We start from the raw sequence: 72,089 nt of genomic DNA on the forward strand, positions 1-72,089 counted from the left end.
CACAGTCCGGACGCTATGTAGTGGTCAGTGATCCAGTATCGTGTTCAATTAATGGATGGAAATACTATCCTGAGGGGATCACAATGGATCACTTAATTCTCAGAGTTTTTTAGGTGATAACTGGCACTGATCAACACAAAATGGAAGGGAGCCAGGATAGATGGGAGAGCTAATGGGAAAAGAGACGGTTAGATAGGGATAACCAGGCCAGCATTAGAAGAATATCTTCATGCCAATACTCTTAATGGCTGTATAGAGAGTTAGGGACTGCAGAATAGTCCCATATAGGTCAGGCAGTCCATAGGGTACAAGTGGCATGGATTAGTCTGGGCCTCTCAGGTGGCAGATTGGCTCTTAGTTGGAGATTTAATCTTCCTTGATTCCCCAGGCAGCAAGCAACTCATAAATGTAATTCATAGCAACATTGATTGCATATATTGGGTCACTCATTGATTGCTGGCTATAGGTAACCTTGCCCTTATGTAAGCAAATATATCACTGCAGTACTGTAATAGGTAACTGTGAGACCTATAATTCTGGATGTGGGCTAGCAGTACAGTCCTTTATGTCGTTATTATTATCAAATTAAATCTGCACATTACCACCCTGTTGTGAAGGGGTCAGTTCCAAGGTCCATTTCGGTGTAGCTGGCGGCATAATTAGGGTAGCTTTTTGAGTAGTGGGAATTTGCATTCAACTTTGGCAACCACGTTGCATCTTCACTACCCGTGCTTCCTGCTCCCGGCTCCGCCGCCTTACGACTTCGCCGATGCACCCGGTACTCGTGGGTAAGTACCGCTGTTAATGCTTACAATACTCTCCAAAGTGTCCAGCTCCCATAGCGCCTTAGGACGTGACAGCGCCATTGATGACGTCAACGCGTTTCGCTGGGCTAATAGCGTAGCTTCATCTCGGACGTTGCCCCCTCCATGCAGCCTGATTAGTGCATGGGAGTTAGAGAGGAGAGCCGCTGGATCACACAGAGCGCGTAACTCCCGCTGTGACACCTGGCGACCGCTGTGATCGGATGTCCAGCCTCCTTTGTTAGACATCACACCTCTCTGCATTGGACCAGTGAGACGTCTATCGAAAGAGCCGGTGCAGGAGGCGGGACATCGGATGACAGCGGTAAGCGGGAGATCCCCACTCTATGTGATCTGGTGGCGCCCATCCTCTCCCCTTACCCTCCGAGGCAGCGCTGGGGCCCGAAAAGATGATAGCTGGGGGGCCCGCGAGAGCAGAATTTTTGTCCCGGGACCGGCCCTGAAAGGTCCAAGCAGATGGCGCTGGCGGGCCCCCTTCAGCGGCCGGGCCCTTGGACCACAGCCGAATGGACCGGCTGGTCAATCCACCCCTGGTCCTGCCCATTTTGGTGCGAATGCGATGCGATTTCAGCTATACAAACTGTATGGCTGAATTCACAGTACACAGACATCGCATGTGATGTGCATAGAGTTGCCACCTCATCCCTTTAAACCCGAACACATATGAATTACACAGGTTATGAGGCTAATTAAATGCAGATAAGGCACCAAGTGAGTTTAATTACCACCTTAATTAGCCTCAGAACCTGTGTAATTCACATGTGTTCGGGTTTAAAGGGATGAGGTGGCAACCCTAGATGTGCACAGGAATGTGGCATGAGTCTCATGCGATAACTGCAATCGCATTAGTGTGAACCCAGCCTAAAAGTTCATTTTGGATAGAGTAGAGAAGGGATTTTTATTTTTTTTGCCATTTGTGACTCTATTTGTTGTGACTCAGGGAGATTCCCCTGCACTTCCTATTTCCTGTCCTGTACAGGAAGTGAGAGTCACAACAGGAAGTGAAGGGATATTTTTCCAATGTGAGGGAAATCCCCTCTTAGACGGTTGCCATGGGAACAAGTGTCCCCCAATGGAAGATTTCCCCTCTATTGCTGTTCCGGTGACAACTTATATTTTTTGCCTTTTCCCCTCATTCTGACATTGGTGATCCGAGCATATACAGTGTATCTCCCCAGGAGGGACACAGACAGCTATCAAAACCTGACAGGGTTTCTCTCCACTCCACCCAAAAAAAACACAAGTTTTAAGTGAAAAAAGTAGGGAAAGTGTTGATTTTTTAAGGCCTCGGCCGGCCCTCATGTTGTCTGGATACCGGCTGGCTCAGTTTTTTTTTTACCCAATCTGGGTATACTGTGTTTGTTCTCCACTGAAACTACGTTAGATAACAAAATACGTCATATAATTCACTGTTCTGTCTCACACATAAAAATGTTTTAATCCTTTAATTGGCTTTGCCAGCAGTTGCCCTTTTCCAACATGGCGCCCATCTTCCGCATTTCCCGCAGTCAAAGCGTCAGCCAATCAGGGGGCGACAACTATCCTCCATCCGCGCGAGACGTGGCCGGACTTTTAACCAATGGCGGCGCGGGACGTGTTACTGGCACGGACCTTCGACCAATCGCCGTGCGCAGCGTGGAAGCCGCGCGGCGCTTCCGGCCAATAGGCTGCGAACGGGGGCGGGCGAGGTTGCTAGGTGACGCGGCGGTGCCGGTGTGGTGAGGTAGAAGCGGCTGTGCGGGGCTGAGAGAAGAAGAAGAAGAGATAGAAGGATGAGGACAGCGGGAGCCTTCACCGTCACCGGACTCCTCCTCACCCTACTGAGCGAGCCGGGACACCCGCTCCGACCCGGGGAGTGCGAGGGTGAGAAGAAAGAGAGAGACATGTGAAGTAGGGGGGGATATGGGGGAGGGGAGGATGTAAAATTGGGTGTAGAAAAGGAATGCGCGGGGGGGGGGGGGGGGGTATGGGAAGGAGAGGAGGGGGGTATATGGGGGGGTATGGGAAGGAGGGGGTATATGGGGGGGGGGTATGGGAAGGAGGGGGTATATGGGGGGGGGGGGAGTATGGGAAGGAGGGGGGTATATAGGGGGTATGGGGGGGGGGTATGGGAAGGAGGGGGGTATATGGGGGGGGAGTATGGGAAGGAGGGGGGTATATAGGGGGGTATGGGAAGGAGGGGGTATATGGGGGGGAGTATGGGAAGGAGGGGGGTATATAGGGTATATGGGGGGGGGTATGGGAAGGAGGGGGGTATATAGGGGGTATGGGAAGGAGGAGGGTATATGGGGGGGGTATGGGAAGGAGGGGGGTATATAGGGGGGTATGGGAAGGAGGAGGGTATATGGGGGGGGTATGGGAAGGAGGGGGGTATATAGGGGGGTATGGGAAGGAGGAGGGTATATGGGGGGGGTATGGGAAGGAGGGGGGTATATAGGGGGGTATGGGAAGGAGGGGGTATATGGGGGGGAGTATGGGAAGGAGGGGGGTATATAGGGGGTATGGGAAGGAGGGGGTATATGGGGGGGGTATGGGAAGGAGGGGGGTATATAGGGGGGTATGGGAAGGAGTAGGGTATATGGGGGGGGGGGGGGTATGGGAAGGAGGGGGGTATATAGGGGGGTATGGGAAGGAGTGGGGTATATGGGGGGGGGAGTATGGGAAGGAGGAGGGTATATGGGAGGGGGGGTATGGGAAGGAGGGGGGTATATGGGGGGAGTATGGGAAGGAGGGGGGTATATAGGGGGGTATGGGAAGGAGTGGGGTATATGGGGGGGGAGTATGGGAAGGAGTGGGGTATATAGGGGGGTATGGGAAGGAGTGGGGTATATGGGGGAAGTGGTATGGGAAGGAGGGGGGAGTATGGGAAGGAGGGGGGTTTATGGGGGAGTATGGGAAGGAGGGGGGTATATGGGGGGGAGTATGGGAAGGAGGGGGGTATATGGGGGGGGGAGTATGGGAAGGAGGGGGGTATATGGGGGGAGTGGTATGGGAAGCAGGGGGGTATACAGGGGGTATGGGAAGGAGGGGAGTATGGGAAGGAGGGGGTATATGGGGGGGGGGGAGTATGGGTAGGAGGGGGTATATAGGGGGTATGGGAAGGAGGGGGTATATGGGGGGTATGGGAAGGAGGGGGGTATATGGGGGAAGTGGTATGGGAAGGAGGGGGGTATATGGGGGGAGTATGGGAAGGAGGGGGGTATATGGGGGGAGTATGGGAAGGAGGGGGGTATATGGGGGGAGTATGGGAAGGAGGGGGTATATAGGGGGTATGGGAAGGAGGGGGTATATAGGGGGTATGGGAAGGAGGGGGTATGGGAAGGAGGGGGGGAGTATGGGAAGGAGGGGGTTAATGGGGGGGGGAAGTGGTATGTGAAGGAGGGGGGTATATGGGGGGGTATGGGAAGGAGGGGGTATATGGGGGGGTATGGGAAGGAGGGGGTATATGGGGGGGTATGGGAAGGAGGGGGTATGGGAAGGAGGAGGGTATATGGGAGGGGGGGTATATGGGGGGAGTATGGGAAGGAGGGGGGTATATAGGGGGGTATGGGAAGGAGTGGGGTATATGGGGGGGGAGTATGGGAAGGAGTGGGGTATATAGGGGGGTATGGGAAGGAGTGGGGTATATGGGGGAAGTGGTATGGGAAGGAGGGGGGTATATGGGGGAGTATGGGAAGGAGGGGGGTATATGGGGGGGAGTATGGGAAGGAGGGGGGTATATGGGGGGGGGAGTATGGGAAGGAGGGGGGTATATGGGGGGAGTGGTATGGGAAGCAGGGGGGTATATAGGGGGTATGGGAAGGAGGGGGGTATGGGAAGGAGGGGGTATATGGGGGGGGGAGTATGGGTAGGAGGGGGTATATAGGGGGTATGGGAAGGAGGGGGTATATGGGGGGTATGGGAAGGAGGGGGGTATATGGGGGGTATGGGAAGGAGGGGGGTATATGGGGGGTATGGGAAGGAGGGGGGTATATGGGGGAAGTGGTATGGGAAGGAGGGGGGTATATGGGGGGAGTATGGGAAGGAGGGGGGTATATAGGGGGTATGGGAAGGAGGGGGTATATAGGGGGTATGGGAAGGAGGGGGGTATATGGGGGAGGGGGTATGGGAAGGAGGGGGGAGTATGGGAAGGAGGGGGTTAATGGGGGGGGGGGGAGTGGTATGTGAAGGAGGGGGGTATATGGGGGGGTATGGGAAGGAGGGGGTATGGGAAGGAGGGGGTATATGGGGGGGTGTGGGAAGGAGGGGGGTATATGGGGGGAGTGGTATGGGAAGGAGGGGGTATATGGGGGGGTGGTATGGGAAGGAGGGGGGTTTATTGGGGGGGGGGGGTGGAGTGGTATGGGAAGGTGGGGGTGTATATGGAATGGAGGAAAGGTATGCACAGCAGAGGGATGGTGGGGGAGGGTATGTGAAGGAGGGGGGTATAAATATGGGGTGGGGGGAGAGTATACGGTCAGGGTATATTAGGAGAGGGGCATATGTGGGGGGGTTATGTGGGGGTTATGTGAAGGAGGGAATATTGGGGTAGGAGGGGGGTATATTGGGGAGGGGGTATGTGAAGGAGGGGGGGATATTGGGGTGGGAGGGTGGTATGTTGGGGGTATATTGTGGTGGGAGGGTGGTATGTGAAGGAGGGGGGGTATATTAGGGTGGAAGGGGAGATATGTCGGGGTAGGGGGTGGGTATGTCGGGGGAAGGGGATATGACGTAGGGGATGGTGGCTCGGTGTCATATTTGGGGGTGACCTCTCAGTGCTGGTGATGTCAGGTTGGTGTCCCGGCTCCGGTGTGTTCCCGGGGGGGGGGGGGGGAGGGGTGATGCTGCTTCCCATTGGCTTCAGCATTTAGGACCCAATCACACCACAGTGCACATTCCTGTGCTGCGCTGATTGCTCTGCGATTCCCCTCCACACACACAGGACGGTGCGATGTACATTCTATGGTGGGGGAGGGGGTGGGGGTTTCAATGATCGGCTCTGCAGCTCCTCATATAATGCGAGTCCCTGGATAGGAAAACAGTACGGAACGGTCGCTCACCGGAACCGCAGGATTGCTCGATGAGAATCTTTTTATTGTCAAAGCCGGACAAGTTGCAGGGAAGTTGTCACTACATTGACCTCTCCCTTCACTGCTGATATGGTAATGTGACAGCCAGACATCGGGCATTTTAGGAAGATCTGAATTAGCACCCCCCCACACCTTTCTGTAGTGCCTGGAGCCTGACCCCCCCCCCCACACATACACTTCACCCCTACACTGCCTGGAGCCCAATTCTCTCTCCCCCTTCACCCCTACACTGCCTGGAGCCTGATTTCCCCCCCCCACAACCACCACCACCACCTTCACCCCCAGAGCCTGGAGCCTGACTCGCCCCCACCATAGTATTGGTACCACCAATGTGATGTGGGAGGGGGGGGGGTGTATACTTATGCAAATCTACTTCCATATTCCTGAGTGTTGTGGGTGGAGCTGATCACACAGATTAGGTAACCAGTTCTTCCGCTTTTATATCAGCCACCTCAGTCCTGACTAACAAAGGATCTAAAGGTGCAACTTCCAGGACTGTCCTCCGTATGGAGAGTCCTCGTCATAACGTCTGATAATCCCAAGGCTTGTTCCGGATCAGAGACTGGGGGGGGGGGGGGGGGGATTTATTAAACGTGGAGAGTACAGATTCTGGTGCAGCTCTGCATGGTAGTCGATCGGCTTTCAGGTTTTATTGCCAAAGCTTTTATTGAACAAACTGAAGTTAGAAGCTGATTGGCTGCCACGCACAGCCGCACCAGATTCTGAGTGCCCCCGTTTCACTAAATCTCCCCGTCCATGCAGTGAAATGAGGGGGGGGGGGGGCGCATCACTTGCCTGTCTGCTTCCATTTCTAGGGAGCAGATTCCCCTCCCATTTTTATTTATGTTACTTTATTAAGTTTGTGTTGGGAGCGGAGGTCTGCTTTAAGAACATGTGCTGGGATTGTGTTGTCCTCTATAGGTGACACCACAATGTATATTATGGTCACCGTGACCCCATCTCACCCCGGCTCTTTCTTCCTTTGCAGTCTGTGTCTCGTTCCTGAATCGCTTCTACCAATCCCTGAAGGAGAGGGATGTGGACTTCTCACCGTCCTCCGTGGAGAAGGAGCTCCTGAAGACCTGCAATGAGGCGAAAGGCAAAGAGAACAGATTTGTATGTATTCCGACTCGACCGATGGGTGTTGTGGTTACTGATCTGATGGTCAGTCTCGTCTGGGGGGGTGGGGGGATAGATGGCCGCCTGAGAGTTGCTGAGCTGCTGACACAATGGGGGGGGGGGATTTACTAAAACTGGAGTTGCAAAATTTGCTGCAGCTCTGCGTGGGAGCCAATCGGCTTCCAACTTGTTCAATAGCTTTGTCCAATCAGAGCGGGAGCCAGTCAGCGGGTCCAGCGGACTCAGTGTCCGCCGGGACCTGCCGATCGTTCGGGACAGAAGCAGAACAGCGGCCTTCCTACAAGAACAAGGCATAATTTTTTTTTCCCCAGGTACTTATATAACTATATAATTTTTTTTTCTTAATTTTACCTTTTATTTTCATACTGTTTTTTTTTTTTTTTTTAAAAAAAGAACAACTGTGTCACTTTTATCCCTATTACAAGGAATGTAAACATCCCTTGTAATAGGAAAAAACATGACAGGAAAGACAAGTGTGTCTTACCTACAGTCAAGCATGGTGGTGGGACTGTCATGGTCTGGGGCTGCATGAGTGCTGCCGGCACTGGGGAGCTACAGATCATTGAGGGAACCATGAATGTCAACATGTACTGTGACATACTGAAGCAGAGCATGATCCCCTCCCTTCAGAGACTGGACCGCAGGGCAGTATTCCAACATGATAACCACCCCAAACACACCTCCAAGACCACCACTGCCTTGCTAAAGAAGCTGAGGGTAAAGGTGATGGACTGGCCAAGCATGTCTCCAGACCTAAACCCTATTGATCATCTGTGGGACATCCTCAAATGGAAGGTGGAGGAGCGCAAGGTCTCTAACATCCACCAACTCTGTGATGTCGTCATGGAGGAGGGGAAGAGGACTCCAGTGACAACCTGTGAAGCTCTGGTGATCTCCATGCCCAAGAGGGTTAAGGCAATGCTGGAAAATAATGATGGCCACACAAAATATTGACACTTTGGGCCCAATTTGGACATTTTCACTTAGGGGTGTACTCACTTTTGTTGCCAGCGGTTTAGACATTAATGGCTGTGTGTTGAGTTATTTTGAGGGGACAGCAAATTTACACTGTTATACAAGCTGTACACTCACTACTTTACATTGTAGACAAGTGACATTTCTTCAGTGTTGTCACATGAAAAGATAGAAGAAAATATTTACAAAAATGTGAGGGGTGTACTTTTGTGAGATACTATGTGTGTGTACATAGTTTTTTTTAATTGTCGATCTTTTTTTGTTTATAGCACAAAAAATAAAAACCTCAGAGGTGATTAACCGGTTCAATACCGGGCATTTTCACCCCCTTCCTTCCCAGATCAATTTTTAGTTTTCAGCGCTGTCGCACTTTAAACGACAATTGCGCGGTCGTGCGACGCTGTACCCAAACAAAATTTGATGTCCTTTTTTTCCCCCACAAATAGAGCTTTCTTTTGGTGGTATTTGATCACCTCTGCGGTTTTTATTTTTTGCGCTATAAACAAAAGAAGAGTGACAATTTTGTAAAAAACACAATATTTTATACTTTTTGCTATAATAAATATCCCAGTTTAAAAAAAAAAAAAAGTTTTCCTCAGTTTAGGCTGATACGTATTCTTTTACATATGTTTGGTAAAATAAATCGCAATAAGCGTATATTGATTGGTTTGCGCAAAAGTTATAGCGTCTACAAAATACGGGATAGATTTATGGCATTTTTAACATTTTTTTTATTTATATATTTTTTTACTAGTACTGGTAGATATCTGCGAAATTTTTTTTTTTTTTTTTCTTCTCGTAACTGCGACATTATGGCGGACACTTTTGACACATTTTTTGGGACCGTTCACATTTATACAGCGATCAACGCTATAAAATTGCATTGATTACTGTATAAATGTGACAGGCAGTGAAGGGGTTAACCACTAGGGGGACACAAGGGGTTAAATATGTTTCCTAGGGGAGTGATTCTAACTGTAGGGGGAGGGGACTCACAAGGAGAGGAGACCAATCGGTGTTCCTCTGTACTGGGAACACAGATCGGTCTCCTCTCACCTGACAGGACGTGGATCTGTGTGTTTACACACACAGATCCATGGTCCTGCTCGGTTAACGGGCAATCGCGGGTGCCCGGCGGATATCGCGGCCGCCGGGCACATGCACCGGGGCGGGCTCGCGCCCCCTAGACGGCCTAGAAGCCCAGGATGTCGTATGACGGCCGCCCAGGATGGGAGATCCCATATGCGGCTGTCATTTGACTAAGTGCGGGTATTGAAGTGGTTAAATACAACCAAAAGAAAGCTCTATTTGTAGGAAAAAAAGACACATTTTTTTTTATATTTATACAGTTTCGCGCACAATTGTCAGTTAAAGCAACGCAGTGGCGTATCGCAAAAATGACCTGGTCATGAAGGGGGGTAACTCATCAGGCGGTTAAGTAGTTAACAAACTGAAAGAACAAATAGGACATGGTTCTTTAATCTGTTTTATTTTTGTTTTATTTATTTTTTTTCCCCCTCTTTGTTCAGTGTTATTATATCGGGGGCACCCTTGACGCTGCTACAAGGATCACCAATGAGGTTTCCAGGCCGCTGAGCAACCACATCCCCCCAGAGAAGATCTGTGAGAGGCTGAAGAAGCAAGACGGACAGATCTGTGAGCTGAAATACGGTGAGTGGAAGCTTTATTTATAGTGAGAGCAGGCTTGTCACTTCACTACGGGACATGACCTACGCATGCGTTTGTTTCTGCGTGCAAGCATGAGGGGACAGGGGAAGCTTTAACCACTTGCCGACCGTATAACTTACATATACGGCGGCAAAGTGGCCCTGCTGCTCTAGCGGCCCGCACCCGAGCCTTCAGTATAGAGGAAGAACGGCGGTTCCGTCGGTAGGCAAGGATCCATGCCTTCCCCTAGTACAAGCGCCTCACACACAGCGCATAAAATCACTGGCTAGGCACACAGGTAAAGGAGTAGTAAAGGCAGAAGATGCTTTCTTTGCATTAAGATTAAATAAAAACCTCCCCGGCAACCCCTAATTACTTACCTGAGCCCCATCTCTCTTAGCAATGTCCACGAGTGTCTAAGCCAGAGGTCTCAAATTGGTGGCCCTCCAGCTGTTGCAAAACTACAAGTCCCATGAGGCCTTGCAAGGCTGAAAGTTACAAGCATGACTCCCACAGGCAGAGGCATGATGGGACTTGTAGTTTCGCAACAGGTGGAGGGCTGCCAGTTTAAGACCCCCCTGGTCTAAGATGTCAGAGACACTCCTCCTGATTGGCTGAGACACAGCAGTGGCGCCGTTGGCTCAATCAAAGTCAGTCAGCCAATTGAGGGAAGTATAACATGTTTGTTACTTTTATTTATTTATTTATTTATTTTAAACAAGACTTTACAATTACTTTAACTCTTTGATCGCCCCTTCCCAGCCAGTGTCATTAGTACAGTGACAGTGCATATTTTTTGCACGGATTACTGTATAAGTGTCACTGGTTCCCAAAGAGTCAGGGTCTGACAGTCCACTGCAATTGCACAGTCTCGCTAGAAGTCGCTGATCGCCGCCATTACTAGTAAAATAAATAAAAATATCCTATAGTTTGTAGATGCGATTTACTTTTGCCCAAACCAATCAATATACCCTTATTGGAATTTTTTTTTTACCAAAAATATGTGGCAGAATATATATTGGCCTAAATTGATAAAGAAATTTTGATTTTACAATTTTTTTTTTTTTTTTTTTTTTTTTTATTATTTATTTTATTATTATTGATCGGTTTTATAACACAAAGTAAAAAGTGTGTGTGTGTATATATATATATATATATATGTGTGTGTGTGTGTGTGTATATATATGTGTGTGTATATATATATATATATATATATATATATATATATATATATATATATATATATATATATATATATATATATATATATATATATATATATATATATATATTTTTACTATTATTTTCCTATGTACGTTGGGACTTCCTTCACTCTTCAGCTGTCAACAGGGGAACCCCACTGACAGCTGAATGAGTCATCGGTTGTTAAGGACACGGCGGCCCCGCTCCTTAACCACTTGCCGTCCGCCATATAGTAGAATGATGACGGCAAAGTGGTTGTGATATCCGGACTGGACATCATGACGTGATCAGGATAACACAGCCGGTGCGCGCTCAGGGGGGGCACTCAGCGCGGCGATCAGAGGTGCAGTGTGTCAATGTGAAGCTTCTGACTGAGGCTCCTTACCACGTGATCAGCTGTGACCAATCACAGCTGATCATCGCGTGAACCAGGAAGTGCTGGAAAACGGCTTTCCTCGGTTCACGCCGACAGGGAAAGCCGATCGGCGGCTCTCTCCGTCATCGGTCTGTGCTGATAATCAGCACATTGATTATTGGCACAGCCCCCATCAAAAGATGCCAACACCTGCCAACCTGTCCCCATAATAAATGCCTGTCAGTGCACTCGGTGCCCCATCAAAGTGCCACTCAGTAATGCCTGTCAGTAGCTCCTCATCAGTGCTGTGTGTGTATAATATCTATCTCTATCATCTCTCTCTCTCTCTCTCTCTCTCTCTCTCTATCTATCTATCTATCTATCTATCTATCTATCTATCTATCTATCTATCTATCTATCTATCTATCTATATATATATATATATATATATATATATATATATATATCTATTTATTTATTTATTTTTTTTTTTCTGTTAAGTGTCGGTCTTTTTTCATTTATAGCACAAAAATTAAAACCGCAGAGGTGATCAAATACCACGAAAAGAAAGTTCTAAATGTGGGAAGAAAATTATAAAAATTTAGTACAGTGTTGCATGACTGCGCAATTGTCATTCAAAGTGCAACAGCGCTGAAAGCTAAAAATTGTCCTAGGAAAGGGGGAAAGTGCCCTGTATGGAAGTAGTTAACCACCGATAATGCCGGGCTTTTTTTTTTTTTTTTTAACATTTCAGCGGTCAGTGGGTGAATCCTACTGAAAGAACCGAGTCGTAAAGTGTCGGATTCAGGTATTGAGTACTGATTGAATTACTCATACAAATGCTTAGTATCGGCACTAATACCAGGATCGGTGTAACCCTACTGAGCAGAATTGTGTATTGTCTGCCTGTAATTTGTTTTAAAGAGACACTACAGCCTAATGAGCACGTCACTGTTAAAGTCCTGTAAATTGTCTTTTATAGTGATGTACTCGTTAGAATGTAGCGTCTCTTTTTTTTAGATGTAGCGTCTCTTTAAGTCATATGAAAGTCACTGTATAACCTAAAGGGTATCTCTCCCATGTTCTCCTCCACAGACAAGCAGATAGACCTGAGCACGGTTGACCTAAAGAAGCTGCGGGTGAAGGAGCTGAAGAAGATCCTAGACGACTGGGGCGAGATCTGCAAGGGCTGCGCCGAGAAATCCGACTTCATCCGCAAGATCAACGAACTGATGCCCAAATACGCTCCCAACGCTGCCCAGGCACGGACTGACCTCTGACCCCTCTCCTTCCTCGAGGAGCCTCAATAAGGACTCTCAACACTGCCCTTGCGCAAAGCCAGCCAGTGGACCGACCTTAGATTTAATTTACTTTTAACGGCATAGGTTTTCTTTTTTGTTCCCCGGTTTGGTAGAGTCTCTGGAGGATCACCAGATGACGGGAGGCCGAGCAGTTTAGATGCCGCGGTGCAACTCTATTCTGTTTTCACATGTTTTTTTTTTTTTTGTAAGTTATTGATCCTCGCTGTGCCGTTTTTCACCAGGTTTACAGCAGCAGTTAAAGATTTTTCTTTTTTATTATTTTTTTTTGTTTGATTTTTTTTTCTTTTTTTTTAAATCTCTTGAGTGGGGATTTATTTCTATGAAAATAAAAAAAGCACCCACTCTGGTTTTTCTTGCTGTGCTGACCATATACTCAGCTCCGGACTTGTCACACGTGGCTGTCCTGCATGTGTCACGTCTTATGTACCTCATGCAGTTATTTTCAGGAGTGACAACGACAACCGAAAAACACCCGATCGGGGGGCACACGGGCACCTTCACGCGTAGATAGCTTTACACAAAGTGGGTACATCAACGGTTAATCAGTATTGTTTTTACCACCCACGCAGAAGATAAAGGTGCGTCAGACGTTCCTCTCTGTGACGTGTATATTGGGGGAGGGGAAAGCGAGTTTACAATGGGGGTGATCTGGGGAGGATTTGCAGGTGGTGAAAATCACATCTGTCGATGATCCCATTCATATTTCTATTAAAAGTTTCTATCTCAGAATGATCTGAGCTGTTATATAATCTGTACTGGTTTTTATTTGAAAAGCAACCATCATAAAGGTAAAAAAAAAAAAAAAAGAGAGTTAAAATATAAGGCCAAATGTCTTCAGACCCCTGACCATAACATCTGTATGAGCTCGTTAGACATCCATTTCCACAAGCATGACCATTAATGTGGAGTTGCCCCTCCCCGTGGCTATTTTTTACACCCACCGGCCACTTTACTAGGTATAGTGCATCTGGAAAGTATTCACAGAGCTTCACTTTTGTTATATTACAGCCTTATTCCAAAAAGGATTAAATTCATTATTTTCCTCAAAATGCTACAAACAATCCCCCATAATGACAACGTGAAAGAAGTTTGTTTGAAATCTTTTGCAAATTTGTTAAGAATAAAAAAAAAACTCCCATGCACATGAGTATCACAGGCTCCTCCCCATGCACATGAGTATCACAGGCTCCTCCCCATGCACATAAGTAATCACAGCCTTTGCTCAATACTTTGGTGAGGCTCCTTTGGCACCAATTACAGCCTCAAGTCTTTTTGTGTATGATGCTACCAGCTTGGCACACCTATTTTTGGGCAGTGTCTCCCATTCTTCTTTGCAGGACCTCTCCAAGTTCCATCAGGTTGGATGGGGAGCGTCGGTGCACAGCCATTTCAGGTCTCTCCAGAGATGTTCAATCGGGTTCAAGTCTGGGTTCTGACTCGGCCACTCCAGGACATTCACAGAGTTGTCCCGTAGCCACTCCTTTGTTATCTTGGCTGTGTGGTTAGGGTCGTTGTCCTGTTGGAAGATGAACCTTCATTCCAGTCTGAGGTCCAGAGTGCTCTGGAGAAGGTTTTCATCAAGGATGTCTCTGTACATTGCTGCATTCATCTTTTCCTCCATCCTGACTAGTCTCCCAGTTCCTGCCGCTGAAAAAATCCCCACAGCATGATGTTGCCACCACCATGCTTCACTGTAGGGATGGCTTCCGTCTGGTCACTCTACCATACAGCCCTGATTGGTGGAGTGCTGCAGAGAGGGTTATTCTTCTGGAAAATTCTCTCTCCATAAAGAAACGCTGGAGCTCTCTGAGTGACTATCAGGTTCTTGGTCACCTCCCTGACGAAGGCCCTTCTTCCCCAGTGGCTCCGTTTGTCTGGGTGGCCCGCTCTAGTTAGAGTCCTGGTGGTGCCAAACTTCTTCCATTTACAGATGATGGAGGCCACTGTGCTCATTGGGACCTTCAATGCTGCTGTAATTTTTCTGTACTCTTCCCCCGATCTATGCCTCCATACAATCCTGTCTCGGAGGTCTACAGACAATTCCTTGGACTTCATGGCTTGGTTTGTGCTCTGACATCCACTGTTACCTGTGGGACCTTTATATAGACAGGTGTGTGCCTTTCCAAATCATGTCCAATCAACTGAATTTACCACAGGTGGACTCCAATCAAGTTGTAGAAACATCTCAAGGATGATCAGTGGAAACAGGAGGCACCTGAGCTCAATTCTGAGTGTCATGGGAGGAGCCTGTGATAATTATGTACATGGGATTTTTTTCCTTTTTTATTTTTAATAAATTTGCAAAGATTTCAAACTAACTTCTTTCAAATTTTCATTATGGGGTATTGTTTGTAGAATTTTGAGGAAAATAATGAATTTAATCAATTTTGGAATAAGGCTGTAACATAACAAAATGTGGAAAAAGCGCTGTGAATACTTTCCAGATGCACTGTACACCTTGCTAGTATCGGGTTGGACCCCCTTTTGCCTTCATTCTTGGTGGCATAGATACAACAAGATGTTGGAAATGTTCCTCAGAGATTTTGCTCCATAGTGACATGATAACATAACACTGTTGCTGCGGATTTGTCGACTGCACATCCATGGTGCCAATCGCCCGTTCCACCACATGCCAAAGTTCCTCTATTGGAGGAGATGTGGTGAGTGTGGAGGCCATTGGAGTACAGGGACCTCATTGTCCAGTGGTGAGATGATTGGAGCTTTGTGACATGGTGCATTATCCTGCTGGAAGGAGCCATCAGAAGATGGGGACACTGTAGTCATAAAGGGATGGACATGGTCAGCAACAATACTCAGGTAGGCCGTGATGTTTAATCGATGATCAATTGGTACTAAGGGGCCCAAAGTGTGCCAAGAAAATACCCTCACCTCCACCCCACCAGCCTGAACGGGTTATACAAGGCAGGATGGATCCAGGCACCAAATTCTGACCCCACCATCTGAATGTCGCAGCTGAAATCCAGACTCATCAGACCAGGCAGTGTTTTTCCAATCTTCTATCTGCTTCAAGGTTGGATGTGTTGTGTTTTCAGAGATGGTATTCTGCATACCTTGGGTGTAACGAGGGGTTATTTGAGTTACTGTTGTCTTTCTATCATCTGGAACCAGTCTGCCCATTCTCCTCTGACATCAACAAGGCATTTTCCTCCACACAACTGCCGCTCACTGGATATTTTCTCTTTTTTTCCCACCATTCTCTGTAAACCCCGAGAGATGGTTGTGTGTGAAAATCCCAGAAATACTCAGACCGGCCTGTCTGCTACCAACAACCACGCCACGTTCAAAGTTGCTTAAATCCCCTTTCTTCCCCCATTCTGATGTTCGGCTTGAACTTCGGCAAGTCTCCTTCACCACGTCTAGATGCCTAAATGCATTGAGTTGCTGCCATGTGATTGGCTGATTAGCAATTTGTGTTACCGAGTAATTGAACAGGCGTACCTAATAAAGTGGCCGGTGAGTGTATAGCGTTGACCTCCCACTTCCTTTGCTTTGTGGCTATAACCGCCTTCACCCTTCTGGGAAGACTTTCTCAAAGATTGTGGAGAGTGGAAATTTGTGCCCATTTATGAGGTCAGGTACTGATGTTGGTTGACCGACAACCACAATTGGTCACGTATGGCACAGTTACTATTCCACAGCTCACAGGGGTAATCTCTTAAAGCCTTGCTGACCTCTAGGACCGGGGATGTCCTATGACCACTGAAACTACATAAAAAATAAAAAGAGGGCTCCCGGGCCTAGTACATTATCCCACAAATCTTATCAAAGATATAGGAGGACCTCACCAAGGGGGTTCCCGCAGGCTGACATGTTTTTGAAAGAAGTCCCCCTTCCTCAGAGCCGAAGAAGGAACTCTTTTGAAATGCGTCATATTTTTCGTATTTTTGCGAAAACCCCCTATGTTGATAATCTTTTTTATCCGAAGTGTGTTACCAACAGCAGAGATCCGCTCCTTGACTGTGGAGGATTCTCCGGCTTCCAATGAGACATCATTAACTTGCGCGACAAAAATAAAGTCCTAACAATTGCTTCTCTAGTGTGGTTTTTCCCGTAAAAATTCTTCCAGTAAATGAAACGGGCAAGGTTTGGGATCTAAAGGGAGAGATACTTGAAACACCTTGTTCAAGGTGTCCACCCCCCCCCCCCCCCCTCTCCAAATAGGAGTGCAGTTTTGGACACCTCCACAATAGATGGATAAGACTGTGGTCTCGCTTACATCTGGTGCACAACGGCGTATCCAGGAGGCCCGTGGTGTGTATAAGAACAAAAGAGAGAGCACTCACATAGCCACATCCGTAATTGAGAGGGGAACAAAAAAGAAAAGGGCTACTAACTAGGTTATCCCTGGATCGGATCTTTAAAGGCATAAGAAACAATAGTGAAGTGTGAAAAAATAACAATATTTATTGAAAAAATACACATGACATCAATAAAGCATTTGAGAATTAAAAATCATATAGCATGATACAAAATACACAGTGAGCCCTTGTGCATCGACGCAGTCTGAAACCCAGACGCATGATTCCTAACCCAAACTGTCTGGGTGAATCCCAGACAGGTGGCAACCCTAGTGCGGAGCCAGTTACCATGTGCTAGCTGTTCCTGAGAGGCAAGAGTTGTGCAGGAGGAGTACGGAGAGGTGTACATAGTTGTCCCGATTGATATACAATCTGCCAATTGATTGATACCAGGGCCATCTTAAGAGCATTATAGGCCACCGGACAATACAGTGCACTGGGGCCCTGTCTACACTACACTATATCCACTGACCACTACACTACACACCACACCGACCACTACACTACATACCACACCACACTGACCACTACACACCACACCACACTGACCACTACACACCACACCACACTGACCAATACACTACACACCACACCACACTGACCACTACACACCACACCACACCACACTGACCACTACACTACACACCACACCACACTGACCACTACACTACACACCACACCACACTGACCACTACACTACACACCACACCACACCACACTGACCACTACACATCACACCGACCACTACACTACACACCACACCGACCACTACACTACACACCACACCACACTGACCACTACACTACACACCACACCACACCGACCACTACACTACACATCACACCGACCACTACACTACACACCACACCGACCACTACACTACACACCACACCACACCGACCACTACACTACACACCACACTGACCACTACACTACACACCACACTGACCACTACACTACACACCACACCGACCACTACATTACACACCACACCGACCACTACATTACACACCACACCGACCACTACACTACACACCACACCACACTGACCACTACACACCACACCACACTGACCACTACACACCACACCACACTGACCACTACACTACACACCACACCACACTGACCACTACACACCACACCACACCACACTGACCACTACACTACACACCACACCACACTGACCACTACACTACACACCACACCACACTGACCACTACACTACACACCACACCACACTGACCACTACACATCACACCGACCACTACACTACACACCACACCGACCACTACACTACACACCACACCACACTGACCACTACACTACACACCACACCACACCGACCACTACACTACACATCACACCGACCACTACACTACACACCACACCGACCACTACACTACACACCACACCGACCACTACACTACACACCACACTGACCACTACACTACACACCACACCGACCACTACACTACACACCACACCGACCACTACATTACACACCACACCGACCACTACACTACACACCACACCACACTGACCACTACACTACACACCACACCGACCACTACACTACACACCACACCGACCACTACACACCACACTGACCACTACACTACACACCACACCACACTGACCACTACACTACACACCACACCGACCACTACACTACACACCACACCACACTGACCACTACACTACACACCACACCGACCACTACACTACACACCACACCACACTGACCACTACACTACACACCACACCGACCACTACACTCCACACCACACCGACCACTACACTACACACCACACCACACTGACCACTACACTACACACCACACCGACCACTACACTACACACCACACCGACCACTACACTACACACCACACCACACTGACCACTACACTACACACCACACCACACTGACCACTACACTACACACCACGCCGACCACTACACACCACACCGACCACTACACTACACACCACACCACACTGACCACTACACTACACACCACACCACACTGACCACTACACTACACACCACACGACCACTACACTACACACCACACCGACCACTACACTACACACCACACCACACTGACCACTACACTACACACCACACCACACTGACCACTACACTACACACCACACGACCACTACACTACACACCACACCGACCACTACACTACACACCACACCACACTGACCACTACACTACACACCACACCACACTGACCACTACACTACACACCACACCGACCACTACACTACACACCACACCACACCGACCACTACACTACACACCACACCGACCACTACACTCCACACCACACTGACCACTACACTACACACCACACCACACTGACCACTACACTACACACCACACCACACTGACCACTACACTACACACCACACCGACCACTACACTACACACCACACCACACCGACCACTACACTACACACCACACCGACCACTACACTCCACACCACACTGACCACTACACTACACACCACACCACACTGACCACTACACTACACACCACACCACACTGACTACTACACTACACACCACACCACACTGACCACTACACACCACACTAAACCTACCTGATTCCTATACTGACCACTACACTACACACTGACCACTACACACCACACCACCCTACCTGATTTCTATACTGACCAATATTACACAAACTACACTATCCACTGACCACTACACTACTACACTACCCACAGACCACTACACTATACACTACCCACAGACCACTACACAATACACTATACACTACCCACAGACCACTACACAATACACTACCCACAGACCACTACACAATACACTATACACTACCCACAGACCACTACACAATACACTATACACTACCCACAGACCACTACACTATACGCTACCCACAGACCACTACACTATACACTACCCACAGACCACTACACAATACACTATACATTACCCACAGACTACTACACAATACACTACATACTGACCGCTACACAATACTCTACCCACAGACCAATACACCAAACACACACACACACACAATACACTACACACTATACACCACACACAATACACTATACACACAATACACTATACACTACACACACTATACACTACACACACACACACACACACAATATACTATACACAGCACATTACACTATACACTGACTTCATGGCTGCTCCCTCTCCCCAGACCATATCTACCCCCCCCCCGGGCCAGCAACAAAACTCACAAGTGAGTCTCTTACCTTTTTTACTTTCATGATCTGCTCTGCCTCTGCGCCGCCACCTGTCACACTGCCAGACTGCCTGCCCCGGCGCGGACATGATCGGTGACCCGGAGAGGAGGAGAAGAAGACATCGGGCACAGACTGCCTGCCCTGGCGGGGACATGATCGGTGGCCCGGAGAGGAGAAGATAGCGGCCACAGTTCACAGTGAAGGCCAGCCCCGCTCTCCCGTGATTGAGGACAGGCCAGCCCCACCTGCCACACATGACCCCTTTCGCCCAATCACAGGGCGCCAGGGGCCGGCCTGAGACTGGAAATGGCGGCCGGAGTGCGGGGTCACAGAAAATTGGAGCGAGGGTGACACATAGGGTTACACCATACCATGCTTGGCTGGGGTCGCTGGGCAGGTGGGGCCCCCCAGGCAAGTGGGGCCCCCGGGCAACTGCCCAGCGTGCCCAATGGAAAAAATGGCCCTGATTGATACACAATCTTCTAATTGATGGATATACAATCTGCTGGGCATCTCATAATTCCCTTACCCCATCCAAGTTAAATTCCCTAATAACAAAAGCAAGCACTTGGATTGTTTTCTGCCTGAGAGTGACTGAGGAGTGAATGCCGGGCAGGGTGACAGGTGGGCCACATCACTTAGCAGCGCCTACGGGGGGCACCGCTACATTTATAATAGAAGCGCATTGAGGGTGGTAACCCAAACGGCTCCTGCAATGCTTCCAAGGACAGCAGAACTCCATTATGAAGAATTTGTCTTAGTACCTAGCATCCTCAGCTTAGGCCAGTGATGGTGAACCTTGGCACCCCAGATGTTTTGGAACTACATTTCCCATGATGCTCCACTACACTGCAGAGTGCATGGGTATCATGGGAAATGTAGTTCCAAAACATCTGGGGTGCCAAGGTTCGCCATCACTGACCTAGGCAGATGCTCCAGTCCTCAAGTACCCCCATCAGGTCGAGTTTTCAGGCTATCCATTATTTTGCACAGGTGATTTGATCAGTTCCACTGCCTTAGTAAATACCACAAGCCGTTTCATCCGAGGGAAATCCTGAAAACATGACCTGTTGGGTCTAGTAAGCTTTCCGTCTACATCGGTCTTCTGTAGCATTGCTATGCATGTTATACACAAATCAGCCAAAACTTTATGACCACCCACCTAATATTGGGTAGGTCCTCCTTCAGCTCTGACCTGTCCAGGCATGGCCTCCACTAGACCTGTGAAGGTATATTGTGGTCTCTGGCACCAAGCCTTCAGTAGCAGATCCTTCATGTCCTGTAAGTTGGGAGGTGTGGCCTCCATGGATCTAACTTTGTTTTTTCCAACACATCCCACAGGTGCTGGATTGGATTGAGTTCTGGAGAACTTGGAGGACATCACCCTTAACCTGTTTCCATATAGTCAAATGATGGCCGCAAAGTGTCTCTCTTATCCTGGGTGGCCGTCATATGATGTCCTTGGGTTCCCGGCCGCGTCACTCGTAAGCCGATGCGCGTGCCCGACGGCTGCGATGTCCGCCGGGCACCCGCGATTGCCGGTCACAGAGCAGGGACGTGGATCTGTGTGTGTAAACACACAGATCCACGTCCTGTCAGGGGAGAGGAGACAGATCGTGTGTTCCCAGTACAGAGGAACACCGATCGGTCACCTCCCCCAGTCGGTCCCCTCCCCCCACAGTTAGAATCACTCCCTAGGTAACACATTTAACCCCTTGATCGCCCCCCTAGTGTTAACCCCTTCCCTGCCAGTGACATTTACACAGTAATCAATGCATTTTTATAGCTCTGATCGCTGTATACATGTGAATGGTCCCAAAATAGTGTCAAAAGTGTCCGATGTGTCCGCCGCAATATCTCAGTCCTGACAAAAATCGCAGATCGCCGCCATTACTAGTAAAAAGAAATTCAAAAAAATTAAAATGCCATAAATCTATCCCCTATTTTGTAGACGCTATAACTTTTGCGCAAACCATTCAATATACACTTATTGCGCTTTTTTTTAACCAAAAATATGTAGAAGAATGCGTATCGGCCTAAAACTGAGGAAAAAAATGTTTGTTTGTTTTTTTTAAATTGGGATATTTATTATAGCAAAAAGTAAAAAATATTGCGTTTTTTTTCAAAATTGTCGCTCTTTTTTGTTTATAGCGCAAAAAATAAAAACCGCAGAGGTGATCAAATACCACCAAAAGAAAGCTCCATTTGTGGGAAAAAAAAATGATGAAAATGTCATATGGGTACAGCGTTGAATGACCGCGCAATTGTCATTCAAAGCGTTGGACTGGGTGAGCGAGCGGTCACAGGTTCTCACTGGTTGTGGCTCCTGAGGCCCCCCCCCTTTTACAATATAATAACACTCCTTCCTGTATAGCCGAGCAATTTCCACGCACCATCTTGCGGGGTCTTTTCCTGCCTTTCGGCCCCAGTGGGTCCTCTAGCTTTCCCCTCTCGGGTTGGTGTTGTGTGTGTAGGGGAGTTGGACCAGCACCTTTTGGGCCAGGCACCTCCCTGCCTTTGAGGTATGCCCTTATGTTGAACTTTCCGGCTCAAGCAATTCGGAAGCAACTCTTCTGGGCACCCTTATGTTTTTATCTGGCAACATTTGTCATTCCATGATATAGCACTGATTTTCTTGTTTGAACTATACACCTGAAGAAGGAGAACCATTCCGAAACGCGTCGGGTACAAGAAACATTAGTCTATTATATGTACTCTATTTGGAATGACAACATTGTAATGTCCACTTTAAAGTGGAGTTCCACCCACTTTTACAACTCTTCAGCATCCCTCACTAAACTGTGCACTGTAAACGAATTGGATATATATATATTTTTTTCTCAGCACCTACTGTATATCTGCTGTATTCATTTTTCACTTCTTCCTCCCTGGCCGTGGCCCATCGCATCATTTCCTGTTTGCAACGCCTTCTGGGAAGGGGCGGCAACTTCCTCTGACACTGCCGTTGCTTTGGAAACCTGACCTGAAACCTATTACACTGCTTGTACTGCACTGAGCATGTGCGAGATCTGCAAGGATGAGATCCAGGAAGAAATACAGTCTGGCTTCAGATGCCCACACTTAAGATGTCCACGGCCTGCTGTAAGTTTATAAAATAACAAACTACTGCTATAAACTAACAAAACAGACCTTAGTTTACAGACTAACTTTACTAGAATACATTAAGCTTGTGTATTATAGGGGGATTTTTATTTAAAAAGTATAATTTCGGCCGGAACACCACTTTAAATGTGCTTTTTAATATATACGCTTTGTATTTTTCATACTTTTAATAAATACTTTTTCATATTAGAATATTCTTTAGAACCTTTGTGCTCTAAAAGTCCATCACTAGGGGATTTTGTTTCAATTTTTTGTAACACTGGATGTGGCACAACCATATGCCTAACTATAACCGACTTACCTCTGCAATTGTCATTCAAAGCGTGACAGCGCTGAAAGCTGGAAATTGGCCTGGGCAGGAAAGGGGTGAAAATGCCCGGCATTGAAGGGGTTAAACTCGCTGTATCCCTCAAACCATTTTTGCAGTGTGGCGGTGGGAGCATTGTCATACTGAAAGAGGCCTCTGCCATCAGGGAATACCGTTTCCATGAAGGGGTGTACTTGGTCACCAACAATTGTTTTGGGGAGGTGGTACATGTCAAGGTAACATCCACAAGGTCTCCCAGCAGAACATCGCCCCAAAGGGTCACACTGCCTCCGCCGGCTTGCCATCTTCCGATAAAGCACCTTGGTGCCATCTCTTCCCCAGGTAAGTGACGCACACACTCACCCCGGTCAGCCACATGAGGTAGAAGAAAATGTCATTCATCAGACCAGACCGCCTTCTTCCATGGCTCCGTGGTCCAGTTCTGATGCTCATTGTAGGCTCTTCTGGCTGGGGACACGGGTCAGCATGGGGCCCTGACCGGTCTGCGGCTACACCTCTCCATACACAACAAACTGCGATGAACGTTTTTTTTTCTGCTTTCAACACAACTTCGGGGGCGACATGTTCACTTGCTGCCTAATATATTCCACCCATTTTCAGATGACATTGTAACCAGATATTCAATCTTATTCGTTTTACTTGTCAGTGGTCGTAAAGTTATAGCTGATCAGTGTATGTGACCCTTTTGGTGACATCAGGGACCACATTTAAGACCCCCATAAACACCGCTGTAGATGAATTATCTGCAGCAAAAGAACTGTAGTTCTGAACATGACCTCTAGGTGGGGCTGATTCCTTTACTATATTTTTCCCTATACTGTATATAACAAGGCTGCTGCCCAATGGAGTGGATTGGAAGTTCAAAAACCCTTGTATAGCCATTACAATTTTCTCACTTAAAGGGGGCCTTACAGCAATATGCAAGATTTGCGCCCCCCCCCCCCCAAAAAAAAAAAAAAAAACCATTACCTGCTTCAAAGCTAAATATATTCTTCAATATCTGCTAAACAAACGTGGGGAAGGATCTGGAAGAAGGTTTGCTGAGATCATTGCCTTGTATAAAGTTAGAGTGGACCTGTCATTAATCTATACAGGTCTCCATGAATGAATCCCTGATTTGTCACAATATATGGTAACAGGGTCATAGGTGTGCACATGGGTGGGGGGTGCCGGGTGTGCCTGGGCACCACCCTTAACCATTCTGGGAATGCTGCTGAGAGGAATGTTTAAGGATGGAGACCGTAGGAAAGGGATATTCAGTACGTCATTTACTGGCCCCTTCCCTTTCTAAATGAACACACTCACTGTGTTCATTCATAACTGAAGCGTAGCAAACTGTCTACTATGCTTCGGGTTGTGATTGAACAGAAAGCTGCTCAGCACAGAGCACTTCCCATTCATTCGCTGTGCAGTGCAGCGGAGGCTTTAGAGAAAGGCGTGTGTGTTTGAGCTTTGGGGTGCACACCTATGAAAGGGATCATTTTTCAGAAAAGCTCGACCTTTTATCATTAAAAAAGCCATCCTTGAGCTCCAGTCAGTGATTTTGCCTAGGCTGAGATGATGTCATCAGCATAAGTGTGTGCTGCCTATTGCATTAGTGTGTGCACCCCAAAGCTCAAACACATATTTGTGTGTGTATGTCGTATACTGACAGTGTCAGTAATGTCAGTAGAGCAGTGGACGGTGTCAGTAGAGCAGTGGACGGAGTCAGTAGAGCAGAGGACGGTGTCAGTAAAGCAGAGGACAGTGTCAGTAGAGCAGTGGACGGTGTCAGTAGAGCAGAGGACGGTGTCAGTAAAGCAGAGGACAGTGTCAGTAGAGCAGTGGATGGTGTCAGTAGAGCAGAGGACGGTGTCAGTAGAGCAGAGGACGGTGTCAGTAAAGCAGAGGACAGTGTCAGTAGAGCAGTGGATGGTGTCAGAATGGCAGAGGACGGTGTCAGTAGAGCAGTGGACGGAGTCAGTAGAGCAGAGGACGGTGTCAGTAAAGCAGTGGACGGTGTCAGTAGAGCAGTGGACGGTGTCAGTAGAACAGTGGACGGTGTCAGTAGGGCAGTGGACGGTGTCAGTAGAGCAGTGGACGGTGTCAGTAGAGCAGTGGATGCTGTCAGTAGGGCAGTGGATGGTGTCAGTAGGGCAGTGGATGGTGTCAGTAGAGCAGTGGACGGTGTCAGTAGAGCAGTGGACGGTGTCAGTAGAGCAGTGGACGGTGTCAGTAGGGCAGTGGACGGTGTCAGTAAAGCAGTGGACGGTGTCAGTAGAGCAGTGGACGGTGTCAGTAGAACAGTGGACGGTGTCAGTAGGGCAGTGGACGGTGTCAGTAGAGCAGTGGACGGTGTCAGTAGAGCAGTGGACGGTGTCAGTAGAGCAGTGGATGCTGTCAGTAGGGCAGTGGATGGTGTCAGTAGGGCAGTGGATGGTGTCAGTAGAGCAGTGGACGGTGTCAGTAGAGCAGTGGACGGTGTCAGTAGAGCAGTGGACGGTGTCAGTAGGGCAGTGGACGGTGTCAGTAGAGCAGTGGACGGTGTCAGCAGAGCAGTGGACGGTGTCAGCAGAGCAGTGGACGGTGTCAGCAGAGCAGTGGACTGTGTCAGCAGAGCAGTGGACTGTGTCAGCAGAGCAGTGGACTGTGTCAGTAGAGCAGTGGACGGTGTCAGTAGAGCAGTGGACGGTGTCAGTAGGGCAGTGCAGGGTGTCAGTAGGGCAGTGGACGGTGTCAGTAGGGCAGTGGACGGTGTCAGTAGAGCAGTGGACGGTGTCAGTAGAGCAGTGGACGGTGTCAGTAGAGCAGTGGACGGTGTCAGTAGGGCAGTGGACGGTGTCAGTAGAGCAGTGGACGGTGTCAGTAGAGCAGAGGACGGTGTCAGTAGAGCAGAGGACGGTGTCAGTAGAGCAGAGGACGGTGTCAGTAGAGCAGAGGACGGTCTCAGTAGGGCGGTGGACGGTGTCAGTAGAGCGGTGGACGGTGTCAGTAGAGCGGTGGACGGTGTCAGTAGAGCGGTGGATGGTGTCAGTAGAGCGGTGGACGGTGTCAGTAGAGCAGAGGACGGTATCAGTAGAGCAGTGGACGGTGTCAGTAGGGCAGAGGACGGTGTCAGTAGGGCAGAGGACGGTGTCAGTAGAGCAGTGGACGGTGTCAGTAGAGCAGAGGATGGTGTCAGTAGAGCGGTGGACGGTGTCAGTAGAGCAGAGGATGGTGTCAGTAGGGCAGTGGATGGTGTCAGTAGGGCAGTGGACGGTGTCAATAGGGCAGTGGACGGTGTCAGTAGAGCAGAGGATGGTGTCAGTAGGGCAGTGGACGGTGTCAGTAGAGCAGTGGACGGTGTCAGCAGGACAGTGGACGGTGTCAGCAGGACAGTGGACGGTGTCAGCAGGACAGTGGACGGTGTCAGTAGAGCAGAGGACGGTGTCAGTAGAGCAGAGGACGGTGTCAGTAGAGCAGTGGACGGTGTCAGTAGAGCAGTGGACGGTGTCAGTAGAGTAGTGGACGGTGTCAGTAGAGCAGAGGACGGTGTCAGTAGAGCAGAGGACGGTGTCAGTAGGGCAGTGGACGGTGTCAGTAGAGCAGAGGACGGTGTCAGTAGAGCAGTGGACTGTGTCAGTAGGGCAGTGGACGGTGTCAGTAGGGCAGTGGACGGTGTCAGTAGAGCAGTGGACGGTGTCAGTAGAGCAGTGGACGGTGTCAGTAGGGCAGTGCAGGGTGTCAGTAGAGCAGTGGACGGTGTCAGTAGGGCAGTGGACGGTGTCAGTAGAGCAGTGGACGGTGTCAGTAGAGCAGTGGACGGTGTCAGTAGAGCAGTGGACGGTGTCAGTAGGGCAGTGGACGGTGTCAGTAGAGCAGTGGACGGTGTCAGTAGAGCAGAGGACGGTGTCAGTAGAGCAGTGGACGGTGTCAGTAGAGCAGTGGACGGTGTCAGTAGAGCAGAGGACGGTGTCAGTAGAGCAGTGGACGGTGTCAGTAGGGCAGTGGACGGTGTCAGTAGGGCAGTGGACGGTGTCAGTAGGGCAGTGGACGGTGTCAGTAGAGCAGTGGACGGTGTCAGTAGAGCAGTGGACGGTGTCAGTAGGGCAGTGCAGGGTGTCAGTAGAGCAGTGGATGGTGTCAGTAGGGCAGTGGACGGTGTCAGTAGGGCAGTGGACGGTGTCAGTAGAGCAGTGGACATGTCAGTAGAGCAGTGGACGGTGTCAGTAGAGCAGAGGACGGTGTCAGTAGAGCAGTGGACGGTGTCAGTAGGGCAGTGGACGGTGTCAGTAGAGCAGTGGACGGTGTCAGTAGAGCAGTGGACGGTGTCAGTAGAGCAGTGGACTGTGTCAGTAGGGCAGTGGACGGTGTCAGTAGAGCAGTGGACGTTGTCAGTAGAGCAGTGGACGGTGTCAGTAGGGCAGTGGACGGTGTCAGTAGGGCAGTGGACGGTGTCAGTAGGGCAGTGGACGGTGTCAGTAGAGCAGAGGACAGTGTCAGTAGAGCAGTGGACGGTGTCAGTAGGGCAGAGGACGGTGTCAGTAGGGCAGAGGACGGTGTCAGTAGAGCAGTGGACGGTGTCAGTAGAGCAGAGGATGGTGTCAGTAGAGCGGTGGACGGTGTCAGTAGCGCAGAGGATGGTGTCAGTAGGGCAGTGGATGGTGTCAGTAGGGCAGTGGACGGTGTCAATAGGGCAGTGGACGGTGTCAGTAGAGCAGAGGATGGTGTCAGTAGGGCAGTGGACGGTGTCAGTAGAGCAGTGGACGGTGTCAGCAGGACAGTGGACGGTGTCAGCAGGACAGTGGACGGTGTCAGTAGAGCAGAGGACGGTGTCAGTAGAGCAGTGGACGGTGTCAGTAGGGCAGTGGACTGTGTCAGTAGAGCAGTGGACGGTGTCAGTAGAGCAGAGGACGGTGTCAGTAGAGCAGTGGACGGTGTTAGTAGGGCAGTGGACTGTGTCAGTAGAGCAGTGGACGGTGTCAGTAGAGCAGTGGACGGTGTCAGTAGAGCAGTGGACTGTGTCAGTAGAGCAGTGGACGTTGTCAGTAGAGCAGTGGACGGTGTCAGTAGGGCAGTGGACGTTGTCAGTAGAGCAGTGGACGGTGTCAGTAGGGCAGTGGACGGTGTCAGTAGAGCAGTGGACGGTGTCAGTAGGGCAGTGGACGGTGTCAGTAGAGCAGTGGACGGTGTCAGTAGGGCAGTGGACGTTGTCAGTAGAGCAGTGGACGTTGTCAGTAGAGCAGTGGACGTTGTCAGTAGAGCAGTGGACGGTGTCAGTAGGGCAGTGGACGGTGTCAGTAGGGCAGTGGACGGTGTCAGTAGAGCAAAGGACGGTGTCAGTAGAGCAGAGGACGGTGTCAGTAGGGCAGTGGACGGTGTCAGTAGAGCAGTGGACGGTGTCAGTAGGGCAGTGGACGGTGTCAGTAGGGCAGTGGACTGTGTCAGTAGAGCAGTGGACTGTGTCAGTAGGGCAGTGGACGGTGTCAGTATTGCAGTGGACGGTGTCAGTAGAGCAGTGGACGGTGTCAGTAGAGCAGTGGACGGTGTCAGTAGAGCAGTGGACTGTGTCAGTAGGGCAGTGGACGGTGTCAGTAGGGCAGTGGACGGTGTCAGTAGAGCAGTGGACGGTGTCAGTAGGGCAGTGGACGGTGTCAGTAGGGCAGTGGACGGTGTCAGTAGAGCAGTGGACGTTGTCAGTAGAGCAGTGGACGTTGTCAGTAGAGCAGTGGACGGTGTCAGTAGGGCAGTGGACGGTGTCAGTAGGGCAGTGAATGGTGTCAGTAGAGCAGTGGACGGTGTCAGTAGAGCAGTGGACGGTGTCAGTAGGGCAGTGCAGGGTGTCAGTAGAGCAGTGGATGGTGTCAGTAGGGCAGTGGACGGTGTCAGTAGGGCAGTGGACGGTGTCAGTAGAGCAGTGGACGGTGTCAGTAGAGCAGTGGACGGTGTCAGTAGAGCATTGGACGGTGTCAGTAGAGCAGAGGACGGTGTCAGTAGAGCAGAGGACGGTGTCAGTAGAGCAGTGGACGGTGTCAGTAGGGCAGTGGACGGTGTCAGTAGAGCAGCGGACGGTGTCAGTAGAGCAGTGGACGGTGTCAGTAGAGCAGCGGACGGTGTCAGTAGAGCAGTGGACGGTGTCAGTAGGGCAGTGGACGGTGTCAGTAGGGCAGTGGACGGTGTCAGTAGGTCAGTGGACGGTGTCAGTAGGGCAGTGGACGGTGTCAGTAAAGCAGTGGACGGTGTCAGTAAAGCAGTGGACGTTGTCAGTAGAGCAGTGGACGGTGTCAGTAGGGCAGTGGACGGTGTCAGTAGAGCAGTGGACGGTGTCAGTAGGGCAGTGGACGGTGTCAGTAGGGCAGTGGACGGTGTCAGTAGAGCAGAGGACGGTGTCAGTAGAGCAGAGGACAGTGTCAGTAGGGCAGTGGATGGTGTCAGTAGAGCAGTGGACGGTGTCAGTAGGGCAGTGGACTGTGTCAGTAGAGCAGTGGACTGTGTCAGTAGGGCAGTGGACGGTGTCAGTATTGCAGTGGACGGTGTCGGTAGAGCAGTGGACGGTGTCGGTAGAGCAGTGGACGGTGTCAGTAAAGCAGTGGACGGTGTCAGTAGAGCAGTGGGCGGTGTCAGTAGGGCAGTGGACGGTGTCAGTAGGGCAGTGGACGGTGTCAGTAGGGCAGTGGACGGTGTCAGTAGAGCAGTGGACGGTGTCAGTAGGGCAGTGGACGGTGTCAGTAGAGCAGTGGACGTTGTCAGTAGAGCAGTGGACGGTGTCAGTAGGGCAGTGGACGGTGTCAGTAGAGCAGTGGACGGTGTCAGTAGGGCAGTGGACGGTGTCAGTAGAGCAGAGGACGGTGTCAGTAGAGCAGTGGACGGTGTCAGTAGGGCAGTGGACGGTGTCAGTAGAGCAGTGGATGGTGTCAGTAGGGCAGTGGACGGTGTCAGTAGGGCAGTGGACTGTGTCAGTAGGGCAGTGGACTGTGTCAGTAGGGCAGTGGACTGTGTCAGTATTGCAGTGGACGGTGTCGGTAGAGCAGTGGACGGTGTCAGTAGAGCAGTGGATGGTGTCAGTAGGGCAGTGAATGGTGTCAGTAGAGCAGTGGATGGTGTCAGTAGAGCAGTGGACGGTGTCAGTAAAGCAGAGGACGGTGTCAGTAGAGCAGTGGACGGTGTCAGTAGGGCAGTGGATGGTGTCAGTAGAGCATAGGACGGTGTCAGTAGGGCAGTGGATGGTGTCAGTAGGGCAGTGGATGGTGTCAGTAGAGCAGAGGACAGTGTCAGTAGAGCGGTGGATGGTGTCAGTAGAGCGGTGGACGGTGTCAGTAGAGCAGAGGACGGTGTCAGTAGGGCAGTGGATGGTGTCAGTAGAGCAGTGGATGGTGTCAGTAGGGCAGTGAATGGTGTCAGTAGAGCAGTGGGTGGTGTCAGTAGAGCAGTGGACGGTGTCAGTAGAGCAGTGGACGGTGTCAGTAGGGCAGTGGACGGTGTCAGTAGAGCGGTGGACGGTGTCAGTAGAGCAGAGGACGGTGTCAGTAGAGCAGTGGACGGTGTCAATAGGGCAGAGGACGGTGTCAGTAGGGCAGTGGACGGTGTCAGTAGGGCAGTGGACGGTGTCAGTAGAGCGGTGGACGGTGTCAGTAGAGCAGAGGATGGTGTCAGTAGAGCAGAGGATGGTGTCAGTAGGGCAGTGGATGGTGTCAGTAGAGCGGTGGATGATGTCAGTAGAGCGGTGGATGGTGTCAGTAGAGCGGTGGATGTTGTCAGTAGAGCGGTGGACGGTGTCAGTAGAGCAGAGGACGGTGTCAGTAGGGCAGTGGATGGTGTCAGTAGAGCAGTGGATGGTGTCAGTCTCTCTCCCTCCCTCTCTCTCTCTCTCTCTCTCTCTTTCTCTCTCTCTCTCCCTCTCCCTCTCCCTCTTTCTCTTCCTCTCTCTCTCTCTCTCTCTCTCTCTCTCTCTCTCTTTCTCTTTCTCTTCCTCTCTCTCTCCCCCCTCTCTCTCTCTCTCTCTCTCTCTCCCCTTGCTTGCGGGCAACAGCATGTGGTGAAAATGGTGTCTTTTCCACATTTCCGCGTTCACACACATTTACGGAGCTTGTTGTAGGAAATTCCGACCGTGTGTGTGCTCCATTGGACTTTTTCCACCAGAATTTCCGACAAAGTTTGAGAGCAGGCTATAAAATTTTCCGACAACAAAATTCGTTCGTGTAAATTCCGACCGTGTATGAACAATTCCAACGCACAAAGTGCCACGCATACTCAGAATAAATTAAGAGACGAAAAATATTGGCCACTGCCCCGTTTATAGTCCCGACGTACGTGTTTTATGCCACCGCGTTCAGAATGATCGGATTTTCCGACAACTTCGTGCGACCGTGTGTATGCAAGACAAGTTTTGAGCCAACATCTGTCGCAAAAAATCCACGGATTTTGCTGTCGGAATGTCCGATCAATGTCCGACCATGTGTACGGGGCATTAGTGTTAGTCTGCATACAGTGACCCTGCCTGAGCATGATGACGTCACAAGGGTAACCGCACCTTAAGTGTTACACCCCAAGGGGCGGGACTCTGATGGAGGGGTTCTATAAGATGCTGTTTTAGGCCTCCTGTGATTAAGGGGGTCTTTATTCGGGTGAGCATATAAAGGAATGGCGCGGTTGAAGGTGGCATTTGGGAGGAGGTTCAGTGGCGCGTCACATATTTGTCATCATTCACACGGAAAGCTGTGATTCGCTGAATGAAGGATTACACCTGTGGATTATACATGGACTCACTACAAATTATTTAATATAATTTTTTTCCTATTTTTACTGCCCGCCGTGTAAACGAGGCCCACACGTATGTCATGCCTCCCAACTTTTTGACATGTGAATAAGGAACACGTATTAGCAAAAGTATGTAGGCAAGGACACACCCCCCGCCACGCCCTCTTAAATTCTACAAAAAATGATTAGTTAAACCCACAAGTGCTTTTTTTTATTTATTTAATTTTTTTACCACTACTATTCCTTTATATTGGCTTTTAAAATGTACAAATGCAGCAATTTAGAAATCAGATGAAGGGTTTAGCACTGGGAAACTTTTTGAAAGATAAAAAGTGCATTTTATATACAACTATAGAGATCAGAACGAAATGAGGGACAAATGAGGAGGAAAGAGGGACAGAGGGCCATTGCTCCAAATCAGGGACAGTTGGGAGCTATGCGTACGTGACTGCACAAAAAATCTGAAGCTGGTGTGAAGTTTCCTGAATGGGGGAGGGTTTGCTTTTGACACCAGTCATTGTCTAGAGGTGTCTTTGTGGTTTGCGGAGGGGGGGGGTCAGATGTATCTGCAGCTGTGCTATTAGCAGCCCCTCCCCCCCACCCATAGCTCCCAACGGTCCCTGATTTTGAGGGACTGTCCCTGATTTGTAGCAATGTCCCTCTGCCCCTCATTCCTCCTCATTTGTCCCTCATTTTGGTCTGATCTATATAGTTGTATATAAAATGCACTTTTTATCCATCAAAAAGTGTTTCCCGGCGCTAAACCTTTCATCTGATTTCTAAATTGCTGCATTTGTAAATTCCAAAAGTCAATATAAAGGAATAGTAGCGGTAAAAAAAAAAAGCACTTGTGGGTTTAACCAATCTTGTTTTTGTTGTACAATTCTCCTTTAAGGGGGCGTGGCAAGGGGGTGTGTCCTATGCCTGCATACTTTTGCTGATAGGTGTCCCTCATTCCCATCTCAGAAAAATTGGGAGGTATGCCCACACCTCTTCCGTGGAACTTTCTGTAGCTCTCCGGTGACGACCTGTGATTGGCTGGCCGCCTTCACAGAAAGATGCCAGGACACAAACAAATCAGGCGCTGTAGGGGATCTCAGTCTGGCGTGCTGCGGCTCCATTAGTCAAATGAGCACCCAGTCCCCGTCCTGGGGTTGCCGGGATACCAGCTGCGTGTTTATATACCTGGTGGCTGCATTTGTCAGTGGGCACAGCATCGGGGCATGATCACACCGGTGGGGGGGTGCAGTATTTGCATGTTAACGTGTAATGCTTCAAAGTGTTTTGTAAACCTTTAGGCTTGGTTCACCTATGCAGCTTGCTTTTGATTAATTTCTGCGGTAATTTTTACGGTGCTTTTTTTTTTTTTGGCCAGTTTGTTGCTGGGCAGATTCAAAATGCAAAACGCGTCTAAATCGCCTCAAAAACGCACTACATGCTTTTCTGTAGCATCTTCATTGAAGTCTATTGATCCAAGAACGCACCGTTTAAAACAGTCTCTGACCCTTTCCAAAGACACGGGGGCTGAAAAAAAAAAAAAAAGCATAGATGTGAACGTGTCCCATAGGAAACCATGTTAAATGGACTCAAGTGCGTTTCTGCAAAAAGCAAGGCCTCAGGCCTGGTTCCCATCTATGGGTTTTTCAGTGCGTTTTCAGTTTAGCAGGAAACACATTTACAGTGCGTTTGACATGGTTTCCTATGGGTCACATTCACATCTGGGAGTGCATTTTTTTTTTTTTTTTTGGAAAGAGTCAGGGGCTTTTTTTTTCCTGCAACATGTTTCTTTTTGGTTCCATAGACTTCAATGGAAATGAATAAAAAAAACGCAGTGCTTGTGTTTTTGTCAGAAACCATGAAATCAGACCGAGACAGAAGTACAGTTAGATCACGCTTGTTTAACAATAAAAAAATAGAACAAACGTAGTCAAGACATAGCCAGAGTTCCGGAACGGATAGTCAGACAAGCCAAACGTCAGGGAGCCGGAGATGAGCATAGTAAAACAGCAAACAGGATCTGGAGCCAGACGTTATGTCAGCCAAGCAAGTCTTTAACAGGAATGCAGGAGATAGTTTCTGTGATGTTGAACAAGGGGAAGGCAGAGCTCCTCTGGACTGGACGGCTTAAGTAGGCAGGATTGACAAGCAGGATATCATCAACAGCTGAGTACCTGTGGAGAGATGGGAGCTGGCAATCAGCCGACAGTTGAGCGGCCAGCCCAGAAAAGGAAGGGCTGGGCCCAGCCCTGGCAGTTTTTTATTCATCTCTGCTGTGTTTTTGCTGGTTTCTCCTGCAAGAAAACAGACATCTTCCAAAAAATGAACACAAAACCCATAAAAAAGTGTCAAACCCACTTGTGAAAAAATGCAAAATGCACCCAGAAAGAGCATCAACTGCAACCTGCATAGGTCTGAACCAGACCTTAAAGAGTAACTCTACTTTTGTTGAGAACCCCCCCCCCCAGGGTGATCTCTGTACATTGCAGAGATTATAACAACCTTTGTTGCAGATTCCTACCTTTTGTTATTCTGAAGACATAGCTGTTTGTCTGTTTGTTTCTCTGTGTCCATGTGTAGAGTGAATGTGAATGGGAGTGATTTTATAATTATGAATCAGCTGCTGCCCCTGCAGGGTTCTAATGAGGAAAGTGGCAGGGTCTGCATCCCTTTAGACGTGATTTACCTTTGGTAGTATCTCACCAAAAATGATATTTTTGTTGCAGGGGATGCCAAAAATCTGACTTGTATCTTAGTGCAGACTTCTGGGAACATCAGTTGAACACACAAGCAGTAAATGACATGGGGGGGTGGTAATGTCTCTCTCTGCAGCAGCTGAAATCTGGCTTCTTCTCCTCTCCATCCTTTTGGCTTTCAGTTGCTGTAGAGAAAGCCATACAGGGGATTGGTTCTATTAATTCCCACCACCACATTGATTAACATTCCTGTGTACCTAATGTTCTCCCCCTGCTGCCCAGGCCCCCCCCGTGTGCCCCACCCCTGCAGTGCTTCCGGCTTCCCTCCTCTCCTTCCTGCTGGCAGCTGCAGGCACACAGTAGGATCCTTCAAGATGGAGAGTGAGGAAAGGGTCCGGTAAATATGTCATATTTACCAGCCTCGGTGTAAAAAACCTCTGTTGTGGGATTTTTAAGGCAACAAATAAACAAATATAGTTATATATAAAAAAAAAAAAGAAATTATTTATTAATACAAAAATTACTTGCAAACAATTCCGTAGAAAAATTAATGAAGATAATACATTACATAAATGTTAAAACCATATGTCATGAAGAAGAGCAATGATGCTATCCGCAAGGTTTTCAGGGACCCCCCAGATACAACTGGTGGTAGTGAAAAAGGCGGTTCACCCAACGCGTTTCAAATGTAATACATTTTACAATCTTCATCAGGGATATATTGTATCATTGTCTATAATAGATCAAAAAGATTCCTTCAGTTTATACATAACCTAAACGCACATCACATTTCGTATATATATCAATGTAATTCATAAATGCGTAATAAATTTCTTCTTAATTCATAGTTTAACTAGTAGATACATTCCCCATGGTCTCAAGAAGGGGGGGGGGTTTCCCAAAATCTGCAAGTGAAGTCCCTCATATCCTCTACAGGACGGCCAGATGCAAATAAATCCTAAAAGATCCAAAAAATGGCGCTTAAAAGCCAAAAGTTTCTTGTGCTGCGTAATGATAAAAGGAGAAATCAAAACCAGATTTCTAGTTTCAAAGCATCAAAAACATCAAAAACAACAAAACCTTCCTCTAAGTAGGAGAGAACTTACCCTGTGTAAGAAGAAGAAGTGACGGCTTAAGAGGGGATACTTGGCAGTAAAGTTCCCCCCCGTGGATGCACTCCCTCAGCTATCAGGCTGAAGATGGGAATGGCGCCATTTACCGTTCCAGGCGTCCTTTTCAATGTTATTCCCAGCGTTATGATGACGCTCCACGTGGTGAACGTGATGACGAGACTTGCTGAGGCGAGCCGCGTCATCACTGGCGTACCTGTGGATTGGTCCGGGTCTCACATCTTCGATTCACCAAGTACATCCCGGTGTCTTGCCGAGAAAGTTCCCCCGGCGGATAAGGACCCCCCTGTACTGTGCAGGCGCAGCGCTTGCGCAGTACGAACGACTAGGAGCCGCCGAAAATAGCCAAACCTGAAAAACTTCAATCAGCTGTACACGGCGCCTGCGCTCTGGGTCCAGGTTGAAGTCCCACCGTCCAAGTGGACCTAGAGGGGGAATAAAAAAGTGCCGAGCCCGAAGCGTGGCGAGCGAAGCGAGGCTGTGCCCAAAGCGTGGTGAGCGAAGCGAGGCCGTGCCCAAAGCGCGGCGAGCGAAGCGAGCCCGCAAGGGCCCCTCTTACAGGCGCCGTGTAGCAGGGGTCCTTATGTGCCGAGGGGAACTTTCTGGGCAGAACACCGGACGTGATGTAGTGACCCACCTCCCTCTCGTTGTAAACATCCGGGAAGGGCTGGCAGTCACAGGGACAGGGCAGATCCAATAATCCGATCGAAAAAAACATATACACACTTGACGCAACACGTCCAGTGTTTCACCTATTGCAAAAACAGACCGGGTGTGAAACAATGCCCCTAATGATCCTCCCAGCTCCCCGATTTTGTCCGGAAGCATGGGTGAACAGACATATATGGGCATGTAGGCTGGATGTAACCAAGACCATGTGCGTGTTAATCCCCTTCGAGATAAAAGGGGGGACGCCATGTACGATGGAAAGAAAACCAAATTGGAGCGTCACAAGTCGCAAAAATGTCGCATGAGTGCGACATGATGACCTGGCCAAATAGTGCCCCCCATCGAAAAATAATCCATAAAGGGGCCCATGGTCAGTGTGAAGACCAAAAGCCACCGGCACAGAATGCCCTCATAGGTTAATAGGAAAACCTCCCATGGTGGGCTAAAGAAGGCCCCTACATATCCTTGGAATGTCTGGCCATACACACACACACACATATATATATATATATATATATATATATATATATATATATATATATATATATATATATATATATATATATATATATATATATATATATATATATATATGTGTCTCTTCCCTGCCCATAGTAGACCATGAGAATGATACACCATTATAAATACCAAATTTCATATTGCAGTAAATCACCCTTCCTAGCGGTACACCGGATCTAGGGTTTCCTACATATGGAGCGGGAGATACATAATAATACATAACACAATAAAAAAAATAATAATTAAAACTAGAGAAACCCCATATATGTATGCATCATACTTTCAATAGCACCCTCCCACAGAATCAGAGGACGTGCTAGGATTCACCAGGATGGAGAACAGGAAAGAAATCATAGCCTGAATTTGCCAGGATAGAGAAGAAGGGAAATCATAGCTATGAGATATTAAATCGATATGCTATCATGGTTTCCTAAATTCCCTACACCAAATGTCGAGCTTGGCATTACAACAAGGGAGATGATTTTGTATGACCAATCCTGTGTCTCAGTCCGTTTTCCCTGAGCTGAAGCCCTTAAGAAAGGGTCTAAAGCTCTCTACTTCATTGAGGCCTGGGGGGGGGGGTCATGGCCCTAAGGTGCCTAATCCTGTGAATTTCGCGCTGGAGTAGAACCATGATCCAGTCGCCACCCCTAATAGGTACATGAAGCCTGTCTAGTACTGTAAAGTTTACTTGTGGTACTTTGTAATTGTGTCTTCTGGCGACGTGTCTGCCCAGTGGTAGGTATAGATTCCCCATACGCACACTGTGCCTATGTTTTTCGACTCGCCTTCCCAGTTCTTGTCTCATCTTCCCCACATAGAAGGCACCGCACTGGCACTGCATTGAGGTAGACGACACCCCATGTTTTACATAAGGCAAAATGCCTCAGGGTGAACGTCTCCCCATTACACAGCGCCAGTGAGGTCCTCCTACCAATAACTGCACATTGTGAGCATGATCCACAGGGGTAAGTACCCCAAGTCTTGCAAAGATACCCTCTCAGGTTTCCCTTATACTCACTTTGTGTTACCATATTACCGATAGATCTGGCCTTTTTGTATGTGATCTGAAGTTTTACTGTCACTAGGCCTTTCAAAATGGGATCCTCGGTGAGGATGGGCCAGTATTTAGTAATGATCTTTCTTATTTCATGATGTTCATTAGAGAATCTCATAATGATCCTGGTAGTATTAACCTCCTTATTTCTTTTTTTCGGTTTGAAGATCAGATCTCGCCTGTTCGTTCCCTTCACTTGGTTAAATGCCCGTTTCAAGGTTGATTTCGTGTATCCTCTAGCCAGCAATCTAGTGGTTAATTCATCTGATTTTTTTTGGAAATCTTCATCAGAGGTACAGTTCCTTCTTATACGGAGGAACTGGCTAAAAGGGATGGATTTCTTTAATGAGAACGGGTGAAATCTGTTTGCATGTAGCAGAGTGTTACCTGCAGTCTCCTTCCTAAATAATTTACTGCTAAGTCCTCCAATGGGATCTTTCCGGATGTTAATATACGGGAAATTAACCTACTTAGAGTCATAGCTCATTGTAAAGAAGAGGTTACATTTATTTTGGTTCATTGATTTCAAACATCATTTTAATATATTTTCTGGACCGTCCCAAAATAATGAGGACATCATCTATGTATCTTTGCCACAATAAAATGTGGCTCCTTAGAGTCATAGCTCATTGTAAAGAAGAGGTTAAATTTATTTTGGTTCATTGATTTCAAACATTCTTTTAATATATTTTCTGGACCGTCCCAAATAATGAGGACATCGTCTATGTATCTTTTTTTTTTTTTTTTTAATCAAAAAGGTGTTTATTGAACAGGTTCACATAGTTTCCAATGTACAAGCATCATACATTAATACACTTTCATGCAAACGGTACAGTTTATCCTTCATCTATTACCAAAATCTTGTCTATATGCCAAAGATGTGTTTAACATACCAATACTTATCAGACCTCTGACCTTTAATCTTTATTAAACCTTCATGGACCTCCCGCAGGATACTGTAGCAATGTCTATGTATCTTTGCACAATAAAATGTGGCTCTTTAGAGTCATAGCTCGTTGTAAAGAAGAGGTTACATTTATTTTGGTTCATTGATTTCAAACATTCTTTTAATATATTTTCTGGACTGTCCTAAATAATGAGGACATCGTCTATGTATCTTTACCACAATAAAATGTGGCGCATAAACATAGACGGCTGTTCTCCTGATAAGAAATCTTTCTCCCACTCCCCCAGCTACAGGTTGGTGTATGAGGGTGCGCAGCACGTCCCCATAGCCACCCCCTGTACCTGGAGGTAGTGGGAGCCCTTGAAAAGAAAAACATTGTGCCTCAATATGAAATCCAACATTCGCAAAACAAAAAGATTTAACTTCCAATCGGTGGTTGCATGCTGTTTAAGTACTCGACTGATGGCTGCAATGCCTAAATCACGAGGAATGTTATACAGCGATTCCACATCTACAGTTACCAAGATTGCTGACTGGGGAATGACCAAATCTTCTATAATTTGCAGAAGATGGATCGTGTCCTTCGTGTATGAAGGTAGATCCATGACATGAGGTCTGAGATACTGATCAATGATTTGGCTCATTCCTTCTGAGATACAACCATTTCCGGAAATGATCGGTCTTCCTGGAGGGTTGTACAAGTTCTTGTGTATCTTTGGGAGAGCATATAGGGTTGGTAAGCGAGGATATTTTGTTCGAATGAAATCCCAGGTGTCTTTTACAATCGCTCCTTCATTTAGAGCCTCCATTCACCAGTGAATAAAATTCCTGGTTATATCTCTCCACTAGTGATGGGGAGATTTTGCGATAACATTGAGTGTTTTTTAGAATCCTCAGACACATGTTTCTATAGTCAATAATGTCCATCAGGGCAATATTTCCTCCTTTGTCTGATGCTTTGATAGGGATCTCTGCATTGTTTTTTAATGATTTTAATGCTAGTCTCTGTTCTGTATTTAGATTCTGGTGAATAGTATTTTCTTTCAGTTTCTCTATTTCTCTAGTGATTTGTCTGACAAACAGAGCCAGGGCAGGATTTTGATTCAGAGGGGGGAAATTGTGCGACTTCCTCTTGAATTTTTTAATCGGATTAATTTCCACCTCTTCCTCACTTTCCTCACTTTCCAAGTCCTCATCCCACATTCCATCCAAAGAGGCTGTAAGAGTAGATTTAGGTCCCGAAGGGCCTTAAAATCTGCTGATTTTAAGTTTGGAGCCACTTCTGGTTCCCCACTGTCTTGTTTGGCATACAAACTTTTGAAAAATAATTTTCTGGCAAAAAGGTTTAGATCTTTAATTTTCTCAAAGTTATCAGTACTGCTATTGGGACAGAAGGATAAACCTAGAGACAAAACATCATGTTCAGCAGGTGTTAGAACATGTGAAGATAAATTGACCACATTTAGTCTTTCCCTTGGGTCACTTTGATTAGAAAGGGATCCATTCCTGATTGTGTCAGGGGCAGTGGCAACGCTGTTGGTGCATTGTTCTTCTCTAAAAAATCATCTAATTGGGTTCGTTGAGTTCTCAGTATAGCTCCGAGATCTTTTTTTTGTGCTTCCTCTACCTCGATTTGGGGGGGAACCCTCATATTAACACTTTGTGCACCTCTTATACCACCATGTCCACCACCTCTTCCACTTCGTATTGGTTCAATCTGGGAGTCTGTTATGGATTTTTTACTTTACTGTTGGATCTCTCCTTCCATTTCATGTTGTTTCGGAAAAAGGACCCTTTCTTTTACCAAAGAATCGACCAGTATTGGAGGAGACTGAGGAGGAGGAATTGGAAGGAGTATCCAATGAATAGTCATTTGGTCTATTTACATTTTCCTGTCATCTTCTTTTTTTTATTTTTGTTTTTGGATTTTTTGATCAAGGTTCCATTTATCAGCTCGACCTTCGCTAATTACATTTTTGTCTTTCTAGTACTTTTTTTCTTTTTTAATTGATATTTGCTTACTGAAAATTTCTAAATGTTGTTTAACCGCTTCAGCCCCGGAAGAATTTACCCCCTTCCTGACCAGAGCACTTTTTGCGATTCGGCACTGCATCGCTTTAACTGACAATTGCGCGGTCGTGCGACATTGCACCCAAACAAAATTGATGTCCTTTTTTTCCCACAAATAAAGCTTTCTTTTGGTGGTATTTGATCACCTCTGTGGTTTTTATTTTTTGCGCTATAAACAAAAATAGAGCGTCAATTTTGAAAAATATGCATTATTTTTTACTTTTTGCTATAATAACTATCCCCCAAAAATATATAAATAAAACAATTTTTTTCCTCAGTTTAGGCCGATACGTATTCTTCTACATATTTTTGGTAAAAAAAATCGCAATAAGCGATTATTGATCGGTTTGCGCAAAAGTTATAGCGTTTACAAAATAGGGGATAGTTTTTTGGCATTTTTATTAATAATTTTTTTTTTTTTTTTAATGGCGGTGATCAGCGATTTTTATCATACCTGCGACATTATGGCGGACACATCGGACATTTTTGACACATTTTTGGGACCATTGTCATTTATACAGCAATCAGTGCTATAAAAATGCATTGATTATTGTATAAATGACACTGCCAGTGAAGGGGTTAACCACTAGGGGGCGGGGAGGGGTTAAATCAGTACTAGGGAGTGATTACTAACTGTCAGGGGGATGGGCTGTGTGTGTGACGTCACTGATCTCTGCTCCGATGACAGGGAGCAGAGATCGAGTGACACTGTCACTAGGCGGAACGGGGAGATGCTGTTTACATCAGCATCTCCCCGTTCTTCCTCCCCGTGAGGCGATTGTGGGTATCCCCACGGCGATCGAGTCCGCGGGACCAGCGACTCGACTCACGGAGCCTGCTGCGGGCGCGCGCGCACCCGCTGGCCGTCTCTTAAAGGGCAACGTACAGGTACGTGATTTTGCCTGTACGAGCCCTTCTGCTAACGTATATGTGGGTGAGGCGGTCGGCAATCGGTTAAAGTGGTGTTCCGGCTGAAATTATACTTTTTAAATAAAAATCCCCCTATAATACACAAGCTTAATGTATTCTAGTAAAGTTAGTCTGTAAACTAAGGTCTGTTTTGTTAGTTTATAGCAGTAGTTTGTTATTTTATAAACTTACAGCAGGCCGTGGCCATCTTAAGTGTGGGCATCTGAAGCCAGACTGTATTTCTTCCTGGATCTCATCCTTGCAGATCTCGCACATGCTCCTCAGTGCAGTACAAGCAGTGTAATAGGTTTCAGGTCAGGTTTCCATAGCAACGGCAGTGTCAGAGGCAGTTGCCGCCCCTTTCCCAGAATGCATTTCAAACAGGAAATGATGCCATGGGCCGCGGCCCGGGAGGAGGAAGTGGAAAATGAATACAGCAGATATACAGTAAGTGCTGAGAAAAAAAAATTAAAAAATATCCAATTCGTTTACAGTGCACAGTTTTGTGAGGGATGCTGAGAGAGTTGTAAAAGTGGGTGGAACTCCACTTAAAGCTTTTTTTCTAAGTTGGCATAGTCCTCGTGAACTTTCAATGGAGCTAGTCAAGCATATAATGAATCAATCTCCGTATTCATGGTTTCCTATTGTTGTTTATATTCATCCTGTAAAAACAACAATACATTTTTTTGAACAGTCATTGAGTTTCATTTCCCAATTGGCTTTCAGATCCTTGGTGATATTATCTAGCCAATGGGATTGATATTCTCCCCGATGTATCTCTCCAGGGATTGAACATGCCAATGCAGTTCTGATTTCCTTTCAAGAGTTTTGGTGGTTAGGTTAGAAAAGAGGGATGACAGATCTGAGGCTATTTGTTCTTTCCCCTGATATCCCTTCTGAATATTGGCCATAAGTCCCCCCCCCCCATAAATCCCCCATGCCTAGGTCTGCAGAGAGGTGAAAACCAGAAAGTAGAGAATGCTTTAAAACAAGGTTGAAAAACAAAAGAGAAACAACCCAACGCACAACCATGAAAAACACCCCTCCCCAGAAACAATTGTTCTGGGAATATGGTGTATGCCTGTGAAAATTACATAATAGGGTCCATATCCAAGGACACGAGTCTAAAAAGCGAGGTTAGGTTTATTGTCCACCTTTATAATATTGAAAAAGGATTGACTCATGTATTTGGACATGTAGTTGCTATCATCCCTTGTATATTGAAACCTATAAACCTATGTGTAAAAAACCTCTGTTGTGGGATTTTTTTAAGGCAACAAATAAACAAATATAGTTATATAAAAACATTTTTTATTATTTATTAATACAAAAATTACTTGCAAACAATTCCATAGAAAAATTCATGAAAATAATACATTACATAAATGTTAAAACCATATGTCATGAAGAAGAGCAATGATGCTATCCGCAAAGGTTTTCAGGGACCCCCCCAGATACAACTGGTGGTAGCGAAAAAGGCAGTTCATCCAACGCGTTTCAAATGTAATACATTTTACAATCTTCATCAGGGATATATTGTATCAGTGTCTATAAAAGATCAAAAAGATTCCTTCAGTTTATACATAACCTAAACGCACATCACATTTCGTCTATATATCAATGTAATTCATAAATGCGTAATAACTTACTTCTTAATTCATAGTTTAACTAGTAGATACATTCCCCATGGTCTCAAGAAGGGGGGGGGGGGGGGGGAGTTTCCTAAAATCTGCAAGTGAAGCCCCTCATAAATCCTCTACAGGACGGCCAGATTCAAATAAATCCAAAAAGATCCAAAAAAATGTTGCTTAAAAGCCAAATGTTTCTTGTGCTGTGTGATGATAAAAGGAGAAATCAAAACCAGATTTCTAGTTTCAAAGCATCAAAAACAACAAAACCTTCCTCTACGTAGGAGAGAACTTACCCTGTGTAAGAAGAGGAAGTGACGGCTTAAGAGGGGATACTTGGCAGTAAAGTTCCCCCCGTGGATGCACTCCCTCAGCTATCAGGCCTCTGATTTACCAGCCTCTTCCTTTCCTAAATGAACACAAGGAGTGATCGGTACCAATCACTCACTGTGTTCATTCATAACTGAAGCATTGGCTGTATGGGGGCCCTGTGGTTTCTAACAGCAGCCCTGTGAGTGACGCCCAAAACTGTCTATCGTTACTTTATGTAAATACATACAAGGGAAAATACCTGCCAGTTCTCTTCAATTCCTCCAGCATTCTGACGGACGCACGCCGTGCTTGTAGCCCCGCAGTCAGCCTGGTTGGCACACTCCCTGCCCAGCGAGATCCTCGTTATCAGAACCAGCAGCCTGTACTAGTGTGGGTAACACTGCAGAATGCAACCATTGTAGACAGGGAATGTACATCATGCTTCAGACAACCTTTCTACGCCCCCTGCGCATAATGAAAACCGGAAGGGAAAGCCTGTGTGGTCACCTGACCGCGGAATAAATGCAGGATTTATGGGTAATGCAAGTTTGAAAAGATGGCACCAGAAAATGGGGGACAGTAATGAAGGTGATACAGGGAACTGAGGGGACAGTAATGAAGGTGACACAGGAAGCTGGGGGACAGTAATTAAGGTGACACAGAGAAGTGAGGGAATAGCAATGAAGGTGACAAATAGGGAACTGAGGGGAAACTAATAAAAATGACACACGGGGAACTGAGAAGACACTAATGAAGGCAACACACAGGGAACTGAGGGGAGAGTAATGAAGGTTACACACAGGGAACTGAGGGGACACTAATAAAGGTGACATGCAGGGAACTGAGGGGACAGTAATGAAGGCGACACACAGGGAACTGAGGGGAGAGTAATGAAGGTGACACACAGGGAACTGAGGGGAGAGTAATGAAGGTGACACACAGGGAACTGAGGGGACAGTAATGAAGGTGACACACAGGGAACTGAGGGGAGAGTAATGAAGGTGACACAGGAAACTGAGGGGACAGTATTGAAGGTGACACAGGGGACTGAGGGGAGAGTAATGAAGGTGACACACAGGGGACTGAGGGGAGAGTAATGAAGGTGACACAGGGGACTGAGGGGAGAGTAATGAAGGTGACACAGGGAACTGAGGGGACAGTAATGAAGGTGACACAGGAAGCTAGGGGACAGTAATGAAGGTGACACAGGGAACTGAGGGGACAGTAATGAAGGTGACACAGGGAACTGAGGGACAGTAATGAAGGTGACACAGGGAACTGAGGGGACAGTAATGAAGGTGACACAGGGGACTGAGGGGAGAGTAATGAAGGTGACACAGGGATCTGAGGGGACAGTAATGAAGGTGACACAGGGGACTGAGGGGAGAGTAATGAAGGTGACACAGGGATCTGAGGGGACAGTAATGAAGGTGACACAGGAAGCTGGGGGACAGTAATGAAGGTGACACAGGGAACTGAGGTGACAGTAATGAAGGTGACACGGGGAACTGAGGGGACAGTAATGAAGGTGACACAGGGAACTGAGGGGACAATAATGAAGGTGACACAGGGAACTGAGGGAACAGTAATGAAGGTGACACAGGAAGCTGGGAGACAGTAATTAAGGTGACACAGAGAAGTGAGGGAATAGCAATGAAGGTGACAAATAGGGAACTGAGGGGAAACTAATAAAAATGACACACAGGGAACTGAGGGGAGAGTAATGAAGGTGACACACAGGGAACTGAGGGGACACTAATAAAGGTGACACGCAGGGAACTGAGAGGACAGTAATGAAGGTGACACAGGGAACAAAAAACTTGCCTATGCAGGTAAGGGGTGTTTGTAGATAAAAACAAACTGTGTAGCTCTGACTAAAAATGATTAATACCCTTGCTATAAGTGTAGGCCATTGACATACCTTATGAATAGGGTTGCCACCTGTCCGGGATTCACCCGGACAGTTCGGGTTTGGAATCATGCGTCCAGGTTTCTGACTACCTGAAACCGGGACACATTATTCAGACTGGACTATGGTTTCCCAGCAGGTTTGCTGGCTGCAGCTGTGTAAGTTGAGAGTGTCTGTTATGCCGCGTACACATGGTTGGACTTTTCAGCTACAAAAGTCCGACAGCCCGTCCGACAGACTTTCGACGGACTTTCTAACGAACGTGATGATGTACACCGGACTAAAATAAGGAAGTTGATAGCCAGTAGCCAATAGCTGCCCTAGCGTCGGTTTTTGTCTGTCGGACTAGCATACAGACGAGTGGATTTCTGGGTCCGGCGGAGTTACGACGTAAAGATTTGAAGCATGTTCCAAATCTAAAGTCCGTCAGATTTGCGACTGGAAAAGTCCGCTGAAGGTCCGGTGAAGCCCACACACGATCGGATTGTTCGCCGGCGTCTGTCAGACAAGTCTGGTCGAAAAGTCCAACCGTGTGTACGCATCATTACACTCTATTTCATGCTGCTCAAAGCCAACATTAACAATCCCCCCTCCCCTAAACACACACAGATGGGAGAGGAGAGGTACTGTACTGGTGGAGGTGAGCAGTAATGACTAGGCCTCACTTAGCAACGTCCTGGGAGTACTTAGCAACGTCCTGAAAGTATTCCAGTCAGGCTTCATAAGGTACGTAAATGGCCTACGCCTATAGCAAGGGCTTTATTTACTCAACTGTAGTCAAAGCTGCGGAGCTTGTTTTTATCTACAGAAGCCCCTTATCTGCCTAGGCCAGTGATGGCGAGCCTTGGCACTCCAGATGTTTTGGAACTACATTTCCCATGATGCTCATGCACTCTGCAGTATAGTTGAGCATTATGGGAAACGTAGTTCCAAAACCTCTGGGGTGCCAAGGTTCGCCATCACTGGTCTAGGCAGTTTTGTGGTAAAGGTGAACTATCCCTTTAACCACTTCCATACCGTGCCTATTCTGGCACTTCTCTCCTACATGTAAAAATCATCATTTTTGTGCTAGAAAATTACTCAGAACCCCCAAACATTATATATGTTTTTTAGCAGACACCCTAGGGAATAAAATGGCGGTCATTGCAACTTTTTATCTAGCATGGTATTTGCGCAATAATTTTTCAAACGCCTTTTTTTTGGAAAAAAAAAAACTGTTTCATGAATTAAAAAATAACAAAACGGTAAAGTTAGTCCAATTTTTTTGTATAATGGAAAAGATGATGTTACGCCGAGTAAGTAGATACCTAACATGTCACGCTTTAAAATTGCGCACACTCATGGAATGGTGCCAAACTTCGGTACCTAAAAATCTCCATAGGCGACGCTTTGAAAATTTTTACAGGTTACCAGTTTAGAGTTACAGAGGAGGTCTAGTGCTAGAATTGTTGCACACGCCCTAACGCACGCGGCGATACCTCACATGTGTGGTTTGAATGGCGTTTGCATATGTGGGCGGGGCTTGCGTGTGCGTTTGCTTCTGAGCGCGAGCTACAGGGAACAGGGGCGTTTTAAATCTTTTTATTTTTTTTTTTTTTTTTTTATTTTTTTTTATTTTACTTAAATTTTTTTATATTTTTACACTTTTTTTTACATTTTTTTTTTTTGATCACTTTTATTCCTATTAAAAGGAATGTAAACATCCCTTGTAGTAGGAATCTATTTTGACAGGTCCTCTTTATGGAGAGATGCGGGGTCTATAAGACCCCACATCTCTCCTCCAGGCTGGAAAACAAGAGATCGAGAAATAAAATTCACCGATCTCATGCTGACAGCTGCGATCGCGGCTTTGTTTACTTCCGGGAACCCAGGCGTGACGTCATAACGTTGCGCCCGAGCCTCTGACGGTCATAGAGATGACTGGTGACCATCTGGTCACAGGAAATCTCTATCGTTGTCATCCAGCCCCGGCCGATTCTTTCTCCGGGCCCCCGATGACACGGGAGAGACCGGAGAAGCACCGGATGGCGGTGGGAGGGGGGGAGTCCGCATGCCCATTCGCTAGCAGGGGAGCCAATCAGCGGGTCCCGAGGTAGGGTTGCCACCTCATCCCTTTAAAACTGAACACATATTAATTACACAGGCTCTGTGGCTGATTGAGGTGATAATTAAACTCACTTGGTGCCTTATCTGGCTTAAATTAGCCTCAGAACCCGTGTAATTCATATGTGTTCGGGTTTAAAGGTATGAGGTGTCAACCCTATCCGGTGGACTCGATGTACGATCGCCCCTGCTGTTAACCCCTTCCCTGCCAGTGTCATTTACACAGTAATCAGTGCATTTTTATAGCTCTGATCGTGGTGACGTTAGTACGGCGCTCCTCCTCCCTACGTGTTTTATCACTAACAGGACGTCGTCACAGGGCCACGACGTCACGACATCCTGTTAGTGACGAAACGCGTAGGGAGGGGAAGCAATGTACTGATATCACCGCTTTGCGCTGTAGTTCCGGAAGCTACGGGCTTATTCAAGGCTGGCCAGCTCGATTCCTTTACATGCTGTTTTATATCTACCTCAATGTAAGTGCGCATTTGTCTTTCTTTTTAATGGAATAAATGTTAAAGGTTTTTTACACTATTGCGAGCCTTTATCATTTTATGTGGATTCTGCTGCTGGGCTTGATTCGATTTTGTGTGGGGACCATCACTATTGGGATTAAAGAGTCCGGTACACTTCTTAATGATCCCGGGCTGGGGTAAGAGTCATCTGCTGATTGCGGTCCCCTGTAATTAAGGGACCAATATCATCTGGTAAGTGGCAGTGTTTGCTGTGGTGGAGGCACTTCTACTTTGGTCAAATTTCCTTGGGGTGTTTTCATTCTCATCACCTTTGAAGAAATTATCACTGATCTAGTGATAGTATATACGCTCACTTTATTGCTAAAATGACTCCAAATTCGAGCCGTAGTTGGGTGTAGTAAGATGTCCGCTGCTCTGTCAGATCAGCGAACCCGTGGAACGCACGCACAGCTAACAGAACGTCACTTCCGTTTCGCTAATCTGATAGAACCCTGGATAGGGCTGCCACCTCATACCTTTAAACCCGAACACATATTAATTACACAGGTTCTGTGGCTGATTACGGTGGTAATTAAACTCACTTGGTGCCTCATCTGCATTTAATCAGCCTCAGAACCTGTGTAATTCATATGTGTTTGGGTTTAAAGGGATGAGGTGACAACTCTAACCCCTGGACCATCACCGTAAGTTAAGGGACTGTGCACTGTACCTACAGATAAGCCATATTACAGGTTCACTTGTAGGTACAAGATGAAAAAGCGGCTTTACTACCACTTTAAGGAAGCCATTTCTGGACTCCATGTTAGGGTTGCAACCTCATCCCTTTAAACCTGAACACATATGAATTACACGGGTTCTGTGGCTAATTTAATGCAGATAAGGCACCTCACATAAGTGCGTTTAATTACCACTTTAATCAGCCTCAGAACCCTTGTAATTCATATGTGTTCAGGTTTAAAGGGATGAGGTGGCAACCCTACTCCACGTTGTAGTATTTATTTTAAGGCAGGGACAAGTTTTATGTATGTTTATTATTTTTGGGAGGTTTAGATAAGGGTGTAGTTCTTATTTAACTCGCACAGCCTGGCAATTAACTTTTTTTTTTTATTATTTATTTCCAAAAAGAGGCCAGCGGCCATTTTGCGGTCTCCCACTTTTAGCCGCGCACGCCGGTCTCCGGCAAGATGGCCGGCCCCTCCCGCCCTCTCCTTTCCTGGAGTTGCCATGGAGGCCGCGCTTTGACGTCACTAGTGGGAAGAGGCGCCTTCCTCGGGCCAATCAGCGCTTCCGCCGGCCGGTCACGTGCCCCCTCCGCCCTTTCTCCCCCACCACCCCCCCCCTCTTCCCCCTCGGCGCTGTCCGATGACGCGCACGCCCGCCCTCGCTCGCAGTCATTGTGGAAGATGGCGGCGGTGTGAGCGCGCCCTCCCCCGCACCCAGCGCCAGCAACATGAAGCGGCAGAGCGAGCGGGGGGAGTCGAGCCCCGGCCGCGCCAAGAGGGCCCGGGAGAGGCGGGAGGAGGCCCACAAGAGTTCGGGGAGGAGGGAGAGGGCCGGCCAGGCCTCGTCACCACGTCGGGCCCGGGACCCGCCACCCCCGAGGCCGCTGCTGCTCCCGGACAGCCCCGAGTACAAGACTTTGCTGGTCAGTAACCTGGGCTCGGCCCTCCCCGAGCCCCTCCTGGAGGACTGGCTGTTCCGGCACTTCCAACGCTTCGGGGACATCAGTGTCAAGCTGTCGCACACGCCGGACCTGGGCCGGGTGGCCTACATCAACTTCCGCCGGCCCGCGGACGCCCGCCAGGCCCGGCACGCCAAGCTGCGCCCGCTGCTCTATGACCGGCCGCTGAGGGTGGAGCCCGTCTTCACGCAGCAGAGCGTCCGCCGCCCCGAGCCCAGCCCCCTGCCGCTGACCGCGCTGCCCACCTCGCCCCGCCACCTGCTGCTGCCCCCCGCCTCCTCGGCGGACACCTACTACAAACTTTACGAGGAGCGGGTGAGGGGCGGTGGCAGCGGAGGAGGAGGAGCCAACTACCGCCTCCCCAGCGCGGCGGCGGCCGCCGCCAGCAGCGCGGCCAACGACGACGAGCAGCTGGCCCCCGAGGACGACCACCGGGCCACCCGCAACCTCTTCATCGGCAACCTGGACCACGCGGTGACGGAGGCGGACCTGCGGCGGGCCTTCGACAAGTACGGCCCCATCGAGGAGGTGGTGATCAAGCGGCCGGCCCGAAACCAGGGCGCCGCCTACGCCTTCCTGAAGTTCCAGAACCTGGACATGGCCCACCGGGCCAAGCTGGCCATGAGCGGCCGCCTGCTAGGCCGCAACTACATGAAGATCGGCTATGGCAAGCCCAACCCCAGCACCCGGCTGTGGGTGGGCGGACTGGGGCCCAGCACCTCCATCGCCGCCCTGGCCCGGGAGTTCGACCGCTTCGGCAGCATCCGCACGGTGGACTACGTCAAGGGCGACAGCTTCGCCTACATCCAGTACGAGAGCCTGGACGCCGCCCAAGCGGCCTGCACCCAGATGAGGGGCTTCCAGCTCGGGGACCGGCGGCTGCGCGTGGACTTTGCCAAGGTGACGCCGGAGGAGGCCGCCGCCGCCGCGTCCCGCTACGCCCCGCTCCAGGCCGCCCCTTACCCGCTCCCCCTCTCCTACGAACTGCTCCAGTCCGAGGTCTATGGCCGCCACCGCGCGGTGCTGGAGCCCGACCTGCGGGTGAGGGACAGGACTCCCCCGCACCTCCTGTACTCCGACCGGGAGAGGCCCTTCGTGGAGGCGGGCTGGCTAAACTCTGAAAAGCGCAGCGCCGCCCGGGTCGCCCGCAGCCGCAGCGGGGACCGCGGAGGAGGAGGCGGCGGCAACAGCAGCAGCTCAAAGAACCGAGAGGAGAGGCGGCGACGACGCAGCTTGTCCGGGGAAAGAGGCCGCAGGGTGGAGCGCAGCCCTGACCGCCCCAGGAGGGAACCCGCTGAGAGGGAGGTCAGCTCCACCCCTTCCCCGCAACACAACCACCGCCCCCCACCGCCAGACAAGCCCCGCCCACCCACCCCCGAGCCACCCCAACCCAGGAGAAACCACCACCCCCGCCCTCCCGAGCCCCCGGCGGAAAGAGTGTCCCCGGGGGTGGAGAAGGGACGGACGCTGCCGCCCGTCTGGTGCGGTCACCTGGTACTGAAAAACAGCTGTTTCCCCACCTACATTCACTTCCTGGAAGGCGACCGCGACGTGCCCAGCGCCCTACTGAGAGACCGCTCCGTGCCCGGAGGGGGCAGCCTGACTCAGCTCAAAATCGCCCAGCGGCTGCGGCTGGACCAGCCCAAACTGGAGGAGGTGACCCGCCGCGTCAGGCAGGGGGGCGCCCCCGGGGGATTCGCAGTACTGGTGGCCATCCAGGCCCCGCAGAACGAGGGGGTGCTCCCCGAGGAGCCCAGCCTACAGCGGCGCCTGCTCAGGAACCTGGTCTCCTACCTAAAACAAAAGCAGGCGGCCGGAGTCATCAGCCTGCCCGTGGGCGGCAGCGGCAAGGGCAGAGACCCCACCGGCATGTTGTACGCTTTCCCCCCCAGCGACTTTCACCAGTTGTACCAGCAGAGCGCCCAGCGGGTGGTGGGCAAGCTAGAAGAGAACATGATTATTGTGCTGGTAAAAGATAACGCCTGATGATCCTGCTATAGACTGCCTCCTACCCAGTCTGTCCTTCTCTTAGAGTTGTATCTGAGCAGTGTGCTTCGCTGCTGTACCCAACCCCCCCCCCACCCCCCCCCGGAGGGGCCCCTGGCTCTGCTCACATAGGGCCACACTGTCACTGGTGACCCCTGTAAAGAACAGTTTGTATCTTCCTGTCCTCCGATCTTTGCTACAAAGTTGTGTCCAGCATCTGGTCTCCCCTACTGAGTGCTTTTGGTTCAGTCCACCGGCCCCTAAATCATTCGCCTGCAATGACCTCGGGGCTGGCCGACGAGCTACAGCACTTGAATCTTTAGCATCAGACATCCTTTTCAGATGTGTTGGGTGCCTGATCCCCCCCCCCCCGAGTGATGTGGTTCAGTCCGCCAGCTCCTAAATCACTACTTCTCCTGTGACCTGGGGAGGGGGACCACAAAGAGCTAGAAGAGTTTCTCCCCCTCTGAGCACTGTGGTACACTCCACAGGCTCCTAAATTTTACTAGTAGTGATGTAGGGGCTGGTGGATGTAGGTGCAGCACCTTGGCACTTCCTTATCAAATGCTTAGACCTCCTTGCTGAGCGATGTGTGGTTCCATCCACCGCCCCCCCCGAAATCGCTCGCCTGCAGTGATCTCGGGGGGGGGGCAGTGGATGAGGAACCACAGAGGGCTATGGCACCAGAAGAGTCCTAAGCATCACTATACTTTATCATCCAGGTGTTAGGTGCCTGGTTCCCCCATCTGAGCTCATTGGTTTGATCCACCAGCCCTACTGATGTGTAGTGGTGGGCAGATCGAACCAATGCGAGGTGGGGGAACCAGGCACCTGACACACCTGGATGATACAGTATAGTGATGGTGAAGTTTGCAGAGGGAAAAACTAGATTCTTTGAGTGCCGTAACTCTCTAAAGCTGCCCATACACTATACAATTTTCTTGTGATTTACCTTAAACTACGTAGTGCAAAGGGGCCTGCCTGACTCCATACACGTGTTTTTAGGTCTGACCTCCTATTATATGTTTTTTTGGTAAATCTCAAAAGGAAAATTTTGTATAATGTATGGCCAGCCCAAGGTTTGACCATACGCTATACAATCAGATTGTTTAGATATACCATGTAGTACAGGGGCCCGACTGATGTGATTTTATATATATATATATATATATATATATTGAATGGTTTGTTTAGGTTTGTCATCCAATTACATACATTTTTTTTTTTTTGTTTTGGTAAATTGTACAATCAGATTGTATAGTGTACGGTCAGTCCCGTGCTGGCCATACGCTCAACCTGCGCCCCCCCCCCCCCTCCAGCTGATGCAGAACTACAAGTCCCATCATGCCTCTGCCTGAGGGAGTCATGCTTGTACCTGCCAGTCTTGCAATGCCTCATGGGACTTGTAGTTCCACAACAGCTGGGGGGCTTCAGGCTGAGCACCCCGTGAATCCGATTGTACAATCTCCTTTTGGATCTACCATCAAGTATGTAGTATAAGGGCATTTGTATAGAAATCGTGAACTGTATAGGTTGTCCCTCTCATTTAAAATTTACCAAAATTATGTAATATGAGGGCCAAACCTACACAGTTCACAATTTCTATGCAGATGCCCTTCTACTACATACTTGATGGTAGATCCAAAAGGAGATTGTACAATCTATCTTTTTTTGATCTACCCTAAAGCATGTATTATAAGGGCATTTTGTCTAGACATTGATTGGATTGTATAGGCTTTTCCTTCAAAGTTTTGGTTAAAAATTGTAACTGAAATTGCAATGTGTGTGGCCAGACTAAGGCTGGCTATGCAATCTGATGGTACAGTTTCGTTTTTCGATTTACCACCAAGTATGTATTATAAGGGCATTTGCATAGAAACTGGTTGGATTGTATAGGTTTGACCTCATGTCGTTTTTAGTAAATGAGATTGCATAATCAGATTGCAGAATATATGGCCTGTCTTATGCTATACAATCCTGATTGTACGATCCTCCTTTTCGATCTGTCATCAGCTATGTGTTATCAGGGCCTGTACGTTTTTGCATAGAAATGGATTGGATTGTATAGGTTTGTCCTCGTATTACATAAATGTTGGTAAATTTTAAACGACAGTTGTACAATCCTCTTTGTGATCTACTGTCAAGTATGTATTAGAAGGGCATTTGCATAAAAAAATGATTGAATTTGTATAATTTTGTCCTGATAGTTTTGGTAAATCGGATTTTGCTGTGTATGGCCAGACGAAGGCTGACTGTTTAATCAGATTGCATAGTCTCCTTTCTTGGATTTACCATCGAGTATGTTTTAGAAGGGCATTTGCACAGGTTTGACCTCCATAGATTTTGGTAACTGTACGTGAGATTGTACAATCAGATTGCATAGTCAGCCCTAGCCTAGCCATACACGCTGCAATACGATTGTACAATCTCATGTACGTTTACCAAAATCGGATTGCGGCGTGTATGGCTAGGCTGGCTGACTATGCAATCTGTACAGTCGCCTTTTTAGATCTACCGTCAACTCTGTAGTACAAGTTCCTGATTTTAGTTCTATTTTGAATGGCTTGTTTTTTAGGTTTGTTCTATATCGGTGAATCTAAAGCAGATTGTATGGTCATCCTGGGGCTGGCCATACACTATACAGCCAGATTGTACAATCAGATTGCAGTGTGTATGGCCACGCTAAAGCTGACTATGCAATCTGATTTTTGTACAGTCTCCTCTTTAGATCTACCATCAGCTCTGTAATATAAGGGACCTGTGCAATTTGCATCGAAATTGATTGAATTGTATCGGTTTGACCTCTCCATAGTTTTGTTAAATGTAAAATGAGATTGTACAATTGGATTGCAGGGTGTAGGGCCGGGCTTAGGGCTAACTATGCAATCTGATTGTACCATCTCCTTTTTTTTTTTTTTGGATCTACCACTGTAGTATAAGGGCCTAATTTCTGGTTTTATGTCGAGTGGCTTGTTTTAGGCTTGTCCTCCTCTTGCATGGTTTATGGTAAATCTAATGGCGATTGTACAGTCAGCCTCGGGCTGGCCATACACTGCTATACAGCCCGATTGTACAATCAGATTGCAGGTTGTATGGCCAGGATGAGGCCGGCTATGCGATCTGTACAATCTCCTTTTTAGAGCTCCGTAGTATAAAGGCCTGATTTTCGGTTCTACATCGAATGGCTTGTTTTAGGTTTGTCTAGAGCTGCACGATTAATCGTTAAGAATCATTATCGCGTTTTTTTTGTTGTCGTCCCCCCCCCCCCCCCGTTGCGATCTTTACAAAGTATTTCACGATTCTTTCTATGCAGAGAATTCTCTTTGCTCTGCCTTCAAAAAAAAGGGAAAAAAAAGCGGCAATCTGTCAAGAATCACATCATTCTTTAAGTGGAACTTAAGTATAAACATTGTAACGATTTCTCCTTTAGATCAAAGGAATAAACTTCGGTGTGTAAATGAGGGAAGTTTAACCACTTAAAACACTAAACCTTCTTCTGAGATTTCTTGTTTACAAGTTAAAATCATTTTTTTTTGCTAGAAAATTACTTAGAACCCCCAAACATTGTATATATAATCTCTGAACGACTGCGCTGCGCGAATACAATGCGACATAAAATATTGCAACAACCACCATTTTATCCTCTAGGGTCTCTACTAACGAAAAAAATTATATATATATAAATTTTTTTTCTTTAGTAGAGACCCTAGAGAATAAAATGGTGGTTGTTGCAATAGTTTATGTCGCATTGTATTCGCGCAGCGCAGTCGTTCAGATGCAATTTTTTGTGAAAAAAAATTTCACTTTAATGAAAAAAAAAAAAACAGTAAGCCCAATATTTTTTGTATAATGTGAAAGATTTTACACCGTGAGAATCGTGATCTTTTTAAAAAAAAAAAAAAAAAATCGTGATTCTCATTTTTGCCCAGAATCGTGCAGCTCTAGGTTTGTCCTTCTATTACATAGTTTATGGTCATGCTAAAGGAGATTGTACAGTCATCCTTGGGCTTGGCCATACATTGCACAATTTTTATTTTTTATTTTTTTTTTTCCTTTTTAGCTTTACCGAAACTGTATAATATGAGGTCAGACCTAAACGCTTTCAATTTGTATGTAATCAAGCCGGCCCTCGTATTGCATAGATCGGGGGGGTCAAACTGGCGGCCCTCCAGCTGTTGCGAAACTACAAGTCCCATCATCCCTCTGCCTGTGGGAGGAAGTCAGGCTCGTGACTGTCAGCCTTGCAATGCCTCCTGGGACTTGTAGTTTCACAACAGCTGGAGGGCCGCCAGTTTGAGACCCCTTGATATAGTGGAAGGCGATTGGAAAGGAAAATTGTATGTGTGGCCAGCCTAGGGCTGACTATATGCAATCTGATTGTACAATCTTCTTTTGGATCTACCTCCTGTAGTACAAGGGGGCTGATTTTGGTTCTATATCGAATGGCTTGTTTTAGGTTTATCCTTCTATTACATAGTTTATGGTAAATCTAAAGGAAGATTGTACAGTCAGCCATATATTATACGATTTTTTTTTTTTTTTTTTTCCCTTCAGATTTTCCCAAAACCAAAGAATAGGAGGTCAGACCTGAACTCTTTCAGCTTGTATGCAATCCCAGGCAGGCCCTCGTATTACATAGTTGATGGTAAATCGAAAATTGTATGGCCTGGCCATACACTATACAAGCCCAGGTTGGACATCAGATTGCAGTGTGTATGAGCTTGGCTACACATTATATAATGTTCTTGTGCAATTTTCCTTTTTAGATATACCAAAACCATATAATATGAGGTCAGACCTAAACACTTTCAATCTGTTTGCAATCAAGGCAGGCCCTTGTACTACATGGTTGACGGTAAATCTGGAAGAAATTGAAAAAAAAAAAAGTTGTATAATGTGTAGCCAGGCTGACTATGCAATCTGATTTGTACAATCTCCTTTTTTGGGCCTGATTTTGGGATCTTGTTCTAGGCTTGTCATCGTATTACAAAGTTTATGGTAGATTCAAACGAGATTGTACAGTCAGCCTTGGGCTGGCCATACACTGTACAGGCCGATTGTACAATCAGATTAGAGTGTGTATATAGCTAGCCGTAAGGCTGACTATACAATCTGATTGTACAAGGGTCTGATTTATTTGGTTTTATATTCAATGGCTTCTTTTAGGTTTGTCCTTTTATTACATAGTATATGGTAACTCTTAAAGGAGATGGTTCAGTCGGCCTTGGACGGGCCATACACTATACAGCCTGATTGTACAATCAGATTGCAGTGTGTATTGCCAGGCCTAGGGCTGACTACGCAATCTGATTGTAACAATCACCTTTTTCGATCTACGGTCTACTAGATTTCTGGTTTTATATCGAATGGCTTGTTTTAGGCTTGTCCTCCTATTACATAGTTTATGGTAAATCTTAAAGGAGATTGCAGAGTCATACTGCCAGATTGTACAATCTGATTGGTCATCAGAGACAAGACAGGGATCTGTTCTTTACAGGGAAACCTTTTTATCAGGGGGGAGGGTCTCTTATAATTTCGGTGCCCCCCCCCCCGGTGGTGGAGTGGGGGGTGGGGTACAGCCGGCACAGCAGTAGGGAGTGTGGTCCCGTAACTTCCTCCACAATCATTTAGTGACAGATCAGGTTCCTTTTCTATGAACACAGCGGAGTCCTCCCAGTCCTTTTGCTGCTGGACAGATATAAAGTGTATTTTTTTTTTTATTATTATTGTTTTTCCCGCCCATCCCCCCCCCCCCCCCCCCCCCGTCTGGTGTTATCTGGGCCCCCCTGACGAGTTCTGCGTTGTGTGTTGGACGGGTGGTAGGGAATAGCTGAACTTTCTTTTTTTTTTTTTTTTTATTATTATTATTTTGTCACTGTGGTTTTTGCATTCGTGTTTTTTTTTTTTTTTATAGTTTTTTGCGTGCTTGAGACGTGTCCCGAGTTCCCTGGTAGCGGGGAGGTTTCCCGAGAGTGCCTTATGTTCTAGGTGACGCTGTGGGGGGGGGGGGGAGGGGGTGCCGTCACCGTATCTTTGGATGTGTGTGTGTGTGGGAATAGGGGAGGAGAAGCCGAATCCCCGGGGTCTTATTAGTTACTCCCTGTTTATAACCTCGGAAATCCTCCGGGGGGGGGGGGTTAGACGCAGCTTGTTATCTGTTAATGAAGCTTTATGTTGCACCACGCCCTGAGCATCTGGTGGGGGGGGGGGGTGGTAATTAGTGTACACTGCAGCTCAAACCCCCCCCCCCCTCCCTCCCTCCCCACCCCCCATGGGTCCCGTAGGTGAAAGAGCGTCCTTATTAGCACTGTCCCCGTCCGGCGTTGCGGGTGATCGGCGGAGGGGAGAGCGGGCCGAATCTCTCTTCACTCTTTTTAGATAACAGCGATTTTTTTTTTTTTTTTACGTTGTGTACGATGTAGGTCAGGGTGCCACGCTGGGACTTGTAGTCCGCCAGTAGCCGGAGGGGGGGGGGGGGGATGGTGGGGGGGTTGGAGGCGTTTCCAGACCGGCGCTCTCTGATCTATACATGTTATGATGACACTGGAGGAGAGGGACTCGTAGGGAATCCGGTTTATTTTATTTTGTTTTTGTTTTTTTATGCTATAGAGGTTTGTTGTCGCAACAATAATCACAACAGCACTTCCATGGAAATAGAGTGAAATGAGCGAGGGGCCTATTTATAACGATCGGCAAAATAAACAGTTTTTGTTTCTCATGATCTGCCCGGTTTTGATGCTCTTTTTTTATTATTATTTATTTTTTTTCCCTGATTTTTTATGTATTTTGTTAAAGGTGTCACCCTGGGGGGAGGGGAGGTGAGGGAAATAGGAAGTGGTGTCTTCTGATATTAAAGCTGAACTCTTGTGTGTTCTGCCACTTTAAATAGTCCGTCCCAAGCTGGCCCAAATCTGCTTTTTCCATTACTAATTTATAAAAAAATTACAAGACTTCCTGTGATTGGTTGGGTTGGAGGTAGTGATGTATCCCACCTCAGAGGAAGCCTAGTAGACAATTACAGGAAGCCCTTGTATTTTATGAATGGATGAGTTGGAGATCATGATGTATCCGCCTGCCTCCCCCACCTCAATCGGAGAAAGCCTAGTTATCCATTCATAAAATACAAGACCTCCTGTGATTGGTTGGAGGTGGTGATGTATCCGCCTGCCTCCCCACCTCAGAGGAAGCCTAGTATCCATTATTCATAAAATACAAGGCTTCCTGTGATTGGTTGGGGATCATGATGTATCCGCCTACTTCCCCACCTCAGAGGAAGCCTAGTAGACAATCACAGGAAGCCCTTGTATTTTATGAATGGATGAGCTGGAGATCATGATGTATCCGCCTGCCTCCCCACCTCAGAGGAAGCCTAGTATCCATTCATAAAATTACAAGGCTTCCTGTGATTGGTTGGAGATAATGATGTATCCGCCTGCCTCCCCACCTCAGAGGAAGCCTAGTATCCATTCATAAAATTACAAGGCTTCCTGTGATTGGCTGAGTTTGTGATGTACCTACCTCCTCACCTCAATCGAAGGAAGCCTATCATCCATAAAATACAAGACTTGCTGTAAATGGCTGGGCAGCGCTCCCGGCACACAGTCCAGAGGCTCCATATAGTTTATATACGGCGCTCGCTGCAGACGTCTCCTTTGGTAAAGAAAAATTAAAATAGTTCACGTGTGGCCAGCTTGGCCCTAAATAACTAGAAGTGGGAGAAAACACGGCGTTCGGCTTTTAAAGAAGCAGCTTTTATAAAGATGTGAATGTGACTTTCATCCAACATTCACTGGCGGTGAATCGATCTCTTGTCACGGCGTTCACCTGCAGTGAATGGCAGAACTACCTGCTGTATAAAGCTACCCCAAAGTTATGAGATTTTTCTATGGAGTGTGGAAGGATTAGACAACCTGTTGGGTTTTCATTGCTGTCTGTGTCCTCACCGGGGAGAGTCGCCCGCTCCGTGTCCGTAGTCTCCGGTACATAATGGTGATGGGAGGTTAAAAAAAAAAAAAAAAGTAAACCAAACAGGAACAGAGGGGCAAATCTTGCAATGGGGACACCAATAGTCTAAGGCTAGGCTCGCACAAAATTCTGCGCATTCCTGCAATGAAAATTTTTTTTATTTTGCAGACGTGTTGCCTTTTAATGGCTCCCCGAAGGGTCCACAAAGGAGCCGTGTCATTTTCACTTGTAGGGCAGCCCATTGAAATACATGGGGGGGGGGGGCTGCCCTGAATGTGATGTGCAAAAACACAAGTGGGGATTTTCCTGACTTTGTAAGAGATTTCAAATCCCTCCCTGTTGTATTCCGCAGGACAGGAAGTGAAGGCAAATCTCCTCCCTCCTCAATTGGGACACAGACTGTAAAAACGTATCTGGATTTCTAAACCATTCCCCGCTCCGACCAAAATGTTTTGTCTTTTCAAATGTATGTAAACCTTAACAAATGAACTTGGTCTGTTTTGAAATATCTCATTGAATGCTTATTGTTAAATCTGTTCAGTAGGTGCAAAAAAAAACAAAAAAAAGTACCTGTTGATCCTGCCAGAGAGCTGGTTAGATGAAAATTTCCTGTGCTGGTTTATTAGCCTGTAGTCTCTGTGGACTACAGAGCACCTCCCCCCCCCCCCCCCCCCATGTTATGGAGGTGTCTTGTACGCCTGTCTGAGAGTGACACTTCTGCTCCCCCATAGGTGCAGTGAGTTGAGTGTTGTCACCCTAGGACAGGAAGTGTTGTTACTGGCAGGATCACCAATAAAAGGTAAGCGAATGCAGCCATTACATCTCACATTTATGGGATCGATTTACTAAAACCGGAGTGTGCAAAATCTGGTGCAGTTGGGAGCCAATCGGCTTCCGGGTTTTATCGTCAACGCTTAATTGAAACAAGCTGAAGATAGAAGCTGATTGGTTGCCATGCAGAGCTGTACCAGATTCTGAGGGCTCCAGTTTTAGTAAATCTCACCCTCTGGGGTTTTTTTTTCTTTATACTCTCCAAAGTGTAAATTCACTTTTTAATACCAAAAAAAATATGAAGGTGAACTAACACCCCCCCCCCCCTTGCTGTACTTCTCCCCGTGGGTGGTCACCAGTCACTGCCCATACAACTGGTGCAGCAGTTTGGAGATTGGACCCCCCCCCTGTCTTTCCAGGATGGAGCAGAGTGATTTCTGATTGCTCAGGTGCTGGCTTGTGGCCACTTTTAATCGGAATCGCTCTGGTCTGTCCTGGAAGACTGGGAAGGTGGAGCTCAGATTTCAAACCCCCCTCCCCCAGACCACTGCACACCCCCCGGAGGATAAGTGTGGTGAGGTGAACTTACACTTTAATTCTCCAACTTGCCTCCTTTGAGGTGATGGTTTAGTCCAGTGATGATGAACCTCGGCACCCCCAGATGTTTTGGGAACTACATTTCCCATGATGCTCGTGCACTCTTTAGTGTGGTTGAGCACCATAGGAAACGTAGTTCCAAAACATCTGCGGTGCCGAGGTTCACCATGCAGGTTTAGGTCCACGCAGGGGTGTCAGACTGGCAGCCCCTCCAGCTGCTGTTGTGGAACTACAAGTCCCATCATTCCTCGGCCTGTGGGAGTCATGCTTTGTAACTGTCACTCTTGCAATGCCTCCTGGGACTTGTAGTTCCGCAACAGCTGGAGGGCCGCCAGTTTGACAAGCAGCATTTTTTTTTTTTAGGGTGATGCAATTCATTGGTAAATTTTGGGGCTCAAAAATGTATTAGTGAATCCCTGTACAGAATATATTTTGCCGAAATATTTCCATCTGTCAGAATGTGGTGAAACGGGTTATAGGAGGATTACAAGAGGAGCTTTTTATAGCTGAATTCTGGGTAAAAAAAAAAAAAAATGCTGGTTAATGGAGAATTTCAGCTTAAACCAAACTAGTTTTTAAATTGTCCCCTCCCCCATCCTAACACCTGTACTAACTAACCTGTGTAAGTAGGAAAGACCTATATACAGCGGGTATAGAAAAGAATCGCCCCTCCCCCCTTCAAATAATTGCATTTGGTTGCTTTGCAGCCTGAAATGAAGACACACGGTTTTTGTGTTATCCAGCTGTATTTACTATAATAACATCCAAAAAGATAGAACACCAACATGTTAGATTAAAAAACAGAATCGCTGAGTTGGAAAAAGGGGACCCCCCTGTGTCAGTATTTTGTTGAACCCCGTTTTTGCTTTAATTCCATCTTCTCTGCAGAACTGCTCAAGTTCAGTTACATTTGATGGTGAGTGTCTGTGGTCTGCAGTCTTCAAAGTCATTCCACAGATTTTCAATGGTGTTTAAGTCTGGGCTTTGACTAGGCCATGCAAGGACATCCCCCACCTTCTCCTCCAACCACTGTGTGATCATTGTTGCTGTGTGCTTTGGGACATTGTCATGTTGGAAGGTAAACCTTCCCAGTGCCAACTTTCTGCCACCAGAGGGCAGCGGATTTTCCCTTAGGAGTTTGACGGTATTTTGCACCATCCATGTTTCCTTCTATCCTGACAAGTGCTCCAGTCCCTGCTGCAGAGAAACACCCCGATACCAGGATGTTACCGCCCCCCCGATACCAGGATGTTACCGCCCCCCCGATACCAGGATGTTACCGCCCCCCCGATACCAGGATGTTACCGCCCCCCCCGATACCAGGATGTTACCGCCCCCCCGATACCAGGATGTTACCGCCCCCCCCCGATACCAGGATGTTACCGCCCCCCCCGATACCAGGATGTTACCGCCCCCCCCCGATACCAGGATGTTACCGCCCCCCCCGATACCAGGATGTTACCGCCCCCCCCGATACCAGGATGTTACCGCCCCCCCCGATACCAGGATGTTACCACCCCCCCCCCGATACCAGGATGTTACCGCCCCCCCCGATACCAGGATGTTACCGCCCCCCCCCCCCCCCCGATACCAGGATGTTACCGCCCCCCCCCCCCCCGATACCAGGATGTTACCGCCCCCCCCCGATACCAGGATGTTACCGCCCCCCCCGATACCAGGATATTACCGCCCCCCCCCGATACCAGGATGTTACCGCCCCCCCCGATACCAGGATGTTACCGCCCCCCCCCGATACCAGGATGTTACCGCCCCCCCGATACCAGGATGTTACCGCCCCCCCCCATGCCAGGATGTTTCCGCCCCCCCCATGCCAGGATGTTGCCGCCCCCCCATGCCAGGATGTTACCACCCCCCCATACTATGATGTTACCCCCCCATACTATGATGTTACCCCCCCATACCAGGATGTTACCACCCCCCTATACCAGGATGTTACCACCCCCCCATACCAGGATGTTACCACCCCCATAACAGGATCACGAAGAAAAGATTGATCGCACACTTGGGTCCAAAAGATGCTGTAAAAATGATGATCAGTTGACGTGTTTCACGAAAAGAACCGTGCTTGAACAAGCACGGTTCTTTTCGTGTGAAACGCGTCAACTGATCATCATTGCAATTTTGTCTGGATCATGACAATAAAGAAATTTCGACAGCATCTTTTGGATCCAAGTGTGCGATCAATCTTTTCTTCTCTTCTTGATATTGCCTACGGTGATGAGCCGGGATTAGCACCTTGGACCGGGTGTGTCCATTTTTTGCCTGAAACGGTGTGTGCACACTACCAGGATATTACCGCCCTCCATAGCAGGATATTACCGCCCTCCATAGCAGGATATTACCGCCCTCCATAGCAGGATATTACCACCCCCCATAACAGGATATTACCGCCCTCCATAGCAGGATATTACCGCCCTCCATAGCAGGATATTACCGCCCTCCATAGCAGGATATTACCGCCCCCCATAGCAGGATATTACCACCCTCCATAGCAGGATATTACCGCCCTCCATAGCAGGATATTACCGCCCCCCATAGCAGGATATTACCACCCTCCATAACAGGATATTACCGCCCTCCATAGCAGGATATTACCGCCCCCCATAACAGGATCTTACCACCCCCCATAACAGGATCTTACCGCCCCTCATAACAGGATCTTACCGCCCTCCATAACAGGATATTACCGCCCCCATAACAGGATCTTACCGCCCCTCATAACAGGATCTTACCGCCCCCCATAACAGGATCTTACCACCCCCATAACAGGATATTATCCCCTCCATAACAGGATATTACCACCCCATAACAGGATATTACCGCCCCCCACAACAGGATATTACCGCCCTCCATGCTTTACTGTAGGAATGGTGTTCTGTGGATGGATTTCCGCCAGACATATCGTTTGGTGTGGAGGAAAAATCATTCAATTTTAGTCTCATCTGACCAGAACACCCTTTTCCATGTGGCCTCAGAACCTTCAAGGTGAGTTTTGGCAAAGCTCAGTGGTGATGATATGAGGCCTTTTGTTGAGTGGCTTTTTTTCTTGCATCGAGAGCCACATTTGTGGGGAATTGGTGATATTGTTGTCACATGCACACAATGACCACTCTTTGTCAGAGTTTCTGTAGGCCTCTTGGTCACCTCTCTGACCAGTTTCCTCCTGGCTCTTTCATACAGTTCGGAGCGACGTCCTGATCCAGGGAGGGTCTGTGTTGTACCGAATACTTTCCACTTCTTAATCATAGACGTAACTGTGCTTCTAGGCATTGATAAAGTCTTTGTATCCATCTCCTGACTTGTGCCTGTCCACAAATTTTTATCCCGTTGACAGTGCCTTGCCACCCATAGATTGCTTCAGTTGCACTACCACGGACCGAAATGCTCCAGGAAAGCTCTTTTCATGCTGAGCCAATCAAAATGACCACAGCTGATCACAGTTGAAAGTCACATGGCTTTGTGTGCTATTGAAAAGGTGATTAGCTACACCTGATTGCATTTACAAGTCATTTTAAAGGGGGGATCCTTTTTCCAACTCAGTGATTTCTGTTTTTGAATTTTTTTCTGACCTGTTTTATATATTTTACTTGGATGTTATAAGTTGCACTAGTAAATACAGCTGGATAAAACAAAAACTGTGTCTGTCTTTATTTCGGCCTGCAAACAACAAAATGTGATTATTTTTTTAAAAAAAAAGGGGGGGGGTAGTGATTCTTTTCTATACCCGCTGTACTTACCGATTTACAGCTCTGTCTGGTCATGTGATTCCCTGTGGCTGCAGGGGAGAGGAGGAAGCTCTCGATGACAGCTGGGATTGGTGACGTCAGCCATAGGCTTCTGTGTCCCTAAAAATTGTTGGCGCTCCCTCCTCTCCCCTGCAGCTGCTGACAAATAAGTATGTACAACTTTCTTATACTGGTTAGTCAGCATAGATTTTGGGAGGGGGAGGGGACATTTTTAAAGTGTCAAACCCAAATCATTAAAAACTGTCAATGCTCTATTATGTTGTGTCTACACTCGCTCATCTACTAGAGTAGGATTCTCCAAACTACGGCCCTCCAGCTGTTGGGGAACTACATGTCCCATGAGGCATTGTGAAACTCTGACATTCACAGACGTGACGAGGCATGATGGAAATTGTAGTTCCTGAACAGCTGCAGGGCTATAGTTTGGAGACCCCTGCCACTAGAGCATTTGTTTTCTGTAAACTGCAAACAAATTCTGGTTGATTCTGCTGTTCACTGTCTCTCCTTCCTTGTCTGTGTCCTCGCTGCAGCTTGAGATTGTGTACACCAGCTGTTGACATCTACTGAGCATGCTCCAGTTTCAGTTCCCCTCTAAGCTGTTGATTTGCTCCTTTTTCTTATCTGTGCAGCCCACGTGACTATAGAGTAATACATGTAGGAGAAAACACAGTGATAAATGACACCCCTCCCCTCCAGGTTTCCTATTCCTAAACACAATCGGGCAGGATATAAGATGATTGATTGGAGGCTTCACCTCCCTGTTAGTCCCAGCACATACACACCAAAGACGCAGGCTGGAGGGGGCGTGGCACAGCCTGTGATTGGCAGAACCTCCTCTAGATCTCTTTACAGTGTGAACAAAGTGAAAGCTATTGTCAGTCAACTTTAACCCCGCCTACCATGTAAAAAAAAAGAATAAATATTTGCTTTTCAAATATAGATTTGTATGAAGCTTTAAAAAAAAAAAAAAAAAAAAAAAATTGTTGCTGCTATTTTTTTTTTTTTTATTCTCTATTCTAAAAAGCCTGTTTTTTTAATGTCATGTGACCGGCACAGCACCAATCAGCGCTGTGTAGACAGATTCATATATCAGCCGAGGACTGGAAGCCCCTCCCCCAGACAGGACAGGACAGGAAAGACCTGGGAAGAGTCATGTGACCTCTGGACAGCAATGATTAGATAAGGTGCTCAAATGATTTATTTTTTTATTTTTTTTAATTAAATACAGTGGTGTGATCTATATACCCAAATAGAAGGGATGATGGAAATTTAAACTTTGTATGATTAGTATCACTTTAAGACTAGTTTAGACTGGCGTTCCACTTTAACACCTTCCAGGCCCTTTAAGGGTTCTAAAACCTGGGAGGTGGGCATTGGGGTCATGTGAGCGCTGTGATTGGCTCTCACAGTGGTCACATGATCGAAAAGCTCCCAATCGCTAGTATGCATCGGGAGCCTTCCGGAACACGCCGGCTACTCTGCAGGAAGTGCACTATCAGCACGGTAACAGGGCAGCATATATGTAACTGCTTGGCATTAAGCCCCACCCACTGAGCGTCGGCATACACTATATTACCAAAAGTATTGGGACACCAGCCTTTACACACATGTGTTTCTGGAAGAATGGTCAAACATTCCCATAGACACACTCCTAAACCTTGTGGACGGCCTTCCCAGAAGAGTTGAAGCTGTTATAGCTGTAAAGGGCGGAGCCAACTCAATATAGACTGGGATGCCATTAACGCTCATGTGCGTGTAAAGGCAGGTGTCCCAATACTTTTGGTAATATAGTGTATATATATATACAGTGCCTTGCAAAAGTATCCCCCCCCCCCCCTGGCATTTTTTCGTGTTTTGTTGCCTCACAACCTGGAATTAACATGGATTGTTTGAGGATTTGCATCATTTAATATACAGAACATGACCACAACTTTGAAGATGTTTTATTATTGTGAAGCAAACAACAAATAGGACAGAATAACAGAAAAAGTCAATGTGCATAACTATTCACCCCCCTAAAGTCAATACTTTGTAGAGCCACCTTTTGTGGCTATCACAGCTCCAAGTCCCTTTGGATAAGTCTCTATGAGCCACATCTTACCACTGGGATTTTTGCCCATTCCTCCTTGCAAAACTGCTCCAGCTCCTTCCAAGTTGGATGGTTTGCGCTTGTGAACAGCAATCTTTAAGTCTGACCACAGATTTTCTATTGGATTGAGGTCTGGGCTTTGACTAGGCCATTCCAACTAGGGCTGCAACTAACGATTATTTTCATAATCGATTAGTTGGTCGATTATTGTTTCGATTAATCGATTAATCGGTTAATAACCTTAAAAAAAAAAAAAAGTGTGGTGTATAATTTAGTTAATATGTTAAGTTTAAAAAAAAAAAGCAATTTATTCTTAAATATCTCTATGCAGTGGTAAATATAAACAACCAACTATATGGTTAGGGAGCAAAATATTGAATCCACTCTGAGAATAACAGACAGAAGAGATATACTGTATATACACTATTAGAGGAGATATACTGTATACACGATTAGAAGAGAAATACCGTTTTTTGGCCAATTTGTTGTTGGGCAGATTAAAAAATACAAATTGCTGCAAAAACGCATTACATGCTTTTTTGCAGCTTCTCCACTGAAGTATATTGAACCAAAAAAGCACCGTTTTGCGTTAAAAAAAAAGTCCTTGACCCTTTCTAAATACGCAGCGGCTGAAAAAAAGCATAGATGTGAATGTGCCCCATAGAAAACCATGTTAAATGAACTGTGGTGTGTTTCTGCAAAAAGCACCAAAAAACACAAAGATGTGAACCAGGTCTAAGACGTTTAGTAACATAATGAGGTTAAAAAAACTAAAATGAGCCCTTTATAGTACAAAAAAAGCAAATAATTGCTACTGTAAGGGGTTCATTTTTTTTACTGTCGAATGGTGAAAGTAATATTTACAGTAGCGATTATTTGCTCTTTTTGTACTATAAAAGGACTAATTTTATTATTTTTAACCCCATTATGTTACTGGCCGATTAATCAATTATGAAAATAGTAATCGATTAATTTCACAATCGATTAGTTGTCGATTAATCGATTAGTTGTTTCAGCCTTAATTCCAACACATTTACATGTTTCCACTTAAACCATTTAAGTGTTGCTTTAGCAGTGTGTTTGGGGTCATTGTCCTGCTGGAAGGTGAACCTCCATCCTAGCCTCAAATCACACACAGAGTGGTACAGGTTTTGTTCAAGAATATCCCTGTATTTAGCACCATCCATCTTTCCCTCAACTCTGCCCAGTTTCCTGACTGCTGAAAAACATCCCCACCACATGATGCTGCCACCACCATGTTTCACAGTGGGGATGGTGTTCTTTGGGTGATGTGATGTGTTGGGTTTGCACCAGACATAGCGTTTTCTTTGATGGCCAAAAAGTTCAATGTTAGTCTCATCAGACCAGAGCACCTTCCTCCATACATTTTGGGAGTCTCCCGCATGCCTTTTCACAAACTCAAAACGTGCCATTTTGTTTTTTGCTGAAAGTAATGACTTTCTTCTGGCCACTCTGCCATAAAGCCCAACTCTTTGGAGCGTACGGCTTATTGTCCTCCTATGTACAGATACTCCAGTCTCTGCTGTGGAACTCTGCAGCTCCTCCAGGGTTACCTTAGGTCTCTGTGCTCCTCTCTGATTAATGCCCTCCTTGCCCGGTCCGTGAGTTTTGGTGTGCGGCCGTCTCTTGGCAGGTTTACTGTTGTGCCATGTTCTTTCCATTTGGTTATGATAGATTTGATGGTGCTCCTAGGGATCATCAAAGATTTGGATATTTGGATTTGGATATTTATTTATAACCTAACTCTGACTTGTACTTCTCAACAACATTGTCCCTTACATGTCTGGAGAGTTCCTTGGTCTTCATGGCAGTGTTTGATTAGTGGTGCCTCTTGCTTAGGTGTTGCAGCCTCTGGGGCCTTTCAAAAAGGTGTGTCTATGTAATGACAGATCATGTGACACTTGGATTGCACACAGGTGGACATCATTTCACTAATTAGGTGACTTCTGAAGGTAATTGGTTGCACCAGAGCTTTTTATGGGCTTCATAACAAAGGGGGTGAATACATACGCACATGCCAATTATCAGTTTTTTATTTCTGAAAAATAGTTTTATATATAAATAAAATCTATTTCTATATATTTTACTTCACCAACTTAGACTATTGCGTTCTGATCCATCACATATAATTCAGAATAAAAAAAACATTGAACTGTAAGGCTGTAATGTAACAAAATAGGTAAAAAGCCAAGGGGGGGGGGGGGGGGGGATACTTTTGCAAGGCACTGTATGTGTGGTTGTCGTCTAGGGATTAGGTCCATGGGGTAGAGGAATAATAAGCTGTAGCGTTGTATCCCTTGTGCCAGCGATCTTCTCTATGTTGCTCCGGGTTGGGGGGGAGTGGAACCTTGCCTTATTCACGTACTATGAAGGTCTATTGTCCCCCTTCATGACCAGGCCATTTTTTGCTATTCTGCACTGCGTTACTTTAACTGACATATGTCATGGATTGGAACGCTGTACCCAAATGAAATTCATATAATTTTTTTTCACACAAATAGAGCTTTCTTTTGGTGGTATTTGATCACCTCTGCTTTTTTTATTTATTTTTCTGTGATATAAACAAAAAAAAAAAAAAGAAATTGTGGGGTGGGTGGGGGGCGGGAGGGGGGGAATATATATTTTTGTACTTTCTGTTATAACACGTCCAATAAAAAAAATTCAAATTTCTTCATAAATTTTGGCCAAAGTGTATTCTGCTACATGTCTTTGATAAAAAAAAAAAAAAAAAAATACAAATAAGCGTATGTTAATTGGCTTGTGTGAAAGTTATAGCGTCTACAAACTATGGTGTGTGTATATATGTGTATATATATATATATATATATATATATATATATATATATATATATATATATATATAATGTGTGTGTATATATATATGTGTGTGTATATGTATATATATATATATATATATATATATATATATATATACACACACACACACGAGAATTTGTATTTATTTTTTAAGTATTGGTGGTGATTAGCAACATATAATGAGACTGTGCGGCGGACAATCTGACACTACCTGGCACGGTATAAAATTGATCACTTCCCTTAGTAAAAGCACCTCACACAGTACACCAAAACACTGGCTAGGCACACATTTAACCCCTTGATCGCCCCTGATGTTAACCCCTTCCCAGCCAGTGTCAATAGTACAGTGTATGTTTTTAGTACTGATCACTGTATTGGTGTAACTGGTTCCCACAAAGTGTCAGCTAGTTTCAGATTGTCCGCCGCAACATCACAGTCCCGTTATAAGTCGCTGATCACCAGCATTACTATTAAAAAATAAATAAAATTCCAGAATATATCCCATAGTTTGTAGACAGTATAACCTTTGCGCAATCCAATCGATATACACTTATTGGGATTTTTTTATTTATGATAAACATGTAGCAGAATAAATTTTGACCAAAAAGAAATTTGATTTTTTTTAACATTTTTTTTTTTATTGGATGTGTTCAGCTCCTGATCCTCCTCCTTCTCGGGTTACCCGCCGGCGCTCCTGGCTCCTCCCTCCCACCGGGTGCCCCCACAGCAAGCAGCTTGCTGTGGAGGCACCCAAGCAGGCGTGCTCCCGAACCAGCGGCTCTGTGTGTCCATTCACACAAGGAGCTGTGGCTTGGCCACACCCCCTCCGTCTCCTGATTGGCTCACTGGCTTTGGCAGCAATGGCTCCCCTTGCTGCTGCCGAAAGCCAATCCGGAGTGCGAGTCCCCGGAGAGACAAGGCTCTCGTGGACATCGCTGGATTTAGAGGGGGCTCAGGTAAATATTGGGGGGTGGGGGGGCTGCACTCAGGTTTTTTTATTTTATGCATAGAATACATGGAGGTAAAGAATCTTGTGCCTTTGCAACTACTTTCGTTTAGCGCAGGTGGAGTGTTGCTGCAAAGGGTCTGAATACTTCTGCCGATGTGAGATTTCAGTTTTTTCTTTTTTCATCCATTTGCAATCATTTCTAAAATTCTGCTTTCACTTCGTCATTATGGGGTATGGAGTATAGATTGAGAAGGAAAAAAATGAATTTGAACAACTGTAGTATCCGGCGGCAACATGACATTAAAAAAAAATGAAGGCGTCGGAATACTTTAGGAATGCGCTGTACAGTATTGTGTAAAAGTTTTAGGCAGGTGTAAATGAAGAAAGCTTCCAGACATAGAAGTGGTAATAGTTTTTTTTTTTATTTTTATCAATGAACAAAATGGAAAGTAAATGAACAGAAGAGAAATCCAATCAATATTTGGGGTGACCCCCCCCCCCCCCCCCCCCCGCCTTCTTCTGGGTAGACTTGCACAGAGTTTTTGAAGGAACATGGCAGGCAGGTTGTTCTATATACTGTGCCTTGAAAAAGTATTCATACCCCTTGAAATTTTCCACATGTCATGTTACAACCAAAAACGTAAATGTATTTTATTGGGATTTTATGTGATGGACCAACACAAAGTGGCACATAATTGTGAAGTGGAAGGAAAATGATAAATGGTTTTCAACATTTTTTTACAAATATGTGAAAAGTGTGGGGG

General features: G+C 47.1%; 2 protein-coding genes across 2 annotated transcripts; both read left to right on the forward strand.

Annotated features, from left to right (window-relative positions):
• Positions 1-2,476: 2,476 nt before the first annotated feature.
• On the forward strand, positions 2,477-13,305 carry MANF (mesencephalic astrocyte derived neurotrophic factor). The gene is made up of 4 exons (XM_073591637.1): positions 2,477-2,687; positions 6,882-7,009; positions 9,538-9,679; positions 12,330-13,305. Exons 1-4 carry the CDS (start codon positions 2,597-2,599, stop codon positions 12,512-12,514), a joined length of 546 nt encoding a protein of 181 aa, XP_073447738.1. The 5' UTR covers positions 2,477-2,596; the 3' UTR covers positions 12,515-13,305.
• Positions 13,306-50,037: 36,732 nt separating this feature from the next.
• RBM15B (RNA binding motif protein 15B) lies at positions 50,038-55,614 on the forward strand. Its single transcript, XM_073591638.1, has one exon. It carries the CDS (start codon positions 50,133-50,135, stop codon positions 52,347-52,349), a length of 2,217 nt encoding a protein of 738 aa, XP_073447739.1. The 5' UTR covers positions 50,038-50,132; the 3' UTR covers positions 52,350-55,614.
• The last annotated feature ends 16,475 nt before the right edge of the window (positions 55,615-72,089 follow it).

This window comes from Aquarana catesbeiana, linkage group LG07 (assembly GCF_042186555.1).
Source record: "Aquarana catesbeiana isolate 2022-GZ linkage group LG07, ASM4218655v1, whole genome shotgun sequence".
NCBI lineage: Eukaryota > Metazoa > Chordata > Amphibia > Anura > Ranidae > Aquarana > Aquarana catesbeiana.

Bases quoted from the DNA above. Each gene is read 5' to 3' on its own strand.
- MANF (XM_073591637.1), top strand. From the start codon at position 2,597: ATGAGGACAGCGGGAGCCTTCACCGTCACCGGACTCCTCCTCACCCTA. The intron at 7,010-9,537 runs GTATGTATTCCG...CTCTTTGTTCAG, and splicing joins AAGGCAAAGAGAACAGATTT to TGTTATTATATCGGGGGCAC. The intron at 9,680-12,329 runs GTGAGTGGAAGC...TCTCCTCCACAG, and splicing joins GATCTGTGAGCTGAAATACG to ACAAGCAGATAGACCTGAGC.
- RBM15B (XM_073591638.1), top strand. From the start codon at position 50,133: ATGAAGCGGCAGAGCGAGCGGGGGGAGTCGAGCCCCGGCCGCGCCAAG.